A 72,089-nucleotide genomic window follows, 5' to 3' on the forward strand; every position below is an offset into this window, starting at 1 on the left:
CTTAATGCTAACCATAACCCTAAACTTAATGCTAACCTTAACCCTAAACTTAATGCTAACCATAACCCTAAACTTAATGCTAACCTTAACACTAATTGTAACCTTAACTCCAAACCCCCTAGAAATAGCTTTGACCTTGTGGGGACTAACAACATGTTTGTTTGTTTACTTTTCTTGTGGGGACATCTGGCTCCCACAAGTATAGTTAAACACGTCCACACACACATACAAACGTGCAAACACAATGGGGGCAGCAGGTAGCCTAGTGGTTAGAGTGTTGTACTTGTAACCGAAAGGTTGCAAGATCAAATCCCCGAGCTGACAAGGTAAAAAACTGTCTCTCTGCCCCTGATCATGGCAGTTAATCCACTGTTCCTGGTCTGTCATTGAAAATAATAATACATTAAATAAAACAATTACACACAGTCCAGCTCACTGTTGTCTTTTCTTTTCTCTAGTGCGTTCTGAACATGGAGAAGAAGAACCGATGCTTCTTATCTGAAAGAGGAAAGTAACCAACAACACAAAGGTCTTCGAAAGAAGACCTTCCTGGAAAACCACAGTGGACTCTTCCTACAAGACTGTGTTGGCCTGCTGAACTAAAGCTAGAGCTAAAGCCTAAAGCCTAGCTTAGGGTCAGGGGCGTTGTCCCCAGAACCATTTGGTGCTCTACTTCAAAAGAACACTACAATCACAATGAACATCAGAGTACTTCCAAGTGGACCTTAACTGGAGTCTGGACTGGTTCCTTTTGTGAACGTAATGAGACAACACCACAATACTATTTTACCCTAGAACCCAGACCAAGTCGACCCCCAACTCTCTGAATGTCCCGATAGGACTTTCTAAGTGGATGAACTTGGACTATCCACAACTAGAAAACACCCTTTAACCCCCAACCAAGCCAATCCCAAGTATCCTGATGACCTGTGGACCTCTGGGTGGGTCCACTGCCCCCCTCTGGTGGTGACTGGGGTGTAGTCCAGGTCCAGCCAGGACCTCCAGACCCCAGGGGACCATCCCAGGATGGGAACCCCAGGAGGAGTAGCCTTACTGGGGGGCTTTGGTTCTTCCACCACGCCCTCTCTGGAGATGGGGGGCTGGATGGTCTGGCCAGGGGGGAATAACTCCACCTACCGTGGACTAAACCAGAGTCTACCCTGGGGGGCCGGGGACGGGGGAGCGGACAGCAACCTGTCATTGGGATCCCAGGCGGAGGTGGTGTTGAGAGCATCGCCCATGAAGGTCAGACGGTTTAACTGTTTTTATTTATCTCTGTTATTAAAATTCTTATTATAGATTGTTAATGCTGTTGCTACGGAATGTCACTTCAATACCAGGGTAGGTATTTTGAGTGTACCCATTAGTTTACCAGTTATCTGCCATGGTCAAAGGTTCAGATGTTGACTGCTCCAGTCATCAAATCAAATCAAATCACATTTTATTTGTCACACATACACATGGTTAGCAGATGTTATTGGTCACATACACATGGTTAGCAGATGTTAATGCGAGTGTAGCGAAATGCTTGTGCTTCTAGTTCCGACAATGCAGTAATAACCAACGTGTAATCTAACCTAACAATTTCACAACAGCTATCTTATACACACAAGTGTAAAGGGATGAAGAATATGTACATAAAGATATATGAATGAGTGATGGTACAGAACGGCATAGGCAAGATGCAGTAGATGGTATAGCGTACAGTATATACATATGAGATGAGTAATGTAGGGTATGTAAACATTATATTAAGTGGCATTGTTTAAAGTGGCTAGTGATACATTTTTTACATGTATGGCAGCAGCCACTCAATGTTAGTCTGATGGCCTTGAGATAGAAGCTGTTTTTAGTCTCTCGGTCCCTGCTTTGATGCACCTGTACTGACCATTCTAGTCATTCTATTTCTATGGTGCTAGCTATACAAATCAAGTTTGGTTGTATTTTGAAGGAGAAGAACTGGCCGGCGCTTCTCATCCTAGTCATCATCGCGCTGACGGTGGGCGGGAACATCCTGGTGATTCTGGCCGTCTCACTGGAGAAGAAGCTTCAGAACGCTACAAACTTCTTCCTGAGGTCGTTGGCTGTGGCCGACATGCTGGTGGGGATACTGGTGATGCCTATATCACTGATCAACATACTCTATGGTGAGTACAACTACTTCAACCCCTCACCTGACTTTAAAACCCATCAGCCCTTATCATGGGGAAACTACAGTACCCATAGACATGCTGGTGGGGATACTGGTGATGCCTATATCACTGATCAACATACTCACTGGTGAGTACAACTACTTCAACCCCTCACCTGACTTTAAAACCCATCAGCCCTTATCATGGGGAAACTACAGTACCCATAGACATGCTGGTGGGGATACTGGTGATGCCTACATCACTGATCCAAATACTATATCCCCCATACTCACTGGTGGGGATACTAGTGATGCCTACATCACTGATATATATACTATATCCCCCATACTCACTGGTGGGGATACTAGTGATGCCTACATCACTGATATATATACTATATCCCCCATACTCACTGGTGGGCAGCGGTCCCGACAATTTTTTTTGTTTGGGGGTGGGGGGGGACTGGGTTGGGCTTCGACCCCTGGTATCATATAAACACACACGTGTGTCGAACTGCAGGAAATGAGATTTAAAACTGCAACATTTTCTCTGCGCCAACAAGTGGTGTGTGAACAGTTTGGCGTCACATGGGTTGTGAGGTGGGGGTTTGTTACTAGGCCGATAAATGACAATATCCATCTGGACCTTGGACACCTAGGAAGTTTGTGTGACCAGACCTTCTCAAATAGTACTTGAGTATCCCTGTAATATATGGTTAGAAGGACTACAAAACCCACAATCCCTGGAATATATGCTAAATGACTACAACACCCATAACCCCCATACTATATGGTAAAGAGGACTACAATACCTATAACCCCTGTACTATACGGTAAAGAAGGACTACAATACCCATAATCCCTGTAATATATAGTAAAGAAGGCCTACAATACCCATAACCCCTGCACTATATGGTAAAGAAGGACTACAATACCCATAACTCCCTATCTCACTCATCTGATGGTACATTCACATTGTCCTTGGTCCATCTCGTATTTTCCAGTTGGGGGATTTGTAAATGCGAGATGAGCTCGTTGAAGTGCTTTTGAAGTTGGAACAACTCTTCAACCAATGAGATTTTAGTTCGATGGCTAAGCTAACCAACATTGTAAGTTTGCTAGCTTGCTTACCTTGTCAATGTGTCAAACCAACTTCCGTCAATACTTGGACGCAGTGTGGGTGAGTAAAGGCTGTTACCCTAGCCATATTTCTTAATCTCAGCCAAAAGCATTAGGCTACATTAGGATGTGATCCTTTGCCTAGTCAAAACAGATCAGTCTGTTGGAGGATTACCTGTGGTGGCTCTGCTAAATGTTAGACTTGGGAGTACTCTGTTGTGTGTCAGCTGTCTGTCTGTGTCTCTCTCAGTATCCCCCTGTCTGTCTGTCTGTCTGTCTGTCTGTCTGTCTGTCTGTCTGTCTGTCTGTCTGTCTGTCTGTCTCTCTCTCTCTCTCTCTCTCTCTCTCTCTCTCTCTCTGTCTCTGTCTCTGTCTCTCTCTGTCTCTCTCTCTCTGTCTCTCTGTCTGTGTCTCTTGCTGTCTGTCTCTCTGTCTTTCTCAGTATCCCCCTGTCTGTCTCTCTCTCTCTGTATTTCTCTCTGTTTCTCTCAGTTTCTCTGTCTGTCTTTCTTTCTCTCAATTCAATTCAATAGGTTTCACTGGCATATGTTAACATTGCCGAAAGCAAGTGAAGTAGATACAGAGAGAGAGACACAGAGAGAGAGAGAGAGAGAGAGAGAGAGAGAGAGATCTCTCTCTCCCTCTCTCTCTCCCTCTCTTTCTCTCTCTCTGTTTCTCTCTGTCTGTGTGTCTGTCTCTGTAGGACTGTATGAGTGAAATAGTACATGTACATGTGTGTTGAAGGATTACCTGGTGGCCCAACTAGCTGCTAGACTTGGGGTGCCACAGTATGTCAAGTTGTAGTGCTCAATGGTCTATGACTACACTACCGAAACATTCTGTTGGTGTAATGTACCCTGTATAAACATTCTGTTAGTGATATGTACCTTATCTAAACATTCTGTTAGTGTTATGTACCCTGTCTAAACATTCTGTTGGTGTTATGTACCCTGTCTAAACATTATGTTAGTGTTATGTACCTTATCTAAACATTCTGTTAGTGTTACGTACCCTATCTAAACATTCTGTTAGTGATATGTACCTTATCTAAACATTCTGTTAGTGTTATGTACCCTGTCTAAACATTATGTTAGTGTTATGTACCTTATCTAAACATTCTGTTAGTGTTACGTACCCTATCTAAACATTCTGTTAGTGTTACGTACCCTGTCTAAACATCCTGTTAGTGATATGTACCCTGTCTAAACATTCTGTTGGTGTTATGTACCCTGTCTAAACATTATGTTAGTGTTATGTACCTTATCTAAACATTCTGTTAGTGTTACGTACCCTATCTAAACATTCTGTTAGTGTTATGTACCCTGTCTAAACATCCTGTTAGTAGTATGTACCCTATCTAAACATTCTGTTAGTGTTACGTACCCTGTCTAAACATCCTGTTAGTGATATGTACCATATCTAAACATTCTGTTGGTGATATGTACCCTGTAAACATTCTGTTAGTGTTGTGTAATCTATCTAAATGTTCTGTTAGTGTAGTCTGTGTAAACTGTCTCTGTCTCTGTGAGTGCATTAAGGTGTTGGTGTCACTTTGGGATATAGGATCGTTATTACTGTACTGTCTGTCTCTCTCTCTGTTGCTCTATTCAATTCAATTTGCTTTATTGGCATGACGTAAGAATGTATATATTGCCAAAGCGTAGATTGTCAATGGGACAGTCAGTAACAATATTAATCAATGGTCTATGTTCCTCTCCCTCTGTTTCTCTTTCTTGTTTTCTCTCCCTCCATTTCTCTCTTGTTTTCTCTCCCTCTATTTATCTTTCTTGTTTTCTCTCCCTCCGTTTCTCTCTCTTGTTTCTGTCTGTTAGTCTCTCCCTGTTTTTCTGTTTCTCTCTCTTGTTTCTGTCTGTTAGTCTCTCCCTGTTTTTCTGTTTCTCTCTCTGTTTCTGTCTGTTAGTCTCTCCCTGTTTCTCTCTCTCTGTTTCTCTCTGTTTATGTCTGTTTCTCTCTATGTTTCTCTCTCTCTCTCACCCCCCCCCCCCCCCCCTCTCTCGCTCTCTCTCTCTCTATCTCTGTCTGTCTATCTCTGTCTGTCTATCTATCTACCTGTTGGATGAATAATGTATCCAGGATGGATAATGTATCTAGGATGGATAATGTACCTAAGATGGTAGTGTGGGAGCTATGGGAGAACAGAACGCACACACACAACACACACACACACACACACACCCTATGTCTTGTAACACACACACTGAAACACAGACACATACAGCATTGCAATCCACCTGCTACCACTTTTTAATTAAAAAAACAAATTAAATAAAATTGATATGTCACATGCACCAATACAACAGGTTCAGACCTTACCGTGAAATGCTTATAACAAACCCTTAACCAACAATTCAGTTCAAGAAATAGAGTTAAGAAAATATTTACTAAATAAACTAAAGTAAAAAAAAATCTAATCAATCAAAAAGCAAAAGAATAAATGTACATAACAATAAAGAGGCTAAATTCAGGTGGGTACTGGTACCGTGTCAATATGCGGGGGGTGCAGGTTCATCAAGGTAATTTGTAAAGTGACTATGCATAGATAATAAAAAGCAAGTAGCATCAGTGTAAAAACAAAGGGGGTAGTGGCCATTTGATTAGTTTAGTAATTCAACAGTCTTATGGCTTTGGGGTAGAAGCTGTTAAGGAGCCTTTTGGTCTTAGACTTGGCGCTCCGGTAGCCATAAGGGCTTCATAGCATATTGATGTTAACCACTGTACCATGTCCTGCAGACACCCCTAACACACACACACACACACACACACACACACACACACACACACACACACACACACACACACACACACACACACACAGCTCGTCCTGCAATGACCCAGGCAGATGTGTGTTATCCCATCATCCATATTAAATGGTCTTACATGGCTGATTACTAAAATGGCCTGTTTGTGTGTGTGTGTGTGTGTGTGTGTGTGTTTGTGCGAGTGCATGCGTCTTTCTCTCTCTGCTCAGCCACTCAGCCAAAGCCTTGATTAAATAATGACTTTAATTAGGAAATTATGTTTCTGTCTGAACAAATGGAGGGACAAAGAGAGTTCACAGTGTGTGTGTGTGTGTCTGTGTGTGACAGGTGGTTGTACACACACACACTGTGTAGGTTAGTTTATTAGGATTCACATTGGCACATGCAGCATCTACTCTTCCTGGTGTCCACATAAAGCATATAAACACATGACAGAGTACAGAACAGTTGTAGACGAGAACAACATCAGATATTACATTCACTTCTTGGAGCACCCATCCCGTCAGCGGGATCATTTTCGTTAACATCCGCTGAATTGCAGAGCGCCAAATTCAAATTAAATTACAACAAATATTTTAATTTTCATGAAATCACAAGTGGAATATACCAAAACACTGTTTAGCTTGTTGTTAATAAAATCAAATCACATTTATTTATATAGCCCTTCGTACATCAGCTGATATCTCAAAGTGCTGTACAGAAACCCAGCCTAAAACCCCAAACAGCAAGCAATGCAGGTGTAGAAGCACGGTGTCTAGGAAAAACTCCCTAGAAAGGCCAAAACCTAGGAAGAAACCTAGAGAGGAACCAGGCTATGTGGGGTGGCCAATCCTTTTCTGGCTGTGCCGGGTAGAGATTATAACAGAACATGGCCAAGATGTTCAAATGTTCATAAATGACCAGCATGGTCAAATAATAATAATCACAGGCAGAACAGTTGCAACTGGAGCAGCAGCACGGCCAGGTGGACTGGGGACAGCAAGGAGTCATCATGTCAGGTAGTCCTGAGGCATGGTCCTAGGGCTCAGGTCCTCCGAGAGAGAGAAGGAAAGAGAGAAAGAGATAATTAGAGAGAGCATACTTAAATTCACACAGGACACCGGATAGGACAGGAGAAGTACTCCAGATATAACAAACTGACCCGAGCCCCCCCGAGACATAAACTACTGCAGCATAAATACTGGAGGCTGAGACAGGAGGGGTCAGGAGACACTGTGGCCCCATCCGATGACACCCCCGGACAGGGCCAAACAGGAAGAATATAACCCCACCCACTTTGCCAAAGCACAGCCCCCACACCACTAGAGGGATATCTTCAACCACCAACTTACCATCCTGAGACAAGGCCGAGTATAGCCCACAAAGATCTCCCCGCCATGGCACAACCCAAGGGGGGGGCGCCAACCCAGACAGGAAGATCACATCAGTGACTCAACCCACTCAAGTGACGCACCCCTCCTAGGGACGGTATGAAAGAGCCCTAGTAAGCCAGTGACTCAGCCCCTGTAATAGGGTTAGAGGCAGAGAATCCCAGTAGAAAGAGGGGAACTGGCCAGGCAGAGACAGCAAGGGCGGTTTGTTGCTCCAGAGCCTTTCCGTTCACTTTCACACTCCTGGACCAGACTACACTCAATCATTTGACCCACTGAAGAGATGAGTCTTCAGTAAAGACTTAAAGGTTGAGACCGAGTTTGCGTCTCTCACATGGGTAGGCAGACCATTCCATAAAAATGGAGCTCTATAGGAGAAAGCCCTGCCTCCAGCTGTTTGCTTCGAAATTCTTGGGACAATTAGGAGGCCTGCGTCTTGTGACCGTAGCGTACGTGTAGGTATGTACGGCAGGACCAAATCAGAGAGATAGGTAGGAGGAAACCCATGTAATGCTTTGTAGGTTAGCAGTAAAACCTTGAAATCAGCCTTGCCTTGACAGGAAGCCAGTGTAGGGAGGCTAGCACTGGAGTAATATGATCAATTTTTTTGGTTCTAGTCAGGATTCTAGCAGCCGTGTTTAGCACTAACTGAAGTTTATTCAGTGCTTTATCCGGGTAGCCGGAAAGTAGAGCATTGCAGTAGTCTAACCTAGAAGAGACAAAAGCATGGATTAATTTTTCTGCATAATTTTTGGACAGAAAGTTTCTGATTTTTGCAATGTTACGTAGATGGAAAAAAGCTGTCCTTGAAACAGTCTTGATATGTTCTTCAAAAGAGAGATCAGGGTCCAGAGTAACGCGTCTCTCACATGTTAATCCACCTGGCCTGTCAGATTTCAAAAAAGCTTTACAGCAAAAGAAAACCAAGCGTTTATGTGAGGACATCTCTCTCAGCAGACAACATTACAAACAGCTAGCAGCAAAGTAGATTGGTCACGAAAGTCAGAAAAGCAATATCTGAATCACAAAATGAATCACTTACCTTGTTTGCACACACGAGACTCCCAGTTACACAATAAATGTTCCTTTTGTTCAATAAAGATTATTTTTATATCCAAAAACCTCCATTTGGTTGGCACGTTTTGTTTAGGAATCCAGATGCTCGTGCAGGTCACGACGGGCAGAAGAAAATTCCAAATAGTAAAGTTCGTAGAAACATGTCAAACGTTTTTTATAATGAATCCTCAGGTTGTTTTTCCAATAAATAATCAATAATATTTCAACCGGACGGTAGCTTTTTCAATAGGAGAGAGAGAGAAAAGGTCTGCTCCATGCTGCTCGTGCATGCAAAACTCTGGGTACACCCAGCTATCCACTGACGCAATGTGATCATTCTCGCTCATTTTTCAGAATAAAAGCCTGAAACTATGTCTAAAGACTGTTCACACCTTGTGGAAGCTATAGGGAACGGAATCTGGTTGATATCCCTTTAAATGGAAGGAAGGCATGCAATGGAACAGAGAGATTTCAGATAAACAGCACTTACTGGTTGGATTTTCCTCAGATTTTCGCCTGCAATATCAGTTCTGTTATACTCACAGACAATATTTTGACAGTTTTGGAAACTTTAGAGTGTTTTCGATCCTAATCTGCTAATTATATAAATATTCTAGCTTCTGGGCCTGAGAAATAGGCCGTTTCATTTGGGCATGTTTTTCATCCAAACATCAAAATACTGCCCCCTAGTCTCAAGAAGTTAAAAACAAATAAGAAAATGATAGTTATGTATTGGAAATACACCAAAATTATTACATACATATTCATATAGTTATATACATAGTAAAATTGTTATATTTAAATTAAATTAGAACTTTAGAGAGAGGAGAGGTGCTGTTTTTAAAGCTAAACTTGTTTTTTGCCTCTGGTGACAGAGCATTCCACCATGACATGGCTCTATACATAATTAAGCGACGCATTAAGTCTGTTTTTGTTTTGGGTACCGTGAAGAAACCCATAGTGGCCTGTCTGGTGGGGTATCTATGTCTGTTTTGAATGTATGCAAATAGATTGTACAAGTCGTTAGGCATTTTTCAATACACAAATGTTTCTTAAAAAGACTAGGAGAGAAGCAGTTAGTTTCTCCTCAACCCTCAACCATGAAAGACTAATATGGATGTTCAAATCAAATCAAACTTTATTTGTCACATGCGCTGAGAACAACCTTACTGTGAAATGCTTACTTACCAGCCCTTAACCAACAATGCAGCTCAAGGAAGACTTAAGAAAATATTTACTAAATAAACTAAATAAAAAAAGAATCAAAACTAACACAATAAAATAACATTAATGAGGCTATATACAGGGGGTACCGGTACTGAGTCAGTGTGGAGGCTATATACAGGGGGTACCGGTACTGAGTCAGTGTGGAGACTATATACAGGGGGTACCGGTACTGAGTCAGTGTTTAGGCTATATACAGGGGGTACCAGTACTGAGTCAGGGTGGAGGCTATATACAGGGGGTACCGGTACTGAGTCAGTGTTTAGGCTATATACAGGGGGTACCGGTACTGAGTCAGTGTGGAGGCTATATACAAGGGGTACCGGTACCGAGTCAGGGTGGAGGCTATATACAGGGGGTACCGGTACCGAGTCAGTGTGGAGACTATATACAGGGGGTACCGGTACAGAGTCAGTGTGGAGGCTATATACAGGGGGTACCGGTACAGAGTCAGTGTGGAGGCTATATACAGGGGGTACCGGTACTGAGTCAGTGTGGAGGCTATATACAGGGGGTACCGGTACCGAGTCAGTGTGGAGGCAATATACAGGGGATACCGGTACAGAGTCAGTGTGGAGGCAATATACAGGGATACCGGTACAGAGTCAGTGTGGAGGCTATTAAAGTCATTTGTACTTGTAGGTAGTGGTGAAGTGACAATGCATAGACAATAAACAGCGAGTAGCAGCAGTGTAAAAACAAATGAAAATAGTCCGGGTGGCCATTTGATTAATTGTTCAGCAGTCGAATGGCTTGGGGGTGGAAGCTGTTAAGGAGCCGTTTGGCCCTAGACTTGGTGCTCCGGTACTGCTTGCCGTGTGTTAGCAGAGAGAATAGTCTATGACTTGGGTGACTGGAGACTTTGGCCAAATTTTGGGTGTTTCTTCTGACACCGTCTAGTGTATAGGTCCTGGATGGCAGGAAGCTTGGCCCCAGTAATGTACTGGGCCGTGCGCACAACCCTCTGTAGCGCCGAGCAGTTGTCATACCAGGCAGTGATGCAACCGGTCAGGATGCTCTCGATGGTGCAGCTTCAGAACTTTTTGAGGATCTGGGGACCCATGCCAAATCTTTTCAGAACACTCTCTGGGTTCTACTGGATTAAAAAAAACTTTCCAACCATGTGATAGTAGGGGATGTAAAGCCGTGACAAGTGAGTCTTTTTCAATAACATCAAAGGCTGCACTGAAATCTAACAAAACAGCTCCAACTATCATCTTATTATCCATTTATTTTAGCCAATCATCAGTCATCTGTGTCAGTGCAGTGCAAGTGGTGTGCCTTTCTCTATATGCATGCAGAAAGTCAGTAGTTAATTTGTTCTCTATAAAATAACATTGTATTTGTTCAAATACAATTCTCTCAGTCAAGTTTACTAAGAACAGGCAGGAAACTGATTGGTCGGCTGTTAGAGCCAGCAAAGGGGGCTTTACTATGTTTAGGAAGTGGAATTACTTTAGCTTCCTTCCCCACCTGTGGACACACTCATTTCAGGCTTTAGTTAAAGACATGGTGGCAATACAGTCTGCTACCATTCTCAATAGTTTCTCATCTATGTTGTCTGTATCAGGTGGCTGATCATTATTGATGAATAACAATAGTTTCTCATCTATGTTGTCCATATCAGGTGGCTGATCATTATTGATGGATAACAATAGTTTTTCCACCTCTTCCACACAAACTTGACCGAATTCAAAACGGCAATTCTTATCTTTCATTATCAGATCTTCAATACACAAATGTGATGATTCACTGTTCAGTGTCATTCCACTTTACCAGTGAAATGATCATTAAAATGATTGTAAACATGTTGTGTTAACTTCAATGAATGATGGAGTTGGATTTCCAGCCCATAATATCATCAGCACTCTAAAGTCTTTTCCCATTGGTTTTCTTCTGTCATTTATCTTGTTAACTAATAATATATTACACACAAGGTAGCAGAAGAGCAGTAATATTGATTATATTGATACTCTTAGAGACACACTACAGGCTGATATGCATCCACAGACACAGGGAGGGAGGGGGGAGGGGGGGAGGGAAGGAGGGAGGGAGGGAGGGAGAGAGAGAGAGAGAGAGAGAGAGATGGAGAGAGAGAGAGAGAGAGATGACAACATCACGCTTTAAATGGAGGCTGAACTTCCTGATTTAGCCTTGGTTTCAATTCTTTGGGGGCGTGCTTTGATGTCGTGTCTCTTGTGTGTGTGTTTGAACGTGGGAAGCATTTGGACATTCACACTGCCAAAACAGTACACAGTTATAGTCACTTTCCCTTCTAGATAATTTGTAACAGTGTAGCAAGTTAGCCAACTTCTTTAGCCAATTAGCTTCAGCCGGCCGGTGTGCAACCGTGGCAAAATTGGTTTTACTTTGGATAGCCCATCTGCGGGACTAGTAAAGGACCCTCAATAAATTATACAGTACAAATGGTACAATATCTTCATGTTGTACATGTTTTAATGGTCTTATTTAATGCTTTCAATTCATTTCGATCATTTATACACTGAGTATACAAAACATTAACCTGTTGCGACGACCAAACCCGGATCCGGGATTCTATTTATAGACCTAAGCTCATTACCATAACGCAACGTTAACTATTCATGAAAATCGCAAATTAAATGAAATAAATATGCTATCTCTCAAGCTTAGCCTTTTGTTAACAACACTGTCATCTCAGATTTTCAAAATATGCTTTTCAACCATAGGAAAACAATCATTTGTGTAACAGTAGCTAGCTAGCGTAGCATTTAGCGTTAGCATTAGCGTTAGCATTTAGCAAGCAACTATCACAAAAACAAGTAAAGCCTTCAAATAAAATAACTTACCTTTGAAGAACTTCTGATGTTTTCAATGAGGAGACTCTCAGTTAGATAGCAGATGCTCAGTTTTTCCAAAAAGATTCTTTGTGTATTAGAAATAGCTCCGTTTTGTACATCACATTTGGCTACCCCAAAAAAAAAAAAAAAATAAATAAATAAAAAAAATTCAGCCCTCAAAACGCAAACTTTTTTCCAAATTAACTCCATAATATCGACTGAAACATGGCAAACGTGGTTTAGAATCAATCCTCAAGGTGTTTTTCCACATATCTCTTCGATGATATATCCTTCGTGGAAGCCTGGTTTCTCCTTGCTCTCAAATGGAAAAATAAGTGCACCTGGCTTTGCGCTCCAATTTCGACGCAGGGACACCAGGCAGACACTTGGAAAATGTAGTCTCTTATGGTCAATCTTCCAATGATATGCCTACAAATACGTCACAATGCTGCAAACACCTTGGGGATACGACAGAAAGTGTAGGCTCATTCCTTGCGCAATCACAGCCATATAAGGAGACAATGGAAAACAGAGCTTCAGAGATTCTGCTCATTTCCTGGTTGACGTATCATCTTGGTTTCGCCTGTAGAATGAGTTCTGGGGCACTTACAGACAATATCTTTGCAGATTCTGAAACTTCACGTCAATAATATGCATAGTCGAGCATCTTTTCGTGACAAAATATTGCGCTTAAAACGGGAACGTTTTTTATCTAAAAATGAAATAGCGCCCCTAGAGATCCAAGAGGTTAAGGACAGCTGCTCTTTCCATGACATAGACGGACCAGGTGAATCCAGGTGAAAGCTATGATCCCTTATTGATGTCACTTGTTAAATCCACTTCAATCAGTGTAGATGAAGGGGAGGAGACAGGTCTCTAGGGTATGTGGGGTATGTGGGAGGCTAGCGTCCCACCTGGCCAACATCCAGTGAGAGTGCAGAGCGCCAAATTCAAATACAGAAATACTCATTATAAAAATTCAGAAAAGATATTTAAAACTATTTTACATAGGTTTAAAGATGAACTTCTTCTGAATCCAACCACGGTGTCAGATTGCAAAAAGGCTTTACGGCGAAAGCATACGTTACAATTATTTGAGAACATAGCCCAGCAGACAAATCATTACAAACAGTAACCAGTCAAGTAGAAGAGTTACACAAGTCAGAAATAGAGATAAAAATTAATCACTTACCTTTGATGATCTTCATATGGCTGCACTCAGAAGACATTCATTTATTCAATAAATGTTCCTTTTGTTCGATAAAGTCTCTCTTTATTTCCGAAAACCTCAGTTTTGTTCACGTGTTTTCTTCAGTAATCCACAGGCTCAAACGCAGTCACAGCAGGCAGACAAAAAGTCAAAATTGTATCCATAAAGTTCATAGGAACATGTCAAACGATGTTTATATTCAATCCTCAGGTTGTTTTTAGCCTAAATAATCGATAATATTTCAACCGGACAATAACTGCTTATTGTAGGCTTGATATATTATTATATATATTTTCAAAGAAGCTTGGATCATCGTTTTTTGGACCGTATAGATTAACCTGTCTAGGACTGGTAACCCCTTTCCGCTAGCGGAACCCCCTCGCAACAGCCAGTGACAGTGCAGGGCGCCAAATTCAAAACAACAAAAATCTCATAATTAAAATTCCTCAAGTATAAAAGTATTTTACACCATTTTAAAGATCAAATACTCATTAATCCAGCCACAGTGTCTGATTTCAAAAAGGATTTACATCGAAAGCACCACAAACGATTATGTTAGGTCACCACCAAGAGTCACAAAAAGCAGAAATAGAGATTAAATTAATCACTAACCTTTGATGATCTTCATCAGATGACACTCATAGGACTTCATGTTATGTTTTGTTTGATGAAGTTCATATTTATATAAAAAAATCTGAGTTTACATTGGCTCGTTACATTCAGTAGTTCTAAAACATGCGGTGATTGTGCAGAGAGTCACATCAAATGACAGAAATAATCATAATAAACATTGATGAAGATACGACTATTATACATGGAACTTTAGATAAACTTCTCCTTAATGCAACCGCTGTGTCAGATTTAAAAGAAACTTTACGGAGAAAGCAAACCATGCAATAATCTGAGTACAGCCTTTAGACAACAAAGCAGCCAAAAAGATACCCGCCATAATGGGTAGTCAACATTACTCAGAAATAACTATTTAAATATTCACTTACCTTTGATGATCTTCATCAGAATGCACTTCCAGGAATCCCAGTAGCTACCTTTCACGTGAGTGTGCCAGACCGAGGTTGTGGCACTCTGCCAGACCACTCACTCAAAGAGCCCTTATGAGCCCCTCCTTTAGAGTAGAATCCTCAAAACAGGTTCTAAACACTGTTGACATCTAGTTGAAGCCTTGGGAAGTGAAACATAACTAATATCCCACAGAAAAACTAGAAACTTCAGATTTCCCACTTCCTGGTTGTTTTTTTTCTCAGGTTTTTGCCTGCCATGTTAGTTCTGTTATACTCACAGAAAACATTCAAACAGTTTTAGAAACTTCAGAGTGTTTTCTATCCAAATGTACTAATTATATGCATATTCTAGCTTTTACGGCTGAGTAGCAGGCAGCTTAATTTGGGCACGTTTTTCATCCAAGCTACCCAATACTGCTCCCTTCCCCAAAGAAGTTAGTGAGACAAATCTGTTTATGGTCCAATAACGTATTTAAAATCATCCATCTACCTTGAGGATCTGTTTGAACAATTTGCAAATTCGGATCAAAATTACTGTTAATTAATTTCATCACCCCTCTTGAGTTTCTTTGCCCACGGGAGAAGTATTCCCCCCCCGCGCCGCAGTCCTTTCTCCACACAACTTCATTAAATAGTTTAATGAGTTTTCTGTAAATAATATATATTAGAATAAATGTTTCTGACTCATATTGATGCCACATAAGCCGTTTTCAAAAGGATCAATTGCTTATTATCTTCACTTGCACTTTAAGGAAAATTGGAAAGATGCTTTAACACACACACACACACACACACACACACACACACACACACACACACACACACAGGCACACACACACACACACAGGCACACACACACACACAGGCACACACAGGCACACACACACACACACAGGCACACACACACACACACACAGGCACGAACACACACACACACAGGCACACACACACACACACACACAGTCACGAACATACACACACACACACACACAGGCACGAAAACACACACACACACAGGCACACACACACACAGGCACACACACACACACACACACACACACACACAGGCACGAACACACACACACACACACACACACACACACACACACACACAGTGAGGAACACAATCACACACATCCACACACATACACACACATCATCAAACAGTGTGACCTTGGAGGCCAACATAATCAACACTATCCCCGCCTCTAAACACCGCCTTGGTGACACACAAACAAACACACACACACACACACACTTAGGAACACACACACACACACACACTTAAGAACACACACACACATCTACACACACGAACAGTGTGACCTTGGAGGCCGACTCAATCAACCCTATTGGCCGATTATCTCCGCCTGGAAAACACCAAAACCCACATTGGACACACACACACACACACTGCTGGACATCTCCCATTGTGTCAGATATAGTTGAAGCTTGATAATAATTAATAATAAAACCTTTAATTTACACACCGCTCTGGAACTGTGTATATTACAGACATAGAAACACAAAGATAGCCCATGTTAAAGTGGAACTGACACTGTTTTAACTACTAAGCAGGTATGAAACAAACCGACAGTCAGAATATCAGTCCAAAATATCAAATGTACAGTTTTGGCCTCAAAACCAACTTCATAAGAGGATTAAAAATGTTCTGTTTGACTCAAAATTCCATTATGTTTAGTGCGGTATTGTTGGCAGAATAGATGGATGCAGTCAATGTATGATTAATATAATTCACCAATACTATGCTTGGTTAAACGTTATCAGCTCCTCTGTGAACCCTGCTATTGTTTCCAACTGGATCAATCTATTATCTGGAGGGAAATGAGTGTGTGTGTGTGTGTGTGTGTGTGTGTGTGTGTGTGTGTGTGTGTGTGTGTGTGTCTCAGTCACCAAATCTCAACGTAGTTGAACACCAAATGATGGAATTTCTCGTGGAAGAATGGTGTTGCATCCCTCAAATGGTGTTCAAGACACTTGTAGGATCTATGCCAAGGTGCACCAAAGTTGTTCTGGGTCGTGGTGGCCCAACGCCCTATTAAGATGCTGGGGTTTCCTTCATTTGGGCAGTTGCCTACTGTATTAAGATGCTGGGGTTTCCTTCATTTTGGCAGATATCTACTGTATTAAGATGCTGGGGTTTCCTTCATTTTGGCAGTTACCTACTATATTAACCTCTTTGATCTCTAGGGGCGCTATTTCATTTTTGGATAAAAAACGTTCCCGTTTTAAGCGCGATATTTTGTCACGAAAAGATGCTCGACTATGCATATTCTTGACAGTTTTTGAAAGAAAACACTCTGAAGTTTCAGAATCTGCAAAGATATTGTCTGTAAGTGCCCCAGAACTCATTCTACAGGCTAAACCAAGATGATGCATCAACCAGGAAATGAGCAGAATTTCTGAAGCTCTGTTTTCCATTGTCTCCTTATATGGCTGTGATTGCGCAAGGAATGAGCCTACACTTTCTGTCGTTCCCCCAAAGTGTTAGCAGCATTGTGACGTATTTGTAGGCATATCATTGGAAGATTGACCATAAGAGACTACATTTTCCAAGTGTCCGCCTGGTGTCCCTGCGTCGAAATTGGAGCGTAAAGCCAGGTGCAATTATTTTTCCATTTGAGAGCAAGGAGAAACCAGGCTTCCACGAAGGATATATCATTGAAGAGATATGTGGAAAAACACCTTGAGGATTGATTCTAAACCACGTTTGCCATGTTTCAGTCGATATTATGGAGTTAATTTGGAAAAAAGTTCGCGTTTTGAGGGCTGAATTTTTTTTTTTTTTTTTTTTTTTTTTTTTTTTTTTTGGTAGCCAAATGTGATGTACAAAACGGAGCTATTTCTAATACACAAAGAATCTTTTTGGAAAAACGGAGCATCTGCTATCTAACTGAGAGTCTCCTCATTGAAAACATCAGAAGTTCTTCAAAGGTAAGTTATTTTATTTGAAGGCTTTACTTGTTTTTGTGATAGTTGCCTGCTAAATGCTAACGCTAATGCTAACGCTAATGCTAACGCTAAATGCTACGCTAGCTAGCTACTGTTACACAAATGATTGTTTTCCTATGGTTGAAAAGCATATTTTGAAAATCTGAGATGACAGTGTTGTTAACAAAAGGCTAAGCTTGAGAGCTAGCATATTTATTTCATTTCATTTGCGATTTTCATGAATAGTTAACGTTGCGTTATGGTAATGAGCTTAGGTCTATAAATAGAATCCCGGATCCGGGTTTGGTCGTCGCAACAGGTTAAGATGTGGGGGTTTCCTTCATTTTGGCAGTTACCTACTGTATTAAGATGCGGGGGTTTCCTTCATTTTAGCAGTTACCTAATGTATTAAGATTCTGGGGTTTCCTTCATTTTGGAAGTTACCTACTGTATTAAGATGCGGGGGTTTCCTTCATTTTAGCAGTTACCTAATGTATTAAGATTCTGGGGTTTCCTTCATTTTGGCAGATACCTACTGTATTTAGATGTTGGGGTTTCCTTCATTTTGGCAGTTACCTACTGTATTAAGATGTGGGGGTTTCCTTCATTTTAGCAGTTACCTACTGTATTAAGATGCTGGGGTTTCCTTCATTTTAGCAGTTACCTACTGTATTAAGATGCTGGGGTTTCCTTCATTTTAGCAGTTACCTACTGTATCAAGATGCTGGGGTTTCCTTCATTTTGGCAGATACCTACTGTATTAAGATGTTGGGGTTTCCTTCATTTTGGCAGTTACCTACTGTATTAAGATGTGGGGGTTTCCTTCATTTTGGCAGTTACCTACTGTATTAAGATGCTGGGGTTTCCTTCATTTTGGCAGATACCTACTGTATTAAGATGCTGGGGTTTCCTTCATTTTGGCAGTTACCTACTGTATTAAGATGCTGGGGTTTCCTTCATTTTGGCAGATACCTACTGTATTAAGATGCTGGGGTTTCCTTCATTTTGGCAGATACCTACTGTATTAAGATGCTGGGGTTTCCTTCATTTTGGCAGTTACCTACTGTATTAAGATGCTGGGGTTTCCTTCATTTTGGCAGTTACCTACTGTATTAAGATGCAGGGGTTTCCTTCATTTTGGCAGTTACCTAATGTATTAAGATGCTGGGGTTTCCTTCCTTTTGGCGGTAATCATGCGGTGATTGGTCAAATTTGCCCTGGCATAATATGGAAGGGACTGGTCAGAGGGAGAGGGATGAACTGGAGGGAAAATGTATATTTAGAGGAATAAATTAGTGAGGAAGGCAGACAGAGAGAGAGACAAAGACGGAGAGAGAGACAAAGACAGAGAGAGAGACAAAGAGGGAGAGAGAGACAAAGACGGAGAGAGAGACAAAGACAGAGAGAGAGACAAAGAGGGAGAGAGAGACAAAGACGGAGAGAGAGACAAAGACAGAGAGAGAGACAAAGATGGAGAGAGAGACAAAGACAGAGAGAGAGACAAAGACAGAGAGAGAGACAAAGAGGGAGAGAGAGAAAAAGACAGAGAGAGAGACAAAGATGGAGAGAGAGACAAAGATGGAGAGAGAGACAAAGAGGGAGAGAGAGACAAAGAGGGAGAGAGAGACAAAGACAGAGAGAGAGACAAAGAGGGAGAGAGAGACAAAGATGGAGAGAGAGACAAAGATGGAGAGAGAGACAAAGAGGGAGAGAGAGACAAAGACGGAGAGAGAGACAAAGACAGAGAGAGAGACAAAGATGGAGAGAGAGACAAAGACAGAGAGAGAGACAAAGATGGAGAGAGAGACAAAGACAGAGAGAGAGACAAAGACAGAGAGAGAGACAAAGAGGGAGAGAGAGAAAAAGACAGAGAGAGAGACAAAGATGGAGAGAGAGACAAAGATGGAGAGAGAGACAAAGAGGGAGAGAGAGACAAAGAGGGAGAGAGAGACAAAGACAGAGAGAGAGACAAAGAGGGAGAGAGAGACAAAGATGGAGAGAGAGACAAAGATGGAGAGAGAGACAAAGAGGGAGAGAGAGACAAAGAGAGAGACAAAGACAGAGAGAGAGACAAAGACGGAGAGAGAGACAAAGACGGAGAGAGAGACAAAGACAGAGAGAGAGACAAAGACGGAGAGAGAGACAAAGACAGAGAGAGAGACAAAGACAGAGAGAGAGACAAAGACAGAGAGAGAGACAAAGATGGAGAGAGAGACAAAGACAGAGAGAGAGACAAAGAGGGAGAGAGAGACAAAGAGGGAGAGAGAGACAAAGACAGAGAGAGAGACAAAGAGGGAGAGAGAGACAAAGACAGAGAGAGAGACAAAGACGGAGAGAGAGACAAAGAGGGAGAGAGAGACAAAGATGGAGAGAGAGACAAAGACGGAGAGAGAGACAAAGATGGAGAGAGAGACAAAGACGGTGAGAGAGACAAAGAGAGAGAGAGAGACAATAGACGGAGAGAGAGAGAGAGGGAGAGAGAGACAAAGACAGAGAGAGAGAGAGACGGAGAGAGAGACAAAGACAGAGAGAGAGACAAAGAGGGAGAGAGAGACAAAGACGGAGAGAGAGACAAAGACGGAGAGAGAGACAAAGACGGAGAGAGAGACAAAGAGGGAGAGAGAGACAAAGACGGAGAGAGAGACAAAGACGGAGAGAGAGAGAGAGAGAGGGAGAGAGAGACAAAGACGGAGAGAGAGAGAGAGGGAGAGAGAGACAAAGACAGAGAGAGAGACAAAGAGGGAGAGAGAGACAAAGACAGAGAGAGAGACAAAGAGGGAGAGAGAGACAAAGACGGAGAGAGAGACAAAGATGGAGAGAGAGACAAAGACGGAGAGAGAGACACAGAGGGAGAGAGAGACAGAGAGGGAGAGAGAGACAAAGAGGGAGAGAGAGACAAAGACGGAGAGAGAGACAAAGAGGGAGAGAGAGACAAAGAGAGAGAGAGAGACAAAGACGGAGAGAGAGACAAAGACGGAGAGAGAGACAAAGACGGAGAGAGAGAGAGAGGGAGAGAGAGACAAAGACAGAGAGAGAGACAAAGAGGGAGATAGAGACAAAGAGGGAGAGAGAGACAAAGACGGAGAGAGAGACAAAGAGACAAAGACGGAGAGAGAGACAAAGAGGGAGAGAGAGACAAAGACAGAGAGAGACAAAGATGGAGAGAGAGACAAAGACGGAGAGAGAGACAAAGATGGAGAGAGAGACAAAGACGGTGAGAGAGACAAAGAGAGAGAGAGAGACAAAGACGGAGAGAGAGAGAGAGGGAGAGAGAGACAAAGACAGAGAGAGAGAGAGACGGAGAGAGAGACAAAGACAGAGAGAGAGACAAAGAGGGAGAGAGAGACAAAGACGGAGAGAGAGACAAAGACAGAGAGAGAGACAAAGAGGGAGAGAGAGACAAAGACGGAGAGAGAGACAAAGACAGAGAGAGAGACAAAGACAGAGAGAGAGACAAAGAGGGAGAGAGAGAAAAAGAGGGAGAGAGAGACAAAGAGGGAGAGAGAGACAAAGACAGAGAGAGAGACAAAGAGGGAGAGAGAGACAAAGATGGAGAGAGAGACAAAGATGGAGAGAGAGACAAAGAGGGAGAGAGAGACAAAGAGAGAGACAAAGACAGAGAGAGAGACAAAGACGGAGAGAGAGACAAAGACGGAGAGAGAGACAAAGACAGAGAGAGAGACAAAGACGGAGAGAGAGACAAAGACAGAGAGAGAGACAAAGACAGAGAGAGAGACAAAGACAGAGAGAGAGACAAAGATGGAGAGAGAGACAAAGACAGATAGAGAGACAAAGATGGAGAGAGAGACAAAGAGGGAGAGAGAGACAAAGAGGGAGAGAGAGACAAAGACAGAGAGAGAGACAAAGAGGGAGAGAGAGACAAAGACAGATAGAGAGACAAAGACGGAGAGAGAGACAAAGAGGGAGAGAGAGACAAAGATGGAGAGAGAGACAAAGACGGAGAGAGAGACAAAGATGGAGAGAGAGACAAAGACGGTGAGAGAGACAAAGAGAGAGAGAGAGACAATAGACGGAGAGAGAGAGAGAGGGAGAGAGAGACAAAGACAGAGAGAGAGAGAGACGGAGAGAGAGACAAAGACAGAGAGAGAGACAAAGAGGGAGAGAGAGACAAAGACGGAGAGAGAGACAAAGACGGAGAGAGAGACAAAGACGGAGAGAGAGACAAAGAGGGAGAGAGAGACAAAGACGGAGAGAGAGACAAAGACGGAGAGAGAGAGAGAGAGAGGGAGAGAGAGACAAAGACGGAGAGAGAGAGAGAGGGAGAGAGAGACAAAGACAGAGAGAGAGACAAAGAGGGAGAGAGAGACAAAGACGGAGAGAGAGACAAAGATGGAGAGAGAGACAAAGACGGAGAGAGAGACAAAGAGGGAGAGAGAGACAAAGAGGGAGAGAGAGACAAAGATGGAGAGAGAGACAAAGACGGAGAGAGAGACAAAGAGGGAGAGAGAGACAAAGAGAGAGAGAGAGACAAAGACGGAGAGAGAGACAAAGACGGAGAGAGAGACAAAGACGGAGAGAGAGAGAGAGGGAGAGAGAGACAAAGACAGAGAGAGAGACAAAGAGGGAGATAGAGACAAAGAGGGAGAGAGAGACAAAGACGGAGAGAGAGACAAAGAGACAAAGACGGAGAGAGAGACAAAGAGGGAGAGAGAGACAAAGACAGAGAGAGACAAAGATGGAGAGAGAGACAAAGACGGAGAGAGAGACAAAGATGGAGAGAGAGACAAAGACGGTGAGAGAGACAAAGAGAGAGAGAGAGACAAAGACGGAGAGAGAGAGAGAGGGAGAGAGAGACAAAGACAGAGAGAGAGAGAGACGGAGAGAGAGACAAAGAGGGAGAGAGAGACAAAGACGGAGAGAGAGACAAAGACGGAGAGAGAGAGAGAGGGAGAGAGAGACAAGGACAGAGAGAGAGACAAAGAGGGAGATAGAGACAAAGAGGGAGAGAGAGACAAAGAGGGAGAGAGAGACAAAGACGGAGAGAGAGACAAAGACGGAGAGAGAGAGAGAGAGAGGGAGAGAGAGACAAAGACGAAGAGAGAGAGAGAGGGAGAGAGAGACAAAGACAGAGAGAGAGACAAAGAGGGAGAGAGAGACAAAGAGAGAGAGAGAGAGAGAGAGACAAAGACGGAGAGAGAGACAAAGAGGGAGAGAGAGACAAAGAGGGAGAGAGAGACAAAGAGGGAGTGGATGAGAGAGAGGTAGGGGATTAAGTATATCGGTAACATGTTTCATCATGCATGAACCTTTTAAATGCAATTAAATAAATATTGTATGTTGTTTTTATTTAAATGTGCTTAAACAGGGATATCCCATTATACAGGTGTTTATTTGAGAACTCGGGCATGTACAGTATATTCATTTATATTTGTGTGTGTGTTCTCATTCCATAATCTGTCCCTTGTCATCTCTAGCACAGTGTGTCCATGTCTCTCTCTCTCTCTCGCTCTCTCAATTCAATTCAATTTAAGGGGCTTTATTTCTCCCCCTCTGTGTGGTTTATCTCAAACAACAGCTGTGCATTATAATCCAGAGAATAGAAGATCATCACCTCTTATCCCCATAATCCCACTCAGAACTCACACACACACACACACACACACACACACACACACACACACACACACACACACACACACACACACTCACACACACACACACACACACACACACACACACACACACACACACACACAGAGGCCTTTAGCATTTTGGTTGAACTAAGCAAGATTTGGTTGGTATGTGAGTGAGAGGTGAGAGGTCAGGGCCCCTGGAGGTCAGGGCCCCTGGAGGTCAGGGCCCCTGTGGGTTAGGGCCCCTGGGCACGTGCCTTTGCGTGCGCCCGATCAGTAATTCGGCCATTAATGTTACAAGTTTTATATGCTAGACTATTTTACCTTGCAATCTATAAAATCTTACAAGGTTTATATGCTAGACTATTTTACCTAACAATCTATAAAATGTTACAAGGTTTATATGCTAGACTATTTTACCTAGCAATCTATAAAATCTTACAAGGTTTATATGCTAGACTATTTTACCTAACAATCTATAAAATGTTACAAGGTTTATATGCTAGACTATTTTACCTTGCAATCTATAAAATGTTACAAGGTTTATATGCTAGACTATTTTACCTAGCAATCTATAAAATGTTACAAGGTTTATATGCTAGACTATAAAATGTTGGCTGACATGGCTAATTGATTGACTGTCAGTGGCTGAAGTAAAATAAGTGAAACTGCTGATGTGCTTCCAAATTTCTAAATTGCACATTGTGTATTCCAATATCCTATCTCACAACAGTAAATTGAGACTATTGAGGGCACCATAGTGGTCAGGTATAGGCACAGGCACCACTGCACAGTCTCACACACACTTGTCACACCATTAGGTTCTCCTTGATTCCCATTCAGCTGTGAAGACAGAATTGGAATGCTTGAGCTCTGAAACCAGGAATGAAAGAAAGAAAGAGTGATGATGGGAGGAGAGGAAGAGAGGAGGAGCGTAGGAGGAGAGGAAGAGAGGGGGAGCGTAGGAGGAGAGGAAGAGAGGGGGAGCGTAGGAGGAGAGGAAGAGAGGGGGAGCGTAGGAGGAGAAAATGGGAAAGTCCCTTGAGGCCATCTGGAACTAAAATAAGTTATCTTTGTGTCTCAGCTATCCTTCCTGCTCTCTCTCTTTCACCTCTTCTGCCTAGCGCTCGGTGTCCTATCCAGATATACCTGTATATATCTAACCTGCCCTTCAACCTCTCTCTCCCTCATCTTCCTTTCTCTCTCCCCCTCAACTTCTTTCTCTCCCTCTTCTCTCCCCCTCTCTCTCCCCTCCTCTCCCCCTCCCTCTCCCTCTCTCCCTCTCTCTCTCCACTCCTCTCCCCCTCTCTCTCTCCACTCCTCTCCCCCTCCCTCTCTCCCCCTCTCTCCCCTCCTCTCCCCCTCACTCTCCCCCTCCCTCTCTCCCTCTCCCTCTCTCTCTCCCCTCCTCTCCCCCTCTCACTCTCCCCTCCTCTCCCTCTCTCCCTCTCTCTCTCCCCTCCTCTCCCCCTCCCTCTCCCCCTCCCTCTCTCCCTCTCCCTCTCTCTCTCCCCTCCTCTCCCCCTCCCTCTCCCCTCCTCTCCCTCTCTCCCTCTCTCCCTCTCTCCTCCTCTCCCCTCCTCTCCCCCTCTCTCTCTCCCCTCTCTCCCTCTCCCTCTCTCTCTCCCCTCCTCTCCCCCTCTCTCTCTCCCCTCCTCTCCCCCTCCCTCCCTCTCTCTCTCTCTCCCCTCCTCTCCCTCTCTCTCTCTCCCCTCCTCTCCCTCTCTCTCTCTCCCCTCCTCTCCCTCTCTCTCTCTCCCCTCCTCGCCCCCTCTCTCTCTCCCCCTCTCTCTCTCCCCTCCTCTCCCCCTCTCTCTCCCCTCTCCTCTCCCTCTCCCTCTCCCTCTCTCTCTCTCCCCTCCTCTCCCCCTCTCTCTCCCCCCTCCTCTCCCTCTCTCTCTCCATCCAGACTATGCGTGGCCCCTGCCCAGTGCTCTGTGTCCTATCTGGATCTACCTGGACGTCCTCTTCTCCACATCGTCTATTATGCATCTGTGTGCCATATCTCTGGATCGATATGTGGCTATAAGGAATCCCATTGAACACAGCCGCTTCAACTCTAGAACCAAGGCCATGATGAAGATAGCAGCTGTATGGACCATATCAATAGGTATGTACAGTACATTGGGAAAAAAGTCTTCTTGACTTTTTCCAAATGTTGCTACCTAACAGCCTTATTATTACAGCCTTATTATAAAATATATAAAATAATTGAATTTATCCTCATCAATCTACAAACAATACTCGAAAACAGTTTTTAAAAACATTTTTGCGAATGTATATAAAATAAAAACAGAAATACTTTATTTACATAAGTATTCAGACCGTTTGCTATGAGACTCGAAATGATAAATTCAATTGATTGGACATGATTCTGAAAAGCACACACCTGTCTATATAAGGTCCCACAGTTGACAGTGCAAGTCAGAGCCATGAGGTTGAAGGACTTGTCTGTAGAGCTCTGAGACAGGATTGTGTCGAGGCACAGATCTGGGGAAGGGTATCAAAACATAATTCTGCAGCATTGAAGGTCCCCAAGAACACAGTGGCCTCCATCATTCTTAAGTGAAAGAAGTTTGGAACCACCAAGACTCTCCCTAGTTTTGGCCGCCCGGCCAAACTGAGCAATCAGGGAGAAGGGCCTTGGTCAGGGAGGTGACCAAGATCCCGATGGTCACTCTGACAGAGCTCTAGAGTTCCTCTGTGGAGATGGAAGAAGCTTCCAGAAGGACAACTATCTCTGCAGCACTTCACCAATCAGTCCTTTATGGTAGAGTGGCCAGACGGAAGCCACTCCTCAGTGGCCCAAGTCTAACAGAATCCATGTACACAAGCTGGCAGAGGTTGTATCAGTTTCCTGCTATTCTGAGTTTCCACCCTGGACCAATACCCTCTCTCTTTACAGAGAGCTAGTGTGCTCTTATGGTACTGTGCCATGCCAGGGGATGGTCTGTGTGGACCAATACCCTCTCTCTTTACAGAGAGCTAGTGTGCTCTTATGGTACTGTGCCATGCCAGGGGATGGTCTGTGTGGACCAATACCCTCTCTCTTTACAGAGAGCTAGTGTGCTCTTATCGTACTGTGCCATGCCAGGGGATGGTCTGTGTGGAACAATAAGTTGTTTATGTTCCCCTCTTTGTAGCAGTCAGCAAATAGTGTACCATTATTGTCCTTGAGGATCTTATTTGTTGTACTTATTTTTAAGGGTTACTGTAATGTGATGACCTCTGCACAGAGGAAAGCCAGGGGGCAGGGGTTGGGGGAGACTGTGATGTGATGACCTCTGCACAGAGGAAAGCCATGGGGCAGGGGGTGGGGGAGACTGTGATGTGACGACCTCTGCACAGAGGAAAGCCATGAGGCAGGGGGTGGGGGAGACTGTGATGACCTCTACACAGAGGAAAGCCATGGGGCAGGGGGTGGGGGAGACTGTGATGACCTCTACACAGAGGAAAGCCATGGGGCAGGGGGTGGGGGAGACTGTGATGTGACGACCTCTGCACAGAGGAAAGCCATGAGGCAGGGGGTGGGGGAGACTGTGATGACCTCTACACAGAGGAAAGCCATGGGGCAGGGGGTGGGGGAGACTGTGATGTGACGACCTCTGCACAGAGGAAAGCCATGGGGCAGGGGGTGGGGGAGACTGTGATGTGACGACCTCTGCACAAAGGAAAGCCATGAGGCAGGGGGTGGGGAAGACTGTGATGTGACGACCTCTGCACAGAGGAAAGCCATGAGGCAGGGGGTGGGGGAGACTGTGATTCTCCTCTGCCATTGTTGGGCTCAAGGGTTTTTACACATCTCACTTCAGTGCTAATTGAAGTTGATGCCAGGTCTGTTCTGTCCTAGCAGCTTGGTAACTTAGTAGCCTTATTTACTTAGGTTTATAACACAATTACCTAGAGATTGCTATATTTTACTTTTTGATAAGTAGCTTCAGACTGAACATTACTCAGTTTTGGGTTGGATGGTACAGTATTTCCAGGTTCTCTCTCTCTTCCTCCCTCCCTCTTCAGACTGAACATTACTCAGTTTTGGGTAGGATGGTACAGTATTTCCAGGTTCTCTCTCTCTCTCTCTCTCTCTCTCTCTGTTTCTCTCTCTCTTCCTCCCTCCCTCTTCAGACTGAACATTACTCAGTTGTGGGTTGGATGGTACAGTATTTCCAGGTTCTCTCTCTCTCTCTCTCTCTGTTTCTCTCTCTCTTCCTCCCTCCCTCTTCAGACTGAACATTACTCAGTTGTGGGTTGGATGGTACAGTATTTCCAGGTTCTCTCTCTCTCTCTCTGTTTCTCTCTCTCTTCCTCCCTCCCTCTTCAGACTGAACATTACTCAGTTTTGGGTTGGATGGTACAGTATTTCCAGGTTCTCTCTCTCTCTCTCTTCCTCCCTCCCTCTTCAGACTGAACATTACTCAGTTGTGGGTTGGATGGTACAGTATTTCCAGGTTCTCTCTCTCTCTCTCTTCCTCCCTCCCTCTTCAGACTGAACATTACTCAGTTGTGGGTTGGATAGTATTTCCAGGTTCTCTCTCTCTTCCTCCCTCCCTCTTCAGACTGAACATTACTCAGTTTTGGGTTGGATGGTACAGTATTTCCAGGTTCTCTCTCTCTCTCTCAATATTTTAGGTTTGTAATTCTGATTTGGAGTGAAGGTTTTGATGTAGAGAGTAGTATCCTTTATAAGTCCTTGCAAAACAATCCAAGTTTATCTACGATTATCCAGGAGCTCATGACCTCTCGCTCTCTCTATCTATCTATATCTCTTTCTCTCTCTATATCTCTTTCTCTCTCTATCTCTATCTATCTGTCTATATCTCTTTCTCTCTCTATCTCTATCTATCTGTCTATATCTCTTTCTCTCTCTATCTCTATCTGTCTATATATTTTTCTCTCTCTATATCTCTTTCTCTCTCTATCTCTATCTATCTGTCTATATCTCTTTCTCTCTCTATCTCTATCTGTCTATATATTTTTCTCTCTCTATATCTCTTTCTCTCTATCTATCTGTCTGTCTGTCTGTCTGTCTGTCTGTCTGTCTGTCTGTCTGTCTGTCTGTCTGTCTGTCTGTCTGTCTGTCTGTCTGTCTGTCTGTCTGTCTGTCTGTCTGTCTGTCTATCTATCTATCTATCTAGTAAACACTACACTCACAATAGTTTCAAAATAATGTACATTTCAAATGTTATATTATTGTCTATGTACAGTGTTGTAACAATGAGCACATAGTTGAAGTATGAAAGGGGAGATAAATAGACTGATACATATATGTTGTATTTACAATGTTGTTTGTGCTCCTCTGGTTGCCCTTTTCTCATGGCAACGGGACACACATCTGGCTGCTGGGATGGCACTGTGTGGTATTTCTCCTAATAGTTGGAGTTTATCAAAATTAGGTTTGTTTTCAAATTATTTGTGGATCTGTGTAATCTGAGGGAAATATGGTCGTACATTTGGCAGGAGGTTAGGAAGTGCAGCTCAGTTTCCACCTCATTTTGTGGGCAGTGAGAGCCATGTCTGCCTACGGCGGCCTTTCTCAATAGCAAGGCCATGCTCAGTGAGTCTGTACATAGTCAAAGCTTTCCTTAATTTTGGGTCAGTCACAGTGGTCAGGTATTCTGTCACTGTGTTCTCTCTGTTTAGGGCCAAATAGCATTCTAGTTTACTCAGTTTTCTTGTTAATTCTTTCCTATGTGTCAAGTAATCACCTTATTTTTGTTTTCTCATAATTTGGTTGGGTCTGATTGTGCTGCTGTCCTGGGGCTCTGTGGGGTCTGTTTGTGTTTGTCAACAGAGTACCAGCTTGCTTAGGGGACTCTTTTCCAGTTGGATCTCATTCTCTTTCACTCAATTCAATTCAAGAGGGGCTTGATATGTTAACATTTAAATAAACAATTAACAAAAGTGACGAACCAAATCCATGAGGACTAATAACAATACTCAGTGACATTACAGTACTAATTATATCATGATAGAGACATAGGTTCTAATGTTATTGTTCTGATTGGTCGTTCCACTGGCTGTACCTGCTGGTGTGGCAGGAAGCTATGTACTTTGCTGCAAATGTTCCATAAAAGGGGTTTTCTCCCAATAGATATGGGATTTTCTCTTTTCTCTCTCTCACTCATACAGATAAGTAATGTGAATAGGACAGCCGAGTAAGAAGGTGACAGGTCAGGTTGTGTGTCCAGTGTGTGTGTGTCCAGTGTGTGCGTGTCCAGTGTGTGCGTGTCCAGTGTGTGCGTGTCCAGTGTGTGCGTGTGTGTGTGTGTGTGTGTGTGTGTGTGTGTGTGTGTGTGTGTGTGTGTGTGTGTGTGTGTCCAGTGTGTGTGTGTCCAGTGTGTGTGTGTCCAGTGTGTGTGGGTGGGTGTGTCCAGTGTGTGTGTGTGTGTGTGTGTGTCCAGTGTTTGTGTGTGTGTGAGTCCAGTGTTTGTGTGTGTGTGAGTCCAGTGTTTGTGTGTGTGTGTGTGTGTGTGTGTGTGTGTGTGTGTGTGTGTGTGTGTGTGTGTGTGTGTGTGTGTGTGTGTGTGTGTGTGTGTGTGTGTGTGTGTGTGTGTGTGCGCGGGTGTGTGCGTGTGTGTGTGTGTGCGTGTGTGTGTGTGTGTGTGTGTGTGTTGTGTGTGTGGGTGTGTGTGTGTGTGTGTCCAGTGTGTGTGTGTGGGCAGATAACAAGGTAGCAGGTCAGGTTGTGGTTTCAGAACAATCAGAGGATCCGATCACATCAGATGAAAGATTAATTAGAGATTATTTAGATAAGAGATTAGAGTAAATTACGTAATCTATTCCCTATCTCTGTCTGTCTGTTGACCGGTCTCTCGCTCTCTTTCTCTCTCACTGCGTACCAGAGGAGGCTGGTGGGAGGAGATATAGGAGGACGGGCTCATTGTAATGCCTGGAATGGAATCAATTGAATGGAAACGTGTTTGACTCCATTGCATCCATTAGAATAGCTCCTCCCACCAGCCTCCTCTGCTACATACCCCTCTCTCTCTCTCTCTCTCTCTCTCTCTCTCTTTTCTTTCGGCTTTCCCCTCCCCCTCTCTCCCTCTTTTCTCTACTCCCCTCTCTATATTCTTCTCTTGTCCTTTTCTCTAGATTTATTGATGGCTATTTGGGCTGCACAACAAGGACAAACACTTCATCACTCTCCTCCCTCCCATCATTCTCTTTTTCTCTCCTTCTCTTTCTGTCTCTGGCTCTCTCTGCATTGTGTCCACGCATTTCCCAGTCATTAGCCTCCACCATGTACATCTGTCTCTCTCCCCTCTCCCTCCTTCCCTCCTTTTGTTCTCTCCTTCTCTCATCCCTCTCTTTTGTTCTGTGGTATCGTTAGCCTCCACAACAAGGACAAAATGTTAATCTCTCTCTTCCCCCAGCTTCTTACCATCCTCTCTTCCCCCAGCTTCTTACCATCCTCTCTTCCCCCAGCTTCTTACCATCCTCTCTTCCCCCAGCTTCTTACCATCCTCTCTTCCCCCAGCTTCTTACCATCCTCTCTTCCCCCAGCTTCTTACCATCCTCTCTTCCCCCAGCTTCTTACCATCCTCTCTTCCCCCAGTTTCTTACCATCCTCTCTTCCCCCAGCTTCTTACCATCCTCTCTTCCCCCAGCTTCTTACCATCCTCTCTCATAGCAGCCCTTTTTTCTCACTCCAAAAGTCCTCCATAACAACAATGACTCATCCATCTCTCTCTCTCATTCTCTCTGTCTCTCTCTCTCCTTCTCTCTGTCTCTCTCTCCTCTCTCTCTCTCTCCTTCTCTCTCTCTCTCTCTCTCTCTCTCTCCTATCTGTCGCTCTCTCTCTCTCTCTCTCTCTCTCTCTCTCTCTCTCTCTCTCAATTCAATTCAATTCAATTCAATTCAAGGGCTTTATTGGCATGGGAAACATGTGTTAACATTGCCAAAGCAAGTGAGGTAGATAATATATAAAGTGAATATATAAAGTGAAATAAACAATAAAAATTAACAGTAAACATCACACATACAGAAGTTTCAAAACAATAAAGGCATTACAAGTGTCATATTATATATATATATACAGTGTTTTAACAATGTACAATTGTTAAAGGACACAAGATAAAATAAATAAGCATAAATATGAGTTGTATTTACAATGGTGTTTGTTCTTCACTGGTTGCCCTTTTCTTGTGGCAACAGGTCACAAATCTTGCTGCTGTGATGGCACACTGTGGTATTTCATCCAGTAGATATGGGAGTTTACCAAAATCTCTCTCAATTCAATTCAATTCAAGGGCTTTATTGGCATGGGAAACATGTGTTAACATTGCCAAAGCAAGTGAGGTAGATAATATATAAAGTGAAAAATATAAAGTGAAAAACAATAAAAATTCTCTCTCTCTCTCCTTCTCTCGTCCCTCTCATCTCTCTTTGTCTCTCTCTTCTTCTCTCTGTCTCTCTCCTTCTCTCTCTCTCTCCTTCTCTCGTCCCTCTCATCTCTCTTTGTCTCTCTCTCCTTCTGTCATCCCTCTCTCTTTCTCTCCTACTCTCATCTCTCTATCTCGCTCCTCTCTCTCTCTGTCTCTCTCTTCTCCTACGAGTGTCCATCCCCATGCCAGTCATTGGCCTTCACAACAAGGTATTCATCCCTCCTTCCCTCCCTCTCTAATCCCACCTCCTTCTCTAATGATTACTTATCTTCTCATCCCCCTCTCTTTCTCTCTCTCCTTCTCTTCCTTTCTCTCTCTCTCCCTCTCCCTCTATTCTAGGTGTGTCCATGCCTATCCCGGTGACTGACCTTCACAACAAGGACAAGGTGTTCATGCCTCTCTAATCACTTTCTCTCTATTTTCATCCATCTCTCCTATAGGTGTGTCCATGCCTATCCCGGTGATCGGCCTTCACAACAAAGACAAGGTGTTTGTCAACGGCAGCTGTGTTCTGAACGAGGAGCGCTTCATGCTGGTTGGCTCCTTCGTGGCTTTCTTCATCCCATTGGTCATCATGGTTGTGTCCTACTGCCTCACCATACAGGTCAGAGAGTGTTTTTGATTGGCTAGTTATTTGATGTTCTGTCATTTGATTGGCTAGCCAATGTATTCCTCCAGCCTCTGATTGAATCCCATTGGTCATCATGTTAGTTTTGTAGTGCCTTACTATACAGGTCTGTCAGACAGGAAATATAACACAGACCCACTTTATTGGTGCCAACCGCAGTAGAGTCTGTGTTATGATTAACTAGCGATGTACTGGTCCATGTATTTGTCAGAAACAACTGGTCAAAGGACAGACAGGCTGGTACATCTTTAGTTGTTGCAGGGAATTATTATTATTTGACTAATAATGGTATGTCTGTCAGTGGTCCATCATAACATCACATCGTGTCTTCCCTCCCAGGTCCTCCAGCGCCAGGAGACCGTCTTCCTCTACGAGAGGAAAACTTCCTCCCAGCAGCCACTGCAGCCTCAGGCCACTCCCTCAAACCATCAGTCCCTGCCTCCAAATTTCCTAGGCCTGCCCATAAACATTGAGGCTCCTCCTCCTAGCAGACAAGGAAGTCTGAGCTGCCTGAAAGGGGCGGAGCCTGACCGGCAGACCGGCCTCTTAAGCAGTTCCCCCTCGGAGAGCATCAGTATGATTCCAAGTTCGGGGGTGGCGTCCCAGCTGAGCTCTCCGGCAGGGCGTGATGCACGGGACAGTCACGGAAGGCGGGGGATGATGCAGGCGATCAAGAACGAGAGGCGGGCCTCCAAGGTGAGGATCAACTGTAGACATCTAGCAGTTTCTCCTCTTAATGTCTCTTCTCTTCCGTTTCTTTCCTTTCCATTCTGTCCTATTGCATTCCATCACCTCTCATACACCACTCTGATCTACTCTACTCTGTTCTAGGTTCTGAGGATCTTGTTCTCCAATCTACTCTGTTCTAGTGTGGTCTCTGTTCTCCAATCTCCTCTGTTCTAGTGTGGTCTCTGTTCTCCAATCTACTCTGTTCTAGTGTGGTCTCTGTTCTCCAATCTACTCTGTTCTAGTGTGGTCTCTGTTCTCCAATCTACTCTGTTCTAGTGTGGTCTCTGTTCTCCAATCTACTCTGTTCTAGTGTGGTCTCTGTTCTCCAATCTCCTCTGTTCTAGTGTGGTCTCTGTTCTCCAATCTACTCTGTTCTAGTGTGGTCTCTGTTCTCCAATCTCCTCTGTTCTAGTGTGGTCTCTGTTCTCTAAGCTACTCTGTTCTAGTGTGGTCTCTGTTCTCCAATCTCCTCTGTTCTAGTGTGGTCTCTGTTCTCCAAGCTACTCTGTTCTAGTGTGGTCTCTGTTCTCCAATCTCCTCTGTTCTAGTGTGGTCTCTGTTCTCCAATCTACTCTGTTCTAGTGTGGTCTCTGTTCTCCAATCTCCTCTGTTCTAGTGTGGTCTCTGTTCTCTAAGCTACTCTGTCCTAGTGTGGTCTCTGTTCTCCAATCTACTCTGTTCTAGTGTGGTCTCTGTTCTCCAATCTCCTCTGTTCTAGTGTGGTCTCTGTTCTCCAATCTACTCTGTTCTAGTGTGGTCTCTGTTCTCCAATCTACTCTGTTCTAGTGTGGTCTCTGTTCTCCAATCTACTCTGTTCTAGTGTGGTCTCTGTTCTCCAATCTACTCTGTTCTAGTGTGGTCTCTGTTCTCCAATCTACTCTGTTCTAGTGTGGTCTCTGTTCTCCAATCTACTCTGTTCTAGTGTGGTCTCTGTTCTCCAATCTCCTCTGTTCTAGTGTGGTCTCTGTTCTCCAATCTACTCTGTTCTAGTGTGGTCTCTGTTCTCCAATCTACTCTGTTCTAGTGTGGTCTCTGTTCTCCAATCTACTCTGTTCTAGTGTGGTCTCTGTTCTCCAATCTACTCTGTTCTAGTGTGGTCTCTGTTCTCCAATCTACTCTGTTCTAGTGTGGTCTCTGTTCTAGTGTGGTCTCTGTTCTCCAATCTACTCTGTTCTAGTGTGGTCTCTGTTCTCCAATCTACTCTGTTCTAGTGTGGTCTCTGTTCTCCAATCTACTCTGTTCTAGCGTGGTCCATGTTCTCTGTTCTGTGTTGTAGGTGCTGGGGATCGTGTTCTTCCTGTTTCTGATCATGTGGTGCCCCTTCTTCATCACCAATGTCACTTACGTCCTCTGTCAGGGTTCCTGCAACGAGCCTTTATTGGCTGAGCTCCTCAACGTCTTTGTGTGGGTGGGATACATCTCCTCTGGAGTCAACCCATTGGTCTATACGTTGTTTAACAAGACATACAGAAGGGCCTTTTCCAGCTATATACGTTGTCAGTATAACACAGGGCCGATGGCAGGGGTTAGTAGTAAATCGCTAGCTGTTCCCACCATCCAGTGTCCGTCTCATGCGGCCACGCCCATATTTGGACATCATGGAGGGAATGGGAAGAAGGGAAGTGTGGACCGGAATAGCAACTGTCGGAATGGTGGTGGAGGGGGCGGGGCCGATGGTAACGGGATGATCAGAGGGGTGGAGCCTGACGATCCTACAGATGACGGGATGAGGATGGATATGGAATGCCCCGGGATGATGTCGGAATTGGAACCCAGAATGTCGGAGCTGAAGCTATCTGTCGACAGCTTCTGCCACGCTCACTTGGAGCGCACCAGCAGCGTCTGATTGGTTGATTGGATAATTGGATTACGCCAGCTCTGCGGCTCATTGGCTGATGATGGACAGGCAGACTTTAAGTAATGTGAGGGAGGGAAGGACTGTAGTGGGCATGTGTCAAATAACACCCTATTCACTGTGTAGGGCACTATCTTGAACAAAACGCCCTAATCAGGCAGCTCTCTGTAGGGCTATGGTCAACACTAGTGCACTACGTGGGGAATAGGGTCAAATTTGAGACACAGCCACAGTGGGTGGTGTGGAAGAATGTATCATGGAAGGACTTACCTTGATTCTTAACCCTTGACCTGGGTGTCATGGACTTGTACAATTTAGAACCCCACAGAAGGAGAAGGAGGAGGAAGAGAAGAAGGAGAAGGAGGAGAAGAAGGAGGAGAAGGAGAAGAAGGAGGAGGAGAAGGAGGAGCAGGAGGAGAAGAAAGGAGGAGAAAGGAGGAGAAGGAGAAGAAAGGAGGAGGAGAAGGAGGAGGAGAAGGGGGAGGAGGAGAAGGAGGAGGAGGAGGAGAAGAAAGGAGGAGGAGAAGGAGAAAGAGGAGGAGAAGGAGATGAATGAGGAGCAGGAGGAGGAGAAGGAGAAGGAGATGGAAGAGAAGGAGGAGGAAGAGGAGAAGGAGATGGAAGAGGAGAAGGAGGAGGAGGAGGAGGAGATGAAGACATAATTCAAAGCTGAACAGAGAGAAACTCGAGACTTCATAGTCTATGTCCTGAATGGCACCCTATTCCCTACACAGTGCACTACGTTTGATCCACTACATAGGGAATAGGGTTCCATGTCAGACGCTTCCATAGTCAAATGCAGTCTAACTTATTGTGTAATGGATCTTAGTAAAAATGCAGCACCATGGACACAACATAACAATACAACAGGTCTGAATGGAGCTTTTTCCAATGTGTATAAAACAAGTCTATAATGGTTACTAGGGAGACTGATAATGATGACTGGAGAAAGGAAACTATAGCCCCAATGACCGTCACAGTGCCACCTTGTGGTGAGACAGGTGGTAGCACCAAGAACCCACCTCATTAAAATGAGTAGACTGTGTAGGTAGAAGTCAATGGCCCTGACCACTGATACAGGGTCAAATTGTTGGGAGTTGGGTAACCTGATCCTAGATCTGATGTTAGGATTGACTTATTTTAATGCTTACATGAGGGTGGATGAAGGGGTTGGAAACACTGGTCTCAGTACAATGGATCTCTCTCACACGTCATAATGTATTACCTCATACTGATGGCCACGGCAGGCAGTCCTTGAGAAGACGGATCAAACCCAGTCCAGTTAAGGATGATCAGCACTCATACTCTGAGAGGCTTTCTGGATACAGGTCTCAGAGGGATTGTTTTGGTCCCTCACCGCCAGCCTAACTCCAGGCCTTGACCAGAACATAACCCCAACACTGCCATTTGCACAACCATACAGATGCCGGATCTTAATTTGAGCACTTTTTTGTTGCTGATCATTTTCCTGCTCGGCAGGAAATGCTAACTTATTGTGTACTCAAGGTTTAAAAAAATGCTTCTAAAGTTTGTAATGTCCACTTTAAAATGTCCAGATTCGATTTGCCCTAACAAAAAAATGATTAACTCTTACAAAAAATTGTCCATTAATTATAATCCATATAATAATTCACATTTGCTATTGCTGCAGTATTATTTTCCTACTCTGTCAAACTGGCTCAAATTAAGATCCTACATTTGTAGCTGTGATCAAAACTCAACTAAAAGCATAGGCTATAACCCTATCATAGAACAAACCTCACCATAACCCAATCTACATTATATGAGTAACCCTATGGGCCTATATAACCCACATACACCCTGAAAGTTATCCCTACAACTCATACTCAACGCTGCCACAACCACAACCAAAACACCAGAGCACCTGACTGAATGTACTACCTATGACAACCTCTGACCCCTCTACACAGGTCGCACACAGGTCAAATGTTTTATTTTAACACACTTTGGCTACGTCTCAAATGGCACCCTATTCCCTATATAGTGCACTACTTTTCACCAGGGACCATAGGGCTCTGATAAAAGTAGTGCCCCATGTAGGGAATAGGGTGCCATTTAAGATGCACACTGTCTAGCTCCTAAGTAAGGAAGATGGAACAGTAGGCCTAACCGATCACTAGGAACGTTGGAGCTTTTTCCAGACAAAAGACAGAGGTCAATAGGACTACAGGCCCTTTGCCACATTTGACATGAAGTTGAGCAAAAAAAACGAAACTAAAACTAATGAAGAGGAGTGCAGAGAGAAGAGGACGCCAAGAGAAAACCCCCCTGAAAGAATCGGGTTTTGGTTTGATCCAAAATCAGTTTGCGAAACCAGTTTGCTTAAACAATGTATTTTAAGCTGTATATGTGATCCGTAACCGTGTGTGTAGGATAGAGCTCTGGTCCAGGGCATTAGAGCATCCTCTTCTTAGCGTTGCCAAACTAACGCTGCGCTCGTGAAATCTCTCAAATTCGTAACTAAGGGCATACGACTGGGAAAAATCCAGTTTGAACGGCCCTCTAACTGGTAATTACCAGTGGGGAAACTCATCCATCATCCCTGAGCTACGACTTCTCCCACATGCTGACCTCTGACGTCACCTACTAAGGAAATGACCTAGATAACAGCATTTTCAGCAGCTAAATGCAACAACAAAGCATCATTTAATTTAACAAATGTAAAAAATCTCTGGATATGTTTGTTGGACATTGTAATTTGTTGACGAGCATGATGGCTGTACTTTTAGTCTACGGTTGATACAACTTGTTTGCCATCAGCCGATTGGCATTCTTAACTAGCTCAAAGCATGTGAACGCATTGCTGGTTGTAAACTGGTTGCTCCCAGTTTACAAGTAGTGTTTTCAGAGTTTACCACTTGTTGTGAAACCAGCATAATGCCCCGGGCCAGAGTTAGAGATCTTTTATGTGTCAACCCCCTTACGTTACGATCAAATCAATCGCCATTTTGTTTAGACCATTTACTTGTGAATATCCGTCAATGACACTTCTCATGTTTTTACAACTTTAGTCATCCACACGACAATGTTTTTTATTTCATTTCTGTGTGATGCTGCTATTTATTTATTATTAAAATAGCATTCTAATGTGTGCACAAAGTCTCCCTTCAGCTTGATGGATGGATGGATGGATGGATGGAGGGAGGGAGGGAGGGAGGGAGGGAGGGAGGGAGGGAGGGAGGGAGGGAGGGAGGGAGGGAGGGAGGGAGGGAGGGATAGTTTGTCCAATTTTAATATATGGTAATTTTGTATGTCCAAATATGAATTTTCAATTGCATTGAAATTAATGGGTTTTCAGGTGGTGTATAGTGCAATGTCCCTGAAAATGGTTCTCTTACATCTTAAGTGATCCAGGTTCTTCCCCCATGTTTCCCACATGTACAGAATACACTTTTAGATAATATATGACAAATTATGGGTATTATTTTATAGACCACCATAAGTCTGAATATTGATTAATCGACCCCAATGGGTCATGAAATGTAGTTTAACCAATTAATGTTGCCTAATATGGTGTGTTGTCAACAATTCAATCATATTTTTCACCAAAATAAGTATTTTTCTAAAATAATAAATGTACTCTATTTTTAGTGCACCATACTTTTTACTGACATATCAACTGCCTGGTTGAGCACATTATTTAAAAAAGTATTGCTTTTTAGCCTTTTTAACAAAACAATCTGTGACTAGTTTTCTTACAGCCGTCTGAGTGAGCAAAGTTAGAGTGCCACAACACTAAACTACAGCAACCCAAAAGGATCAAATTATGTGAATTCATGCAGGAGGGCTGGGGAAGTTGAACTGAATATTTGTTTCATATCCACTTCTAAATCCATTGTCTAACCGGCTGCTCTACCGGCTGCTCTACCAGACGGTTGAGAATAGGGTTAAATTACAGCATAGTTATAGGCCATATGTATGCTATTATAAAGTTGTTTGTCTAGTTATTGAGTGAAAGCCTCCCTTTTAAAGTATTGTTTGCTTGATTCCCGGCTATGTGTTGAATGTAAGCCCATGTATTCTGCGCTTGACTGATTCCCGAACCATGGACAGCGACGCAAAAATGCTCGGGAGATCTGAGCATAAACAACTGTTTGTGGCTTCAAAAACGTGTTAAATGATGGTTATAGACAGGAACGTGCACCGGTAGGGCTCAACCAGTGCCCAAGCACCTACTTTTTTGCCCTCCTATGAAAAAGTGCTGTCGCAGCCCGGTGGATGGAAGTAATTGTATTATTTACTTTTAAATGTTATTTTGATTATCTTTTAATTATTTGATATAATTTTAAATGTAACAAATTGCACATCACACTAGCTAATTTCACAATCTGTTGAATCTCTGAATTCAACAGAATTCCCACACCCCCCACCCCGCCCCAATTGCGCCTCCTCCTTCTCTGGCTGCGGGCGCTGTGCTGGGAGACATGAATACTGGTAGGTGGCTACTTCTGAGTTGCATCTGTCATTCACTGTTAAGTCATTCACTGTTAAGTATTTCACTGTTAAGTCATTCACTGTTAAGTCTTTCACTGTTAAGTCATTCACTGTTAAGTCTTTCACTGTTAAGTCATTCACTGTTAAGTCATTCACTGTTAAGTCTTTCACTGTTAAGTCTCACTGTTAAGTCTCACTGTTAAGTCTTTCACTGTTAAGTCTTTCACTGTTAAGTCTTTAAGTCATTCACTGTTAAGTCATTCACTGTTAAGTCTTTCACTGTTAAGTAATTCACTCTTAAGTCATTCACTGTTAAGTCATTCACTGTTAAGTCTTTAAGTCATTCACTGTTAAGTCTCACTGTTAAGTCTCACTGTTAAGTCTTTCACTGTTAAGTCTTTAAGTCATTCACTGTTAAGTCATTCACTGTTAAGTCATTCACTGTTAAGTCTTTCACTGTTAAGTCTTTAAGTCATTCACTGTTAAGTCATTCACTGTTAAGTCTTTCACTCTTAAGTCATTCACTGTTAAGTCATTCACTGTTAAGTCTTTAAGTCATTCACTGTTAAGTCATTCACTGTAAAGTCTCACTGTTAAGTCTCACTGTTAAGTCTTTCACTGTTAAGTCTTTAAGTCATTCACTGTTAAGTCATTCACTGTTAAGTCTCACTGTTAAGTCATTCACTGTTAAGTCTCACTGTTAAGTATTTCACTGTTAAGTCATTCACTGTTAAGTCATTCACTGTTAAGTCATTCACTGTAAAGTCTCACTGTTAAGTCTTTCACTGTTAAGTCTTTAAGTCATTCACTGTTAAGTCATTCACTGTTAAGTCTCACTGTTAAGTCATTCACTGTTAAGTCTCACTGTTAAGTATTTCACTGTTAAGTCATTCACTGTTAAGTCATTCACTGTTAAGTCTTTAAGTCATTCACTGTTAAGTCATTCACTGTTAAGTCTCACTGTTAAGTCATTCACTGTTAAGTCTCACTGTTAAGTCTTTAAGTCATTCGCTGTTAAGTCATTCACTGTTAAGTCATTCACTGTTAAGTCATTCACTGTTAAGTCTCACTGTTAAGTCATTCACTGTTAAGTCATTCACTGTTAAGTCTTTCACTGTTAAGTCATTCACTGTTAAGTCTTTAAGTCATTCACTGTTAAGTCTCACTGTTAAGTCTCACTGTTAAGTATTTCACTGTTAAGGATAAATAATTATACAGGCAGATGTCAGCATATGAACAAACTCAAATCAAGTAAGAAATAGTTTGTTTCAACTGCATATCTAACTATTTAAATCATGTATATTAGGAGTCACTAGCATCAGCCTGCTTACAATGTGTGATGATGGCTGTGGTTGTAGAAAATAAATAGGCGTATACATTTTGACACTTTGGCTACAGAGGCAGTTGGTATGTTATAACAAAAAAATATATTAATTATTATTTTTTTAGCACCTTGACGCCTCTGTGATTGCCTGTTCTCAGTATGTAATGTGCGAATGAGTGATTTAAGCACCATGGACAGAGACGGACAGGCACGCGGTAGGTCTGGAAGAAAACAAGTGTTTGTGAAAGTTAACTACAATGCGTCACACCACAACAGTGAGTCAGTTTTCCTACAGAATACGTTATTAGTGCTTTGATTCAGTATCAGCATGACAATAGCCTCGGAACTGAGCAGACGTCTAGTGCCATGTATCCTAAATGTCACCAGCACTTCGTTGTCAGAGCCAGGAGAGAGCAGCATCGTTCCAATTCCAATCCTTTACAGTCCAGCCTACCGGTATGTTACAAATATGTGGCAGTAATACGCCTATGTGAATAAGTAAAGAAAGGAACAACGACCTATAGCACCAAGCCGATGCTGAACCTTATAGAGTCGTATAGATAGGCTGCTGTCTTCAGCCCTACACAGTGAAGCGTGTGCATGCTTGCTCTACATGCTTCCTCCTAAATAAACCTACGGAAGAACACACACATATTTAGCCTATTCCTCATCACTGTACAGTAAAACAAAACAGCGAGAGAGGCAGGGAGCGCGTGAAACATCTTGCTTATTTCGATCGAGGTTATTATAACGTGTCTCGCTGTTTTTCGGTGAAGCGCATGCGCACTAACATGTCTGGAATCTGCTGCAGCTCGCACTACAGGGCTGAAGGGTCGACGCTGCCTTGGTAACGTAACAACACACCGACTGGGCAAGAGTTGGGGACCCAGATATCCTTACATCAAAGGCTCCTTCCTCCTCATTTCCTCTCCATCCATCCCTCCGTCCCTGTTTCTCCCATCATCAGCCGAATCTGGGCGGCTGTTCCTCCGCTGTTATGGACCCGTGGATATGAAATCCAGACAGGACAGAAAAATCTACAAAAATAAGAAAGAGAAGCTACATTGGTGAGTTAAATCCCGCTTTGCTTGTCATTTGTAACGGACGGGGGGAAATAGTGAGTTTAACGTTAGCAGCAGCAACAACAGGGGAATAGCACGTTGTTATTATGGTCGTCATGCATTAGTAAGCGTGGATGTATCATTCGCTTTGCCAAGGAGCAGTAGCACTTCCCGTGAGAAAATGTATACATTACAGATTCATCATGCAATGAACTCAAACAAGCATAATCCGAAACCGATTATCGTTTGATTGACACGTTCTTTTTCGCCTATTTACACTGATTGATACTTGTAAATGTAAATCGACACGAAAGCTCTGTTCGGGTTATCTTCCTATCTAAATTGATGTATTGATCGTGGCTGCCTATATAGATAGATAGCTCTAGGATATTTTTGTAGTATGTGGAATTGACAGTTTGCCTATGCGAAACAACTGGCCATCGTTTTAGCCTAGAACAGACTAGTAATGTAACGGCTGGTTGTGATACAGCCTGGAATCGTACCTATGTCTGGTGTGACGCCTCTAACGCTGAGATGCAGTGCCTTAGACCACTGCGCCTCTCAGGGAGCCACTCAGGAACTAGGGTTGTGTCCAAAATGGGACCCTATTCACTATATAGTACACTACTTTTAACCAGGAAGCATAGGGCTCTTGTCAAAAGTAGAACACTATATAGGGAATAGGATTCCATTTGGGATTTAGACAAGCAGTGACTATCAGTGTTTCACCCCCCACTGAGCACAGACATCAATACAACTTCTATTCCATGTTGGTTCAATGTAATTTGTGGAAACAACATTGATTGAACCAGTGTGTGCCCAGTTGGCGACTTGGTTCTAGGGTTTATTCCAATGATATATATATAAACCCTAGATTGCTGACGCAAGTATTGACCATTGGGAGGCTTTGAAGACACTGGTTGGCCATATTGGCTCTCCCCAGTTGGAGCAGTCCTTCATGCATTACAGTGTAGTCATTTAGCAGATGCTCTTATCCAGAGCTACTTACAGGACCAATTACGGTTAAGTGCCTTGCTCAAGGGCACCTTGACAGATTTTTCTCATCAAGTCAGCTCTGGGATTTGACACAGCAACCTTTTGGATACTGGCCCAATGCTCTTAACCACTAGACTACCTACCGTGAAAACAGAATTCTACAATATTTCACTAAAATATGTATTTATGTATATATTTTTTTGTAGTGCGGACAGTAACATTAGTACACTCTGAAAAAATATTCTTTAAGGAAAATGTTTTTCTATATTATTGAATTGTTTTGTTGTTTATCTCACATAATATAATTGAACAGTATGCATTAAGGTGTTTGTAATAGAACAAATGTGGCAAAAATGAAGTAGACATAAAAAAAAAAACAATTACAATGGAGGAGGAGTACCAAGATGGCTGCATGGTGGCTTCAATGCAATGCCCCTGGGTTTATCTAGGGTTTATATACTGTACATCATTGGTTTAGTCTAGTGTAACAGATTATTCTTGCTAGTGTCAGGCCCATAGACAATGAGTCAACAACCATATACCGGTCACTACTGCTGTTGTTATCTCGCACTGTCAAAGTCAAGTTTTCACAATAGTGTCAAACATTCTGTTGTAGAATAATGTTTTTTTGTGCTGTACGTTGTACTTTTCTTTTCAATGTTGTTATTGTGTTACCAGTGTTTTGAAATATTTGGCTTAGAGTTTTGTTGGTTGCTTCTCTTGAAAAAACTTTGAATAACCTTTTTCAAGATCTTGTATATTATGTGTGTAAATTAATGCCATATTGTAATTTTGTTATTACAGGTTAGTTACAATATACTTTGCTTGAGGGAAAGGACATTCAAACTGCTAGATATTATCTCAGTCGTTTTGTAGGCTGCCGAGACAGCACTTAAACTTGACTTGGAGCTTAAAGATCTGGATTAGTGGATAGTGAGTACAAGAGGTTGAAAAGATGTCTTTGGTTACAGTATTAAACATGTAACAGTTGAAGACAGTGATCAAACAGTCGTGTCATTATTGATTGGAGCAAATTTCTCATTTTAAATGGATGAACTGAATGTTTTATGATGTTAGGCCTTTGTAGAACTGTATACACAGAGAGAGAGGGGTGAGAGAGAGAGAGAGAGAGAGAGAGAGAGAGATAGAGAGAGAGACAAAGATGAAGAGAGGGAGAGGGAGAGAGAGAGAGAGAGAGAAAGAAAGATGAAGAGAGACAGAGGGAGTGGGATGAGAGAGAGAGACAGAGAGAGAGACAGAGACAGAGAGAGAGAGAAGAGTAGTAGTAGGCAGTCTGAATCCAATCATATTGTATTTGTCACATGCTTTGTAAATAACAGATGTAGGCTAACAGTGAAATGCTTACTTATGTGTCCTTTTCCAACAATACAGAGTTTAAGATTTATATATAAAACATTTAAATAGTGACATGAGGGATAAATACACATTGAATAATGAGTAGTAAAAAAATAATATGGTTATATCCAGGTTTTGCAGGGGTAGGGGTACAAGGTAGTTGTGGTAGTTACAGTATGTGTAGGTAGGGTACAAGGTAGTTGTGGTAGTTACAGTATGTGCAGGTAGGGTACAAGGTAGTTGTGGTAGTTACAGTATGTGTAGGTAGGGTACAAGGTAGTTGTGGTAGTTACAGTATGTGTAGGTAGGGTACAAGGTAGTTGTGGTAGTTACAGTATGTGCAGGTAGGGTACAAGGTAGTGAGTTGTGGTAGTTACAGTATGTGCAGGTAGGGTACGAGGTAGTTGTGGTAGTTACAGTATGTGCAGGTAGGGTACAAGGTAGTTGTGGTAGCTACAGTATGTGCAGGTAGGGTACAAGGTAGTTGTGGTAGTTACAGTATGTCCAGGTAGGGTACGAGGGAGTTGTGGTAGCTACAGTATGTGTAGGTAGGGTACGAGGTAGTTGCGGTAGTTACAGTATGTGTAGGTAGGGTACGAGATAGTTGTGGTAGTTACAGTATGTGCAGGTAGGGTACGAGGGAGTTGTGCAGTTACAGTATGTGTAGGTAGGGTACGAGGGAGTTGTGGTCATTACAGTATGTGCAGGTAGGGTACGAGGTAGTTGTGGTAGTTACAGTATGTGCAGGTAGGGTACGAGGTAGTTGCGGTAGCTACAGTATGTGCAGGTAGGGTACAAGGTAGTTGTGGTAGTTACAGTATGTCCAGGTAGGGTACGAGGTAGTTGCGGTAGCTACAGTATGTGCAGGTAGGGGTACATCGGCTATGTATAGCAAGATCACACAGTCATCCAGAGCAAATCAAATCAAATCAAATCAAATTTTATTTGTCACATACACATGGTTAGCAGATGTTAATGCGAGTGTAGCGAAATGCTTGTGCTTCTAGTTCCGACAATGCAGTAATAACAAGTAATCTAACTAACAATTCCAAAACTACTGTCTTGTACACAGTGTAAGGGGATAAAGAATATGTACATAAGGATATATGAATGAGTGATGGTACAGAGCAGCATAGGCAAGATACAGTAGATGGTATCGGGTACAGTATGTACAAATGAGATGAGTATGTAAACAAAGTGGCATAGTATAGTATAAAGTGGCTAGTGATACATGTATTACATAAGGATACCGTCGATGATATAGAGTACAGTATATACGTATGCGTATGAGATGAATAATGTAGGGTAAGTAACATTTATATAAGGTAGCATTGTTTAAAGTGGCTAGTGATATATTTACATAATTTCCCATCAATTCCCATTATTAAAGTGGCTGGAGTTGAGTCAGTGTCAGTGTGTTGGCAGCAGCCACTCAGTGTTAGTGGTGGCTGTTTAACAGTCTGATGGCCTTGAGATAGAAGCTGTTTTTCAGTCTCTCGGTCCCAGCTTTGATGCACCTGTACTGACCTCGCCTTCTGGATGATAGCGGGGTGAACAGGCAGTGGCTCGGGTGGTTGATGTCCTTGATGATCTTTATGGCCTTCCTGTGACATCGGGTGGTGTAGGTGTCCTGGAGGGCAGGTAGTTTGCCCCCGGTGATGCGTTGTGCAGACCTCACTACCCTCTGGAGAGCCTTACGGTTGAGGGCGGTGCAGTTGCCATACCAGGCGGTGATACAGCCCGCCAGGATGCTCTCGATTGTGCATCTGTAGAAGTTTGTGAGTGCTTTTGGTGACAAGCCGAATTTCTTCAGCCTCCTGAGGTTGAAGAGGCGCTGCTGCGCCTTCTTCACGATGCTGTCTGTGTGAGTGGACCAATTCAGTTTGTCTGTGATGTGTATGCCGAGGAACTTAAAACTTGCTACCCTCTCCACTACTGTTCCATCGATGTGGATAGGGGGGTGTTCCCTCTGCTGTTTCCTGAAGTCCACAATCATCTCCTTAGTTTTGTTGACGTTGAGTGTGAGGTTGTTTTCCTGACACCACACTCCGAGGGCCCTCACCTCCTCCCTGTAGGCCGTCTCATCGTTGTTGGTAATCAAGCCTACCACTGTTGTGTCGTCCGCAAACTTGATGATTGAGTTGGAGGCGTGCGTGGCCACGCAGTCGTGGGTGAACAGGGAGTACAGGAGAGGGCTCAGAACGCAACCTTGTGGGGCCCCAGTGTTGAGGATCAGCGGGGAGGAGATGTTGTTGCCTACCCTCACCACCTGGGGGCGGCCCGTCAGGAAGTCCAGTACCCAGTTGCACAGGGCGGGGTCGAGACCCAGGGTCTCGAGCTTGATGACGAGCTTGGAGGGTACTATGGTGTTGAATGCCGAGCTGTAGTCGATGAACAGCATTCTCACATAGGTATTCCTCTTGTCCAGATGGGTTAGGGCAGTGTGCAGTGTGGTTGAGATTGCATCGTCTGTGGACCTATTTGGGCGGTAAGCAAATTGGAGTGGGTCTAGGGTGTCAGGTAGGGTGGAGGTGATATGGTCCTTGACTAGTCTCTCAAAGCACTTCATGATGACGGATGTGAGTGCTACGGGGCGGTAGTCATTTAGCTCAGTTACCTTAGCTTTCTTGGGAACAGGAACAATGGTGGCCCTCTTGAAGCATGTGGGAACAGCAGACTGGTATAGGGATTGATTGAATATGTCCGTAAACACACCGGCCAGCTGGTCTGCGCATGCTCTGAGGGCGCGGCTGGGGATGCCATCTGGGCCTGCAGCCTTGCGAGGGTTAACACGTTTAAATGTCTTACTCACCTCGGCTGCAGTGAAGGAGAGACCGCATGTTTTCGTTGCAGGCCGTGTCAGTGGCACTGTATTGTCCTCAAAGCGGGCAAAAAAGTTATTTAGTCTGCCTGGGAGCAAGACATCCTGGTCCGTGACTGGGCTGGGTTTCTTCCTGTAGTCCGTGATTGACTGTAGACCCTGCCACATGCCTCTTGTGTCTGAGCCGTTGAATTGAGATTCTACTTTGTCTCTGTACTGGCGCTTAGCTTGTTTGATAGCCTTGCGGAGGGAATAGCTGCACTGTTTGTATTCGGTCATGTTACCAGACACCTTGCCCTGATTAAAAGCAGTGGTTCGCGCTTTCAGTTCCACACGAATGCTGCCATCAATCCACGGTTTCTGGTTAGGGAATGTTTTAATCGTTGCTATGGGAACGACATCTTCAACGCACGTTCTAATGAACTCGCACACCGAATCAGCGTATTCGTCAATGTTGTTATCTGACGCAATACGAAACATCTCCCAGTCCACGTGATGGAAGCAGTCTTGGAGTGTGGAGTCAGCTTGGTCGGACCAGCGTTGGACAGACCTCAGCGTGGGAGCCTCTTGTTTTAGTTTCTGTCTGTAGGCAGGGATCAACAAAATGGAGTCGTGGTCAGCTTTTCCGAAAGGGGGGCGGGGCAGGGCCTTATATGCGTCGCGGAAGTTAGAGTAACAATGGTCCAAGGTCTTTCCTCCCCTGGTTGCGCAATCGATATGCTGATAAAATTTGGGGAGTCTTGTTTTCAGATTAGCCTTGTTAAAATCCCCAGCTACAATGAATGCAGCCTCCGGATAAATTGTTTCCAGTTTGCAGAGAGTTAAATAAAGTTCGTTCAGAGCCATCGATGTGTCTGCTTGGGGGGGGATATATACGGCTGTGATTATAATCGAAGAGAATTCTCTTGGTAGATAATGCGGTCTACATTTGATTGTGAGGAATTCTAAATCAGGTGAACAGAAGGATTTGAGTTCCTGTATGTTTCTTTCATCGCACCATGTCACGTTAGTCATAAGGCATACGCCTTAAGATGTTTTTTCCTGTCTGCGCGATGCGTGGAGAAACCTGTTGGCTGCACCGCTTCGGATTGCGTCTCTCCAGTAAGCCACGTTTCCGTGAAGCAAAGAACGTTACAGTCTCTGATGTCCCTCTGGAATGCTACCCTTGCTCGGATTTCATCAACCTTGTTGTCAAGAGACTGGACATTGGCAAGAAGAATGCTAGGGAGTGGTGCGCGCTGTGCCCGTCTCCGGAGTCTGACCAGTAGACCGCCTCGTTTCCCTCTCTTTCGGAGTCGTTTTTTTGGGTCGCTGCATAGGATCCACTCCGTTGTCCTGTTTGTAAGGCAGAACACAGGATCCGCGTCGCGAAAAACATATTCTTGGTCGTACTGATGGTGAGTTGATGCTGATCTTATATTCAGTAGTTCTTCTCGACTGTATGTAATGAATGTAATGAAACCTAAGATGACCTGGGGTACTAATGTAAGAAATAACACGTAAAAAAACAAAAAACTGCATAGTTTCCTAGGAACGCGAAGCGAGGCGGCCATCTCTGTCGGCGCCGGAAGTCATGGTGCTCTCATGCATGGTTCAGTGTTGCTTGCCTCAAAGTGAGCATAGAAGGTATTTAGCTCGTCTGGTAGTCTTGCATTGCTAGGCAGTTCGCGGCTGGCTTCCCTTTGCATTCCCTTTGCACCCATCGAGTAGTAGGATTTGATCTTAGTCCTGTATTGATGCTTTGCATGTTTGATGGCTCGTCGGAGGTCGTAGCGAGATTTATCTTATAATCGTCCAGATTAGTGTCCCGCTTCTTAAAAGTGGCAGCTCCAGCCTTTAGCTCAGTGTGGATGTTGCCTTTAATCCATTTCTGCTGGTTGGGGTATGTATGTACGTACGGTCACTGTGGGAATGAGGTCGTTGATGCACTTTCTAATGAAGCCGGTGACTGATGTGGTAAACTCCTCAATGTTATCAGATGAAACCCGGAAAATATTCTAGTCAATGCTAGCAAAACAGCCATGTAGCTTAGCATCCACTTCGTCTGATAGGAGCATTGCTGACAGAGGACGTAAGAGGACCAGGCCGACTCTCCGTCCAACTCTGACATCACCTGATCCCCATCCCGGAAATATTGGACCTCTGTCTACCTCTCTGTCTCTTTCTCTGTCTCCCTTTCTGTCTCCCTTTCTGTCTCCCTCTCTGTCTCCCTCTCTGTCTCCCTCTCTGTCTCTCTCTCTGTGTCTCCCTCACTGTCTGTCTCTGTGTCTCCCTGTCTGTCTCCCTCTCTGTCTCCCTCTCTGTCTCTCTCTCCGTCTCTCTCTGTGACTCTCTCTGTCTCTCTCTGTGTCTCTCTCTGTCTCCCTCTATGTCTCCCTCTATGTCTCCCTCTCTGTCTCCCTCTCTGTCTCCCTCTCTGTCTCTCTCTCTGTGTCTCCCTCTCTGTGTCTCCCTTTCTGTCTCCCTCTCTGTCTCTGTCTCTCTCTCTGTCTCCCTCTCTGTCTCCCTCTCTGTCTCTGTATCCCTCTCTGTCTCTCTCTATCTCTCTCTGTCTCTCTCTCTCTCTGTCTCTCTGTCTCTCTCTCTGTCTCTCTGTCTCCCTCTCTGTCTCTCTCTCTGTCTCTCTCTGTCTCTCTGTCTCTCTCTCTCTGTCTCTCTCTCTGTCTGTCTCTCTCTACCTCCCTGCTCTCTTTCTCTCTCAGTAACCATTCAGTACTTAGCAGTTGCCAAGATAATATTTAGCCTGTGTGTTTGTAGTCCAGCGTGATGAAAATTCCAGAAGTGCTCTGTGATCCAATGTTCTGTTCCAGAACTAAACCTTTACTTTTAGAACCCTGGCCAGGAAAAATCATGTATTTTTCAGACTCTGACCGCAGGGTAACTGTATTCTTGCCCCCTATTGAGTACTATGGAGTACTATGGAGTACTATGGAGTACTTGTCTTTTTTCCATCGTTTCATCAGGAAAAGGGACATGGATATCTGTTGGGGGGAAGCTTGAATCAGGTATCAACTGTACAACTGGTTGGTCCCTATTTTAAATGCATCAATGTACATGATAATAACATAAGCTCAGACAGTGTTAATACAGAGGTATAAAGAAGTTATCTGCACCTACACTGTAAATACATCACCATTTTAGCCATTTAGCAGACACTGTTATCACTAATCATTCCCTTTAAAGATCCTCCAGGGATTGTTGAACGTTTTACTCTATCCCAAGTATAAATACAGGAAAAGCTAAGGAGTCAAGGCATTGGTCTGATGGGAATTTGTGATGTCATCAGCCTTCCCCCTTTCCCGAGGAACAATAGAGGAGCCATAGAGAACAAACGAGGAAAGATGTCATGACTTATCTGGACAACCTGTTGAGATGTGCCTTTTGTTAAAGGTCCAAAGCTGCCATTTTTATCTGAGTTTCAAATCGTTACTGGTTAACAATGAAGTACTTTTTACTGTGATTGTTTTCAATTCAAATAGTAAAAAAGCAAAAAAAATAGCTTCTTAGCGAAAAGCTATTTCCAAGCGAGGATTTTGCTCTGACTGTCTGGGAGTGGTCTGAGTGGGGCGGGGGAAACTAAAAACGAGCTGTTATTGGCTGAGAGGTTTGGAACTCTATTTGTTATTTGTCTGTCAGGTGTTCTTTTCAAACAGGTCTTACACTAAAAGGGCATTATCATATTTTCACAGTTTCAATGTGTTATTCCAGACGTCCTAGTGTGGAAATATATATAAAACAAAGGAAAATCTAGCTTTTGACTGTAAATGAGGTGTTATTTAAGGTGAAAAGGAGACTGGAGTGCCATTTTGAGGTAGCTAGATAAGACAAACACATATCACCACAAATACACTATAGCTTCCTACTAACAGTACCAATATCACCACAAATACACTATAGCTTCCTATTAACAGTGCCAATATCACCACAGATACACTATAGCTTCCTATTAACAGTACCAATATCATCACAAAAACACTATAGCTTCCCATTAATTAAAACCTCTACAGGATCAGTGGATCCCCTGAGGGACGGTTGAACTAACGTAGGCTAATGTGATTAACATGAGGTTGTAAGTAACAAGAACATTTACCAGGACATTGACATATCTGATATGGGAAGAAAGCTTTAATTCTTGTTAATCTAACTGCACTGTCCAATTTACAGTAGCTATTACAGTGAAAGAATAGCATGCTATTGTTTGAGGAGAGTGCACCATTTTGAACATGAAAAGTTGTTAATAAACCAATTAGGCGCATTTGGGCAGTCTTGATACAACATTTTGAACAGATATGCAATGGTTCATTGCATCAGTCTAAAACGTAGCACATACACTGCTGCCATATAGTGGTCAAAATCTAAATTGAGCCTGGGATGGAATAATAGATTGTATGGCCTTTCTCTTGCATTTCAAATATGATGGTTCAAAAGAAATACAAAAAAACTATTGTTTTTATCTTTGTATTTTGTGTTATAATGTGTTATATTTTCATACATTCATTTCGCATTTCCACAAACTTCAGTGTTTCCTTTCAAATGGTATCAAGAATATGCATATCCTTGCTTCAGGTCCTGAGTTACAGGCAGTTAGATTTGGGTATGTCATTTTAGGATTTTTGAATTTTTCCAGATTTTGTTACATTACAGCCTTATTCTAAAATGGATGAAACAGTTTTTTCCCTCATCAACCTATGTACAATACCCCATAATGACATCACAATACCCCATAATGACATCACAATACCCCATAATGACATCACAATACCCCATAATGACATCACAATACCCCATAATGACATCACAATACTCCATAATGAGAAAGCAAAACCAGGTTTTTAGAACTTTTTGCAAATGTAAATACAAATAAAAAGATATCACATTTACATAAGTATTCAGATCCTTTACTCAGTACTTTGTTGAAGCACCTTTGGCAGTGATTACAGCCTCAAGCCTTCTTGGGTATGACGCTACAAGCTTGGCATACCTGTATTTGGGGAGTTTCTCCCATTCTTCTCTGCACATCCTCTCTCTTCTCTGCACATCCTCTCAAGCTCTGTCAGGTTGGATGGGGAGTGTCGCTGCATAGCTATTTTCAGGTCTCTCCAGAGATGTTCAAGTCCGGGCTCTGGCTGGGCCACTTAAGGACATTCAGAGACTTGTCCCGAAGCCACTCCTGTGTTGTCTTGGCTGTGTGCTTAGGATATTTGTCATGTTGGCAAGTTAACCTTCACCCCAGTCTGAGGTCCTGAGCGCTCTGGAGCAGGTTTTCATCAAGGATCTCTCTGTACTTTGCTCCGTAAATGTTTTACCTCAATCCTGACTAGTCTCCCAGTCCCTGCCGCTGAAAAACATCCCCACATCATGATGCTGCCATCACCATGCTTCACTGTAGGGATGGTGACAGGTTTCCTCCAGACGCGACGCTTGGCATTCATGCCAAAGAGTTCAATCTTGGTTTCATCAGACCAGAGAATCTTGTTTCTCATGGTCTGAGAGTCCTTTAGGTGTCTTTTGGAAAACTCCAAGCGGGCTGTCATGTGCCTTTTGCTGAGGAGTGGCTTCAGTCTGGCCACTCTACCGTAAAGGCCTGATCGGTGAAGTGATGCAGAGATGGTTGTTCTTCTGGAAGGTTCTCCCATTTCCACAGAGAAGCTCTGGAGCTCTGTCAGAGTGACCATAGGGTTCTTGGTCACCTCTCTGACCAAGGCCCTTCTCCCCAGATTTCTCAGTTTGGCTGAGCAGCCAGCTCTAGGAAGATTCTTGGTGGTTCCAAACTTCTTCCCAAAAAAATCTGTTTTTGCTTTGTCCTTATGGGGTATTGTTTGTAGATTGATGAATAAGGCTGTAACTTAACAAAATGTGGAAAAAGTCAAGGGGTCTGAGTACTTTCTGAATGCACTGAATAAGGTGAGGTTAAACATAACAGTGAGGTTAAAGGCTGAGGACAATGGCATCCAGGATGAACGAGTTATAAAGGGAATACTCACAGAACCAGAACAAATAAAGCCTGTGGTTTTGGGGCTTTAAATGACATGTAATCCATAGAGTAATCCTTTGGAGGGAGGACTGTTGACATATATCTGATGAGTACCTAAAAGTGCAAATGAGAAATAACTTATCATAGTTGGAGTATTTACATTACGGCCTTAGCCACGCCTCCTTTAAGACTCCATAATGTTTAATCTGTAAGAACTACAAAGCAAACGTGCTTTACCGTTTGCTCTTTAATATGAGTTGTATTTAGATTTCAATTTTATTTTTTTTTACATGAATTTACAAATATTGAAAATATTCATTTTTTTTTTATTTGGCAATCTTTTCAGTGTGTTGTTGAACATAATATACTCTATGAGGGCATGTACAAGTTCCAGAATGGAATCTCTGCTAGTTTCAAAGTTATGATCCAATTTGTAAACATTACCAACAGAGTGAATATGAAAATGGATTCAAAATGGTCGCCCTCTGCTGGTGATTTGTAGGATGTGCAATGATACAAGTAAAAGGAGGGCTGTGATTGGTTATATTGCCTACTATGTCATAAAATGGGCCATGCTTTTTAAAACTAGCAGAGATCCCATTCTGGAACTTTGACATGCCCTTATATATAGTGTGTTTACGGACATATTCAATCAATCCCTATACCAGTCTGCTGTTCCCACATGCTTCAAGAGGGCCACCATTGTTCCTGTTCCCAAGAAAGCTAAGGTAACTGAGCTAAACGACTACCGTCCCGTAGCACTCACATCCGTCATCATGAAGTGCTTTGAGAGACTAGTCAAGGACCATATCACCTCCACCCTACCTGACACCCTAGACCCACTCCAATTTGCTTACCGCCCAAATAGGTCCACAGACGATGCAATCTCAACCACACTGCACACTGCCCTAACCCATCTGGACAAGAGGAATACCTATGTGAGAATGCTGTTCATCGACTACAGCTCGGCATTCAACACCATAGTACCCTCCAAGCTCGTCATCAAGCTCGAGACCCTGGGTCTCGACCCCGCCCTGTGCAACTGGGTACTGGACTTCCTGACGGGCCGCCCCCAGGTGGTGAGGGTAGGCAACAACATCTCCTCCCCGCTGATCCTCAACACTGGGGCCCCACAAGGGTGCGTTCTGAGCCCTCTCCTGTACTCCCTGTTCACCCACGACTGCGTGGCCACGCACGCCTCCAACTCAATCATCAAGTTTGCGGACGACACAACAGTGGTAGGCTTGATTACCAACAACGACGAGACGGCCTACAGGGAGGAGGTGAGGGCCCTCGGAGTGTGGTGTCAGGAAAATAACCTCACACTCAACGTCAACAAAACTAAGGAGATGATTGTGGACTTCAGGAAACAGCAGAGGGAACACCCCCTATCCACATCGATGGAACAGTAGTGGAGAGGGTAGCAAGTTTTAAGTTCCTCGGTCCACTCACACAGACAGCATCGTGAAGAAGGCGCAGCAGCGCCTCTTCAACCTCAGGAGGCTGAAGAAATTCGGCTTGTCACCAAAAGCACGCACAATCGAGAGCATCCTGGCGGGCTGTATCACCGCCTGGTATGGCAACTGCACCGCCCTCAACCGTAAGGCTCTCCAGAGGGTAGTGAGGTCTGCACAACGCATCACCGGGGGCAAACTACCTGCCCTCCAGGACACCTACACCACCCGATGTCACAGGAAGGCCATAAAGATCATCAAGGACATCAACCACCCGAGCCACTGCCTGTTCACCCCGCTATCATCCAGAAGGCGAGGTCAGTACAGGTGCATCAAAGCTGGGACCGAGAGACTGAAAAACAGCTTCTATCTCAAGGCCATCAGACTGTTAAACAGCCACCACTAACACTGAGTGGCTGCTGCCAACACACTGACACTGACTCAACTCCAGCCACTTTAATAATGGGAATTGATGGGAAATGATGTAAATATATCACTAGCCACTTTAAACAATGCTACCTTATATACTGTTACTTACCCTACATTATTCATCTCATATGCATACGTATATACTGTATTCTATATCATCGACTGTATCCTTATGTAATACATGTATCACTAGCCACTTTAAACTATGCCACTTTGTTTACATACTCATCTCATTTGTACATACTGTACTCGATACCATCTACTGTATCTTGCCTATGCTGCTCTGTACCATCACTCATTCATATATCCTTATGTACATATTCTTTATCCCCTTACACTGTGTACAAGACAGTAGTTTTGGAATTGTTAGTTAGATTACTTGTTATTACTGCATTGTCGGAACTAGAAGCACAAGCATTTCGCTACACTCGCATTAACATCTGCTAACCATGTGTATGTGACAAATAAAATTTGATTTGATTTGATTTGATTTGATTTGAGTATATACTGCTCAACAATATATAGAAAAAAATGACAAATCCCAAAATGTATATTTAAAATGTTCATGTTGATATTTTTCCATATTCATAATTTCATGTAAAATACTCATATTACCGAGCAATAGGTAAAGCTTCATATGACACCAATGTTTGCTTTGTAGCTCTTACAGATTAAACATTATGGAGTCTTAAAGGTGGCCTGGCTAAGGCCAAAATGTAGAAACATTTGCCACATTTCAGAAATGATTATGTTTTTAGATACACTTGTCTAATATATGTCAGCAGTCCTTCCTCCAAATGACTGTTCTATGGATTACACCCAAAACCTTTTACACTTCATTACTTCACCCAAAGCCATGGTCATGTTTGGTCTGGGTTTCCTGAGAAATCACTCTATGGTGAGTGACATCTGTCTGTGTGAAAGTAGACTATTTTATAGTCATGATTTGTCTTGGTGCATGAGAGGCATACAGGCAAAGGTGGACACATACAAATACACATACAAACACACACATACACACACACACACACACACACACACACACACACACACACGCACACAAACACACACACACACACACACACACACACACACACACACATACACACACACACACACACACATACACACACACACACACCCACACACATAAACACACACACACACACACACCCACACACATAAAAACACACACACACACACACACACACACACACACACACATACACACACACACACACACACACATACATACACACCCACACACATAAAAACACACACACACACACCCACACACATACACACACACACACACGCATACACACACACACACACACAAACATACACACACAAACATACACACAAACGTACACACACAAACATACACACAAAAATACACACACACACACACCAACATAAGGACGCCTGAAGCAGTCATATGTTTACTCTGCGATATTCACACTTTGTCCGTCGTCACGTTGATCGATAAGACTGGGTGTTGGTCCAATGTGATTATAGATCTATCAATCAGAGTCATTGATCTGCTGCAGATTTCTGTCATCTATCTCAGTCCATATAAGGACAGCATCTGTTCAGCTGATCAACCTCCAATCTGAACTTTTACCATTATGGAGAAATACTCTAGACCCCTGAAACTCAACTCTGGACCTGGAAGCCAGATCCACTTTGTGTTTTCATTGTTCCCCTCTAATCAGGGACTGATTTAGACCTGGGACACCAAGGTGGGTGCAATTAATGATCAGGCAGGACAGAAAACCAGCAGGCTCCAGACCTCGTAGGGTCAGAGTTGAACACCGCTGCTCTAGACTGACCTAGACTGACCTTGTCTAAGACTGACTTCATCAGTCCAAATGACCTTTTATGGTCATCATATGGCTGATCTAGGATCATTTTACCCACTTCCTACACTAAGTAATTATTATGGAGAGAAACCCAAACCGTACATGACTCTTTATGGTGCACATCTGGCCCACTATCCTCAAAGTGTCTTAAAGTGAGAGTGCTGGTCTAGGATCAGTTTAACCTTTTACATAATAATGACTGGGTAGTGGGTAGTGTGTAGCAAGGAGACTGGGTAGTGTGTAGCAAGGAGACTGGGTAGTGTATAGTAAGGAGACTGTGTAGTGGGTAGTGTGTAGCAAGGAGACTGGGTAGTGTATAGTAAGGAGACTGGGTAGTGAGGAGACTGGGTAGTATATAGTAAGGAGACTGGGTAGTGTGTAGTAAGGAGACTGGGTGGTGTGTAGTGAGGAGACTGGGTAGTGAGGAGACTGGGTAGTGTGTAGTGAGGAGACTGGGTAGTGTATAGTGAGGAGACTGGGTAGTGTGTAGTGAGGAGACTGGGTATTGTATAGTGAGGAGACTGGGTAGTGAGGAGACTGGGTAGTGTATAGTGAGGAGACTGGGTAGTGAGGAGACTGGGTAGTGTATAGTGAGGAGACTGGGTAGTGTATAGTGAGGAGACTGGGTAGTGAGGAGACTGGGTAGTGTGTAGTGAGGAGACTGTGTAGTGAGGAGACTGGGTAGTGTGTAGTGAGGAGACTGGGTAGTGAGGAGACTGGGTAGTGTGTAGTGAGGAGACTGGGTAGTGTGTAGTGAGTAGACTGGGGAGTGTGTAGTGAGGAGACTAGGTAGTGTGTAGTGAGGAGACTAGGTAGTGTGTAGTGAGGAGACTAGGTAGTGTGTAGTGAGGAGACTAGGTAGTGTGTAGTGAGGAGACTAGGTAGTGTGTAGTGAGGAGACTGGGTAGTGTGTAGTGAGGGGACTAGGTAGTGTGTAGTGAGGAGACTAGGTAGTGTGTAGTGAGGAGACTAGGTAGTGTGTAGTGAGGAGACTAGGTAGTGTGTAGTGAGGAGACTAGGTAGTGTGTAGTGAGGAGACTGGGTAGTGTGTAGTGAGGAGACTGGGTAGTGTATAGTAAGGAGACTGGGTAGTGTGTAGTGAAGAGACTGGGTAGTTTGTAGTGAGGAGACTGGGTAGTGTGTAGTGAGGAGACTGGGTAGTGTATAGTAAGGAGACTGTGTAGTGAGGAGACTGTATGTGTAGTGAGGAGACTATGTAGTGAGGAGACTGTATAGTGTGTAGTGAGGAGACTGGGTAGGGAGGAGACTGTATAGTGAGGACACTGGGTAGTGTGTAGTGAGGAGACTGGGTAGTGAGGAGACTGGGTAGTGTATAGTGAGGAGACTAGGTAGTGTATAGTGAGGAGACTGGGTAGTGTGTAGTGTGTAGTGAGGAGACTGGGTAGTGTGTAGTGAGGAGACTGGGTAGTGTGTAGTGTGTAGTGAGGAGACTGTATGTGTAGTGAGGAGACTGGGTAGTGTGTAGTGAGGAGACTGGGTAGTGTGTAGTGTGTAGTGAGGAGACTGGGTAGTGTAGTGTGTGTGAGGGGACTGTAATGTGTAGTGAGAAGACTGGGTAGTGTGTAGTGAGGAGACTGTAGTGTGTAGTGAGGAGACTGGGTAGTGTGTGTGAGGGGACTGGGCTGGGCTGGATGTGATGAGGGGAGGCAGGAGATTCCCTGAGCTGTCACATCTTAACTGGGCTACCTGCTTTCCTGCCTTTCTACCTTCCTTCTCATTGGACTTCTGGGAGAGGCAAACAAATAGACTGTACGATCCTGTAATGCTTTGCTTGTATCTACATCCTGCTCATCCTGAGAGGTATCAGGGTGCCTTACAGTCTGTGGTGTATCCATCTAGGTCAGAGTTTCATGACTTGTCTCCAAACCTGCTACAACCCCTCAGTCTGCTCCCTAAGCCCTCAGATCTACACCTTGCCCTAGCTACAGTCCCTTGCCTTTGCCACTAGCTCCTACCGCAGCTCTTACCCCTCTTTCTTTCTCTTTCTCTAACCCAGTTCTTGTCTTAGCCCCATTTCCCAGCACTGGGCAAATACCCATGTCCCAGTCCCAGTCCCAGTCCCATTTCCCAGCCAGGCCTTCACTCTACAGATTGTGCCGATAGACATGGCAGCTCAGTTTCTAGCTCCTAAGCATCTTAATGCAACTAAGAACGGTTGGATATCAGAGTGGCGGAAACTCACCAGCATTTCGATTAGAAATAAGAATTTCCTGAATTGGATCCTTTGTTCGTACCCCCCAAGGGGATTGAATTTATTCCAGAGGCTGCTCCAAGAGGCCATCGGCGGAGAAGAGGTATTCAGAGTGGACTTTTAGTCTGACTCAGGAGGTGTGAACGCCATCCACCCCTTCCGAGTGTATTACTCACTAACATTCAGTCCCTGGACAATAAAGTAGATGAGCTCAGGGTGAGGATCTCCTTCCAGAGAGACATCAGAGACACCATGAAACAGAGTGTAACATACTCTGTTTCATGGAATCATGGTTCTCTCCGTATATACTGTCCCCGTCCATACAGCCAGCTGGGTTCTCAGTACATTGTGCAGACAGGAATAAAGAACTCTCTGGGAAGAAGAAAGGCGGAGGTGTATATTTCATTATTAACTAATCATGGTGTGATTGTGGTAACGTACAGGAACTCAAGTCCTTTTGTTCACCTGACCTAGAATACCTCACAATCAAATGCTGACCACATTACCTCCCTAGAGAATTCGCTTTGGTTATTGTCATAGCCGTGCATATTCCCGCTCAAGGCGATACCACGACGTCTCCCAAGGAACTATACTGGACATTGTGCAAACTAGAAACCGCATACCCTGAGGCTGCATTTATTGTACCTGGAGACTTTAACAAAGTAAATCTGAGGAAGACGCTACCAAAGATCCTTCAACACATTACCTGTAGTACTCGCGTTTCAAAACTCTCGACCATTGTTACCCGCCCTTCCGGGATGGTTACAAGGCCCTCCCCTGCCCTCCCTTCGGCAAACAGATCAGGACTCCATTCTGCTTCTCCCTTCCTATAGGCAGAAATTCAAAACAGGAAGTGCTAAGGTCTAGTCAGCGCTGGTCTGACCAATCGGAATCAATGCCCACCACTGTTCCTGTACCCAAGAAAGCGACGGTAACAGAACTAAATGACCATCGCCCCGCCCCGTAGGACATGAAGTGCTTTGAGAGGCTACTTAAGGATCATATAACATCCACCTTAGCCAACACCCTAGACCCACTTCAATTTGCATACCGCCACAATAGATCCACAGACGATGGAATCTCCAGCGCACTGCACACTGCTCTCTCCCATCTGGACAAGAGGAATGCCTATGTAATAATGCTGTTTGTATTTGTATTTATTATGGATCATCCAGCAAACTTAAACATTACAATATATTCATATACAGATTTCACAACATATTATGTGTGTGCTCTCAGGCCCTTACTCTACTACCGCATATCTACAACACAAAATTCATTTGTACGTTATTGTGTGTCTGTGCCTATGTTGGTATTGCTTCACAGTTCCCACAGTTCCATAAGGTGTATTTTTATCTGTTTTTTAAATCGAATGTTACTTCTTGCATGAGTTACTTGATGTGGAATAGAGTTCAATGTAGTCAAGGCTCTATGTAGTACTGTGCGCCTCCCATAGTCTGTTCTGGACTTGGGGATTGTGAAGAGACCTCTGGTGGCATGTCTTGTGGGGTATGCATGGGTGTCCAAGCTGTGTGCCAGTAGTTTAGACAGCTCGGTGCATACAACATACAGTGCCTTGCGAAAGTATTCGGCCCCCTTGAACTTTGCGACCTTTTGCCACATTTCAGGCTTCAAACATAAAGATATAAAACTGTATTTTTTTGTGAAGAATCAACAACAAGTGGGACACAATCATGAAGTGGAACGACATTTATTGGATATTTCAAACTTTTTTAACAAATCAAAAACTGAAAAATTGGGCATGCAAAATTATTCAGCCCCCTTAAGTTAATAATTTGTAGCGCCACCTTTTGCTGCGATTACAGCTGCAAGTCGCTTGGGGTATGTCTCTATCAGTTTTGCACATCGAGAGACTGAATTTTTTTCCCATTCCTCCTTGCAAAACAGCTCGAGCTCAGTGAGGTTGGATGGAGAGCATTTGTGAACAGCAGTTTTCAGTTCTTTCCACAGATTCTCGATTGGATTCAGGTCTGGACTTTGACTTGGCCATTCTAACACCTGGATATGTTTATTTTTGAACCATTCCATTGTAGATTTTGCTTTATGTTTTGGATCATTGTCTTGTTGGAAGACAAATCTCCGTCCCAGTCTCAGGTCTTTTGCAGACTCCATCAGGTTTTCTTCCAGAATGGTCCTGTATTTGGCTCCATCCATCTTCCCATCAATTTGAACCATCTTCCCTGTCCCTGCTGAAGAAAAGCAGGCCCAAACCATGATGCTGCCACCACCATGTTTGACAGTGGGGATGGTGTGTTCAGCTGTGTTGCTTTTACGCCAAACATAACGTTTTGCATTGTTGCCAAAAAGTTCAATTTTGGTTTCATCTGACCAGAGCACCTTCTTCCACATGTTTGGTGTGTCTCCCAGGTGGCTTGTGGCAAACTTTAAACAACACTTTTTATGGATTTCTTTAAGAAATGGCTTTCTTCTTGCCACTCTTCCATAAAGGCCAGATTTGTGCAATATACGACTGATTGTTGTCCTATGGACAGAGTCTCCCACCTCAGCTGTAGATCTCTGCAGTTCATCCAGAGTGATCATGGGCCTCTTGGCTGCATCTCTGATCAGTCTTCTCCTTGTATGAGCTGAAAGTTCAGAGGGACGGCCAGGTCTTGGTAGATTTGCAGTGGTCTGATACTCCTTCCATTTCAATATTATCGCTTGCACAGTGCTCCTTGGGATGCTTAAAGCTTGGGAAATCTTTTTGTATCCAAATCCGGCTTTAAACTTCTACACAACAGTATCTCGGACCTGCCTGGTGTGTTCCTTGTTCTTCATGATGCTCTCTGCGCTTTTGACGGACCTCTGAGACTATCACAGTGCAGGTGCATTTATACGGAGACTTGATTACGCACAGGTGGATTGTATTTATCATCATTAGTCATTTAGGTCAACATTGGATCATTCAGAGATCCTCACTGAACTTCTGGAGAGAGTTTGCTGCACTAAAAGTAAAGGGGCTGAATAATTTTGCACGCCCAATTTTTCAGTTTTTGATTTGTTAAAAAAGTTTGAAATATCCAATAAATGTCGTTCCACTTCATGATTGTGTCCCACTTGTTGTTGATTCAGTTTTATATCTTTATGTTTGAAGCCTGAAATGTGGCAAAAGGTTGCAAAGTTCAAGGGGGCCGAATACTTTCGCAAGGCACTGTATCAATACCTCGCACAAATGAAGTCAATCTCTCCTCCACTTTGAGATTGACATGCATATTATTAATGTTAGCTCAGTGTCCATACAAGGGCCAGCTGTGCTGCCCTGTTCTGAGCCAATTGTAATTTTCCTAAGTCCCTCTTTTTGGCATCTGACCACATGACTGGACAGTAGTCCAGATGCGACAAAACTACGGCCTGTAGGACTCAAAAAGCCAATGGCATGACATTAGTAAAGATTGAAAAATGTAAAGAGCCTGAGGAATTCCTGATTCTACCTGGATTTTTTGGGGAGAGGCTTCCATTAAAGAACACCCTCTGTGTTCTGTTAGACAGGTAACTCTTTATCCACAATATAGCAGGGGGTGTAAAGCCATAACACAAACGTTTTTCCAGCAACAGACTATGATCAATAATGTCAAAAGCCGTACTGAAATCTAACAAAACAGCCCACACAATATTTTTATCAACAATTTCTCTTAGCCAATCATCAGTCATTTTTGTAACTGCTGTGCTTGTTGAATGTCCTTATAAGTGTGCTGAAAGTCTGTTGTCAATTTATTTACTGTAAAATAGCATTTTATCTTGTCACGAACGTCGTCTTGAAACTGACCCGACCAAGGTGCAGCGTGGTGAGCGTACATTTTTCTTTATTATAAATGACGCCAACAAAACAAGAAACAACAAAAACGAACGTGAATCTTACTAGGGCTATACAGGCCACTAACAAAGACAACTACCTACAAAATACAAAGGGGAAAAGGCTGCCTAAGTATGATTCCCAATCAGAGACAACGATAGACAGCTGTCCCTGATTGAGAACCATACCCGGCCAAAACAGAAACACAGAACATAGATTCTCCCACCCGAGTCACACCCTGACCAACCAAACATAGAGAATAAAAAGATCTCTACGGTCAGGGCGTGACATACCTGATCAAACACTATTTTTTCCAAAAGTTTACAAAGGGTTGGTAACAGGCTGATTGGTCAGCTATTTGAGCCAGTAAAGAAGGTTTTACTATCTTTAGGTAAGGGAATAACTTTTGCTTCCCTCCAAGCCTGAGGGCACTCACGTTCTAGTAGGCTTAAATTGAAGATATGGCTTGTCATTGTTGATAGACAACAATCATCTTTTCACCTCTTCCACAATTACTTTACAGAATTCAAAATTACAATGCTTGTCTTTCATTATTTGGTCAGTTATAGTTGGGATGTGTAGTGTCAGCGTTTGTTGCTGGCATGTCATACCTAAGTTTACTAATCTTGCCAATGAAAAAAAGCATTTAAGTAGTTGACAATATCAGTGGGCTGTGTGATGAATGAGCCATCTGATTCAATGAATGATGGAGCGGAGTTTGCCTTTTTTGCCCAAAATTTCATTTAAGGTGCTCCTAAGCATTTTAGTTGAATTATTGATGTAATTTATCTTTGTTTCAAAGTGTAGTTTGAATACAGCTTATTGACTACAGCTCAGCATTCAACACCATAGTACCATCCGAGCTCATCATTATGCTCACGCCCTGGGTCTGAACTCCGCCCTGTGTAACTGGGTCCTGGATTTCCTGACGGGCCACAAACTTTTACAGAAGCACCATTGAGAGCATCCTGTCGGGCTATATCACCGCCTAGTATGGAAAAAGATAATCAAGGACGTCAGTATGTACTGTATCCTAGTCAATACGGTGTGTACTGTATTCTAGTCAATACGGTGTGTACTGTATTCTAGTCAAGTCCATCCAATTCAACTATTGCTGTACATATGCTATTCTATCCACGTATTCTTTAGATATACTACATATACTATACACATACTGTCCATAATGTCTATACATATGATCACATACGGAAAGTATTCATACTCCTTGACTTTTTCCACATTTTGTTACGTAACAGCATTATTCTAAAATTGATTATTTATATATTTTTCTCGTCATTCTACAGTCCAGGTGTGCCTGATTGGGCACAGGTGTGCGTAATGAGGGTTGCTAGGTGTGCGTAATGAGGGTTGCTGTGTGTGCTTAATGAGGGTTGCCAGGTGTGCGTAATGAGGGTTGCCAGGTGTGTGTAATAAGGGTTGCTGTGTGTTAATGAGGGTTGCTATGTGTTCTTAATGAGGTTTGCCAGGTGTGCGTAATGAGGGTTGCCAGGTGTGCATAATGAGGGTTGCCAGGTGTGCGTAATGAGGGTTGCCAGGTGTGCGTAATGATGTGTTGCCAGGAACGGTGGTTAGTAGACTGTCGACGTCAAGCGCCTGAGAGGTGGACCAGGAGTAGACGTGACACAATAACTGGTTATACCACCTTTAGCTGCAATGACTGCAACCAAATGCTTTCAGTGTTTTAACTTCGCTACATTTGTGGGTTTTCAAGCATGAACTTCTCGTTTCAAGTGCTGCCACAACATCTCAATTGGGATTAGTTCTGGACTTTGACTAGGCCATCCCAAAACTTCAAATTTGTTGCCTTTTAGCCATTTTTATGTAGAACTGATTTTGTGTTTTGGTGCATGACCCAGCTAAGCTTCAGCCTCAGCTCACAGACAGATGGAATGTGGACTGCAGTGTTTGGTTCTTGCCAGGAATACTGGGACCCATGTCATCCAAAAAGTTGACTGAAGTTTGCCAAAAAAAAAGCCCATAGATGATCATCAAGAATCTATGAAGATTGTTCTATGGACAGATGAGTCAAAAGTTATAACTTTTTGGACGACATGGGTTCCACTATGCCTGGCAAAAAACCAAACACTATTGTGTTATTTGTAAACTCAGGTTCCCTTTATCTAATATTAGGATTTGGTTGAAGATCTGATAACATTCAGTATCGGAAAATATGCAAATGTGGAGAAAATCAGAAAGAGGGCAAATACTTTCCACTGTAGATATTTATACTCCGGACTCCCACATTGTTTGTCCGAATATTTATTTGACTTTTAGGTTTGTGTATATTGTTAGATATTACTGCACAGTTGGAGCTAGGAACACAAGCATTTCGCTTACACCCACAATAACATCTGCTAAACAACATTTGATTTGAGTAAAGGCTCATACCCATCTCTGTAACCCAGAGAGCTCCGTGCTGTGTGAGCGGAAAGAATGCCAGGCCAGTGTGTATGGATGACTTGTTGCGATTGTGCTGAGGGCAACACATTTATTTGTCTCTGACAAATGGGGTCAGAGAGGGAGGGGGAGTTCACACACAAAGCGCACTGGCATACTCTCTCTCTCAATTAAATGAAATTCAATGGGCTTTATTGGCATGGGAAACATGTGTTAACATTGCCAAAGCAAGTGAGGTAGATAATATACAAAAGTGAAATAAACAATACAAATTAACAGTAAACATTACACATACAGAAGTTTCAAAACAATAAAGACATTACAAATGTAATATTATATATATATATATATATATATATATATATATACAGTGTTTTAGCAATGTACAAATGGTTAAAGTACAAAAGGGAAAATAAATAAACATAAATATGGGTTGTATTTACAATGGTGTTTGTTCTTCACTGGTTGCCCTTTTCTCGTGGCAACAGGTCACAAATCATGCTGCTGTGATGGCACACTGTGTTATTTCACCCAGTAGATTTGGGAGTTTATCAAAATTGGGTTTGTTTTTGAATTCTTTGTGGATCTGTGTAATCTGAGGGAAATATGTGTCTCTAATATGGTCATACATTTGGCAGGAGGTTAGGAAGTGCAGCTCAGTTTCCACCTCATTTTGTGGGCAGTGTGCACATAGCCTTTCTTCTCTTGAGAGCCATGTCTGTCTACAGCGGCCTTTCTCAATAGCAAGGCTATGCTCACTGAGTCTGTACATAGTCAAAGCTTTCCTTAAGTTTGTGTCAGTCACAGTGGAATTCACATTTTATTGGTCACATGTTATTGTAAGTGTAGTGAAATGCTTGTGCTTCTAGTTCCGACAGTGCAGCAATATCTAACAGTGAATATCTAATATCACATTTGCTAACCATTTGTCATTGTTGCTAATTTTCTTTGGTTGTCTGCTTGAAATGTTTATATTTGATAGGAAAGCTAAAAGGTCAAATATACTGTTTATGCCAAGTTTACACCTTCAACATTACAGTGGTGCGTTCTTAGTCCCCTCATGCACTCCCTGTTCACCCACGACTGCGTGGCCGAGCGCAACTCCAACACCATCATTACGTTTTCTGATGACACAACAGTGGTAGGCCTGATCACAGACAACAATGAGACCTGGCCGTGTGGTGCCGGGACAACAACCTCTCCCTCAACGAGAGCAAGACAAAAGAGATGATTGTGGACTACAGAAAAAGGAGGGCCGAAAAGGCGCCCCATTCACATCAACAGGGTTGCAGTGGAGCAGGTCGAGAGTTTCAACTTCCTTGGTGTCCACATCACCAACGATCTATCATGGTCCAAACACACCAAGACAGTTGTGAAGAGGAGCACGACAACACCTTTCCCCCCTCAGGTGACTGAAAAGATTTGGCATGGGTCTCCAGATCCTCAAAAACTTCTACAGCTGCACCATCGAGAGCATCCTGACCGGTTGCATCATGGCCTGGTATGGCAACAGCTCGGCATCCGACCGTAAGGCGCTACAGAGGGTAATGCCTAGTACATCACTGGGGCCAAGCTTCTTGACATCCAGGACCTATATAATAGGCAGTGGCAGAGGAAGGCCCAAAAAATTGTCAAAGACTTCAGTCAACCAAGACCCAGACTGTTCTCTCTGCTACCGCATGGCAAGCGGTACCGGAGCGCCAAGTCTAGGTCCAAAAGTCTCCTTAACAGCTTCTACCCCCAAGCAGCTTCTACCCCCAAGCAGCTTCTACCCCCAAGCAGCTTCTACCCCCAAGCAGCTTCTACCCCCAAGCAGCTTCTACCCCCAAGCCGTAAGACTGCTGAACAAAGAATTACATTGACCAACACATTGTTTTGTACACTGCTGCTACTCTCTGTTTATTATCTGTGCATAGTCACTTCACCCCTACCTATATGTACACTGCTGCTACTCTCTGTTTATTATCTGTGCATAGTCACTTCACCCCTACCTACATATTACCTCGACTACCCCTGCACATTGACTCGGTATATAGCCTCGCTAATGTTATTTTGTTGTTTTTATTTGACTTTAGTTTATTTAGTAAATATTCTATTTATTGAACTGCATTGTTGGTTAAAGGCTTGTAAGTAAGTGTTTCACTGTAAGGTTGTATTTAGCACATGTGACAAATACAATTTGATTTGATTTGATTCTCTCGGGGGATGTCCTTCGGGAAGGGGTCTCGCAGGTCTGGGCTGGGTGTCCGTTGCTCTGTTGCTCCTGTGTGAGGTGCTGGGGCTGCAGTTGAGGGTGACGTCCTTCAGGGTCTAGGCAAGAGTTGGGATTGCTGCCTTGTAGAGGTGGACTTGGTCGTAAAAGGCTGTTCAAGTCCAGGGTGGAGTGGTGGACCAGGGTGGAGTGGTGGACCAGGGTGGAGTGGTGGGTCAGGGTGGAGTGGTGGACCAGGGTGGAGTGGTGGACCAGGGTGGAGTGGTGGACCAGGGTGGAGTGGTGGACCAGGGTGGAGTGGTGGGACAGGGTGGACTGGTGAGCCAGGGTGGAGTGGTGGGCCAGGTAGACATTAAGTTTTGGGGCAGAGTCCTGGGAAATGTGTTCATTCACCTGCTGTGTGGTGGCAGGGTGGAAGTATTTTCCTGGTACCAGGGTGGAGATAGCCACTTGTGCGTTGGGGAAAGAGGAAGAAGCTTTTTCAATCACTCCCTTGAGTGCTGTGGCCACCCTTTCCTGCTGTGCTCTCAGGTCGTTTGTGCCAGTGTGAATTATGATGTGGATGGGGGATCCTAGTCTGTCCTCTGACAACAGCTCCAGGGAATACCTAATGTTTGGGCACCAGAGTTTGGCCACTTTGTGTTTGGGAAAATGTTTATTCGCTTGAATGTATTTCCCATTTGAGTCACTGAAGAGCACAATCTCTGGGTTTTGTGTGTCCTCAGTGGATGTGGGGTGGTTGTCAGGAGGGCTGTTAGGAGGGGGTGGGGTCTGTTGGGAAGGGGTGGGGTCTGTTAGGAGGGGGTGGGGTCTGTTGGGTTCGTGGGTCCTGTGTTGTCTGTCCCATTGTGGTGTTGAGGTTGTGGTCTAGGTCTGAGGTGGGCTGTTCTGCTGGCTTCTCTGGGGGAGTGTCCTGCTCTCTGTCACACCTCAGCTTTCTCACCTCCTCCTCCACTGATGTTAGCTGTTCCATGTGTTCCCCTCCCTCCTCCTCCACTGATGTTAGCTGTGATGTGTTCCCCTCCCTCCTCCTTCACTGTTGTTAGCTGTTCCATGTGTTCCTCTCCCTCCTCCTTCACTGCTGTTAGCTGTTCCATGTGTTCCTCTCCCTCCTCCTTCACTGCTGTTAGCTGTTCCATGTGTTCCTCTCCCTCCTCCTTCACTGTTGTTACCTGTTCCATGTGTTCCTCTCCCTCCTCCTCCACTGCTGTTAGCTGTTCCATGTGTTTCTCTCCCTCCTCCTTCACTGCTGTTAGCTGTTCCATGTGTTCCTCTCCCTACTCCTTCACTGTTGTTAGCTGTTCCATGTGTTCCTCTCCCTCCTCCTCCACAGCTGTTAGCTGTTCCATGTGTTCCTCTCTCCCTCCTCCTCCACTGCTGTTAGCTGTTCCATGTGTTCCTCTCCCTTCTCCTTCACTGCTGTTAGCTGTTCCATGTGTTTCTCTCCCTCCTCCTTCACTGCTGTTAGCTGTTCCATGTGTTCCTCTCTCCCTCCTCCTTCACTGCTGTTAGCTGTTCCATGTGTTCCTCTCTCCCTCCTCCTTCACTGCTGTTAGCTGTTCCATGTGTTTCTCTCCCTCCTCCTTCACTGCTGTTAGCTGTTCCATGTGATCCTCTCCCTCCTCCTCCACTGCTGTTAGCTGTTCCATGTGTTCCTCTCCCTCCTCCTTCACTGCTGTTAGCTGTTCCATGTGTTCCTCTCTCCCTCCTCCTTCACTGCTGTTAGCTGTTCCATGTGTTCCTCTCCCTCCTCCTTCACTGCTGTTAGCTGTTCCATGTGTTTCTCTCCCTCCTCCTCCACTGCTGTTAGCTGTTCCATGTGTTTCTCTTCCTCCTCCTTCACTGCTGTTAGCTGTTCCATGTGTTTCTCTCCCTCCTCCTTCACTGCTGTTAGCTGTTCCATGTGTTCCTCTCTCCCTCCTCCTTCACTGCTGTTAGCTGTTCCATGTGTTCCTCTCTCCCTCCTCCTTCACTGCTGTTAGCTGTTCCATGTGTTCCTCTCCCTCCTCCTTCACTGCTGTTAGCTGTTCCATGTGTTTCTCTTCCTCCTCCTTCAGTGCTGTTAGCTGTTCCATGTGTTCCTCTCTCTCCTCCTTCACTGCTGTTAGCTGTTCCACGTATTCCTCTCCCTCCTCCACTGCTGTTAGCTGTTCCATGTGTTCCTCTCTCCCTCCTCCACTGCTGTTAGCTGTTCCATGTGTTCCTCTCTCCCTCCTCCACTGCTGTTAGCTGTTCCATGTGTTCCTCTCTCCCTCATCCACTGCTGTTAGCTGTTCCATGTGTTCCTCTCCCTCCTCCTTCAGTGTTGTGAGCTGTTCCATGTGTTCCTCTCCCTCCTCCTTTACTGTTGTTAGCTGTTCCATGTGTTTCTCTTCCTCCTCCTTCAGTGTTGTTAGCTGTTCCATGTGTTCCTCTCCCTCCTCCTCCACTGCTGTTAGCTGTTCCATGTGTTTCTCTTCCTCCTTCACTGCTGTTAGCTGTTCCATGTGTTTCTCTTCCTCCTTCACTGCTGTTAGCTGTTCCATGTGTTTCTCTTCCTCCTTCATTGCTGTTAGCTGTTCCATGTGTTTCTCTCTTCCTCCTCCTTCACTGATGTTAGCTGTTCCATGTGTTCCTCTCCCTCCTCCTCCACTGCTGTTAGCTGTTCCATGTGTTCCTCTCCCTCCTTCTTCACTGCTATTAGCTGTTCCATGTGTTCCTCTCCCTCCTCCTTCACTGCTGTTAGCTGTTCCATGTGTTTCTCTTCCTCCTCCTTCAGTGTTGTTAGCTGTTCCATGTGTTCCTCTCCCTCCTCCTTCACTGCTGTTAGCTGTTCCATGTGATCCTCTCCCTCCTCCTCCACTGCTGTTAGCTGTTCCATGTGTTCCTCTCCCTCCTCCTTCACTGCTGTTAGCTGTTCCATGTGTTCCTCTCTCCCTCCTCCTTCACTGCTGTTAGCTGTCCCATGTGTGCCTCTCTCTCCTCCACTGCTGTTAGCTGTTCCATGTGTTTCTCTCCCTCCTTCACTGCTGTTAGCTGTTCCATGTGTTCCTCTTCCTCCTCCTTCAGTGTTGTTAGCTGTTCCATGTGTTTCTCTTCCTCCTCCTTCAGTGTTGTTAGCTGTTCCATGTGTTTCTCTTCCTCCTCCTTCAGTGTTGTTTGCTGTTCCATGTGTTTCTCTTCCTCCTCCTTCACTGCTGTTAGCTGTTCCATGTGTTCCTCTCCCTCCTCCTTCACTGTTGTTAGCTGTTCCATGTGTTCCTCTCCCTCCTCCTTCACTGCTGTTAGCTGTTCCATGTGTTCCTCTCCCTCCTCCTCCACTGCTGTTAGCTGTTCCACGTATTCCTCTCCCTCCTCCACTGCTGTTAGCTGTTCCATGTGTTCCTCTCTCCCTCCTCCACTGCTGTTAGCTGTTCCATGTGTTACTCTCTCCCTCCTCCACTGCTTTTAGCTGTTCCATGTGTTCCTCTCTCCCTCCTCCACTGCTGTTAGCTGTTCCATGTGTTCCTCTCTCCCTCCTCCACTGCTGTTAGCTGTTCCATGTGTTCCTCTCTCCCTCCTCCACTGCTGTTAGCTGTTCCATGTGTTCCTCTCCCTCCTCCTTCAGTGTTGTTAGCTGTTCCATGTGTTCCTCTCCCTTCTCCTTTACTGTTGTTAGCTGTTCCATGTGTTTCTCTTCCTCCTCCTTCAGTGTTGTTAACTGTTCCATGTGTTCCTCTCCCTCCTCCTCCACTGCTGTTAGCTGTTCCATGTGTTTCTATTCCTCCTTCACTGCTGTTAGCTGTTCCATGTGTTTCTCTTCCTCCTTCACTGCTGTTAGCTGTTCCATGTGTTTCTCTTCCTCCTTCATTGCCGTTAGCTGTTCCATGTGTTTCTCTCTTCCTCCTCCTTCACTGATGTTAGCTGTTCCATGTGTTCCTCTCCCTCCTCCTCCACTGCTGTTAGCTGTTCCATGTGTTCCTCTCCCTCCTCCTTAACTGCTGTTAGCTGTTCCATGTGTTCCTCTCCCTCCTCCTTCACTGCTGTTAGCTGTTCCATGTGTTTCTCTTCCTCCTCCTTCAGTGTTTTTAGCTGTTCCATGTGTTCCTCTCCCTCCTCCTTCACTGCTGTTAGCTGTTCCATGTGATCCTCTCCCTCCTCCTCCACTGCTGTTAGCTGTTCCATGTGTTCCTCTCCCTCCTCCTTCACTGCTGTTAGCTGTTCCATGTGTTCCTCTCCCTCCTCCTCCACTGCTGTTAGCTGTTCCATGTGTTCCTCTCTCTCCTCCACTGCTGTTAGCTGTTCCATGTGTTTCTCTTCCTCCTCCTTCAGTGTTGTTAGCTGTTCCATGTGTTTCTCTTCCTCCTCTTTCAGTGTTGTTAGCTGTTCCATGTGTTTCTCTTCCTCCTCCTTCAGTGCTGTTAGCTGTTCCATGTGTTTATCTTCCTCCTCCTTCACTGCTGTTAGCTGTTCCATGTGTTTCTCTTCCTCCTCCTTCACTGCTGTTAGCTGTTCCATGTGTTTCTCTTCCTCCTCCTTCACTGCTGTTAGCTGTTCCATGTGTTCCTCTCTCCCTCCTCCACTGCTTTTAGCTGTTCCATGTGTTCCTCTCTCCCTCCTCCACTGCTGTTAGCTGTTCCATGTGTTCCTCTCCCTCCTCCTTCAGTGTTGTTAGCTGTTCCATGTGTTCCTCTCCCTCCTCCTTTACTGCTGTTAGCTGTTCCATGTGTTCCTCTCTCTCCTCCACTGCTGTTAGCTGTTCCATGTGTTTCTCTTCCTCCTCCTTCAGTGTTGTTAGCTGTTCCATGTGTTTCTCTTCCTCCTCTTTCAGTGTTGTTAGCTGTTCCATGTGTTTCTCTTCCTCCTCCTTCAG

At 44.0% G+C, this 72,089-nt stretch overlaps 2 protein-coding genes across 2 annotated transcripts in view; both read left to right on the plus strand.

Annotated features, from left to right (window-relative positions):
• The first annotated feature begins 1,193 nt into the window (after nucleotides 1–1,193).
• On the plus strand, nucleotides 1,194–35,209 carry LOC139417085 (5-hydroxytryptamine receptor 2C-like). Its single transcript, XM_071166333.1, has 6 exons — nucleotides 1,194–1,245; nucleotides 1,952–2,147; nucleotides 25,184–25,384; nucleotides 32,099–32,262; nucleotides 32,626–32,982; nucleotides 34,292–35,209. The coding sequence occupies exons 1-6, from the start codon at nucleotides 1,240–1,242 to the stop codon at nucleotides 34,859–34,861; spliced, it is 1,494 nt and encodes a 497-aa protein (XP_071022434.1). The 5' UTR covers nucleotides 1,194–1,239; the 3' UTR covers nucleotides 34,862–35,209.
• A 6,291-nt stretch (nucleotides 35,210–41,500) lies between these two features.
• Nucleotides 41,501–72,089, plus strand: part of LOC139417086 (actin-binding protein WASF3-like) — a 114,325-nt gene continuing 83,736 nt past the window's right edge. The window contains exon 1 of the mRNA XM_071166334.1: nucleotides 41,501–41,716. The gene's annotated coding sequence lies outside the window, so the exon portion shown is untranslated. The remainder of the gene's footprint in view (nucleotides 41,717–72,089) is intronic.

This window comes from Oncorhynchus clarkii, chromosome 9, assembly GCF_045791955.1.
Source record: "Oncorhynchus clarkii lewisi isolate Uvic-CL-2024 chromosome 9, UVic_Ocla_1.0, whole genome shotgun sequence".
Classification (NCBI taxonomy): Eukaryota; Metazoa; Chordata; class Actinopteri; order Salmoniformes; family Salmonidae; genus Oncorhynchus; species Oncorhynchus clarkii.

Bases quoted from the DNA above. Each gene is read 5' to 3' on its own strand.
- LOC139417085 (XM_071166333.1), top strand. The intron at 2,148-25,183 runs GTGAGTACAACT...CTCTCCATCCAG, and splicing joins ACTGATCAACATACTCTATG to ACTATGCGTGGCCCCTGCCC. The intron at 32,983-34,291 runs GTGAGGATCAAC...TCTGTGTTGTAG, and splicing joins ACGAGAGGCGGGCCTCCAAG to GTGCTGGGGATCGTGTTCTT.